Source organism: Ursus maritimus, unplaced genomic scaffold (assembly GCF_017311325.1).
Source record: "Ursus maritimus isolate PB19 unplaced genomic scaffold, ASM1731132v1 scaffold_7, whole genome shotgun sequence".
Classification (NCBI taxonomy): domain Eukaryota; kingdom Metazoa; phylum Chordata; class Mammalia; order Carnivora; family Ursidae; genus Ursus; species Ursus maritimus.
Window position 1 is genome coordinate 31325975 of NW_024426885.1, and position 72089 is coordinate 31398063.

The 72089-nt window shown below is 39.3% G+C and overlaps 2 protein-coding genes, 1 long non-coding RNA gene and 1 other non-coding gene across 7 annotated transcripts in view; 2 read left to right on the forward strand and 2 right to left on the reverse strand.

The window, feature by feature from the left end:
• The first annotated feature begins 13255 nt into the window (after window positions 1–13255).
• LOC103671906 lies at window positions 13256–50830 on the forward strand. 4 transcript variants are annotated; one of them, XR_571049.2, is made up of 7 exons: window positions 13256–14694; window positions 15443–15485; window positions 16206–16263; window positions 23717–23777; window positions 32145–32271; window positions 48740–48789; window positions 50191–50830. It is a non-coding gene; the product is annotated as an uncharacterized LOC103671906 (long non-coding RNA). The 4 variants fall into 4 exon arrangements; XR_571053.2 differs by lacking the exons at window positions 48740–48789; window positions 50191–50830 and adding exons at window positions 29283–29435; window positions 43126–43378; XR_571051.2 differs by lacking the exons at window positions 48740–48789; window positions 50191–50830 and adding an exon at window positions 40558–40692.
• On the forward strand, window positions 13349–13437 carry LOC121101332. Its single transcript, XR_005833334.1, has one exon. It is a non-coding gene; the product is annotated as a small nucleolar RNA SNORD88 (small nucleolar RNA).
• Window positions 38080–58481, reverse strand: CCNJ (cyclin J). Its single transcript, XM_040624417.1, has 6 exons — window positions 58347–58481; window positions 57582–57691; window positions 49496–49706; window positions 41967–42266; window positions 41720–41879; window positions 38080–41141 (listed from the first exon to the last, which is right to left on the reverse strand). Exons 2-6 carry the CDS (start codon window positions 57648–57650, stop codon window positions 40730–40732), a joined length of 1152 nt encoding a protein of 383 aa, XP_040480351.1. The 5' UTR covers window positions 57651–57691; window positions 58347–58481; the 3' UTR covers window positions 38080–40729.
• Window positions 58482–69459: 10978 nt separating this feature from the next.
• The window catches only part of CC2D2B (coiled-coil and C2 domain containing 2B), a 97005-nt gene continuing 94375 nt past the window's right edge, over window positions 69460–72089 (reverse strand). Inside the window, exons 33-34 of the mRNA XM_040624803.1 lie at window positions 71676–71853; window positions 69460–69648 (exon numbers count right to left, since the gene is read on the reverse strand). Coding sequence (XP_040480737.1) covers window positions 69460–69648; window positions 71676–71853 — 367 coding nt within the window. The remainder of the gene's footprint in view (window positions 69649–71675; window positions 71854–72089) is intronic.

Sequence of the window (72089 nt, forward strand, 5' to 3'; positions counted from 1 at the left end):
ACCTAGAAATGTCATCTTTATTGCAGAGAGAAGAAATTTGAATACTGATTATGACTTTTGATTGATTATTTGACCAGATTTTTTAAGCTTGTTTGATTTATATTTTTCTAGAAAATAATATATTTCACATAGCTTTTATAAATTTATTGAATATAGCCATTCAATTTATTCTTCTAGGACTTTTAGCTCCATTATAGCTATGTTTTTTTTTTCATTTGATCCTTTATGTTTGCCCCTCCTCTCTTTCTCTACATTTTCATATGGATCTATTTATTATATTTCAGAAACCTTCTGATGGTATTATTTTTTTCTCTTGTCTTGTTAAATAATTAAATCCCACTTTCATGTTTATTATTTTCTTCTATATTCTCTGGGTTTACTCTGTGTTATTTTTAGCTTTGTGAATTAAGTGTTCACTGTATTTATTTTTCGTATTTCTTGTGTTCTAATATGTAAAGACCATAAATTTCCCTCTAAGCTCCTCTTTAACTAGCTGCATCTCACTTTATTTATAAGTAGTGATTTCATTTCCATTTTGATTTCTTATTTGGACCTTGGGTTGTTTAGAAGTGAGGATTTTGTTTTCCAAATTAATTTTTAAACTATCTTTTTGCATTGATTTCTAATTTCACTTCATGTTGGTCAGAGAACATTGTTTCCATATTATTAGTTTTTAAAGTGTTTGTTGAAGATTCTGTTGTGTCTCAATATATAATTTTTGTAAATACTTTGTGCATGCTTGAAAAGAATATATTTTCTATGTTGGATTCAAAGTATTACATATATTTATTTAAATCTACATACAAATTTAGATCAGCATTTTTATAACCTTTTTTTTCTGGCTGAGCAATCAGTTTCTGAAACAGAGTATGTTAAATCTATCCGTGGTTTGAAATTGCCTATTCTGCCCCTTAATTACATCAGTTTTTCTACATGCATGTGGAGTTAGAAGGCTGGACAAAGCAAAGGGCATGATTTTGATGATGGATTATTACCTTTATCATTAAGAAATTATAACTCTTGTTAATAATTTCACACTAAACTATATTTTGTCTGATACTATCTTTTGCTAGACTAGATCTCTGTTATATTTGTTATTATTTCTTCACATTTAATCTTTTGTTATGGTTTTTTTTTTCAGATGTCCTTATAAACAAAATAAAGCTGACTTTAAAAAATTAAATCTGCCTCTTTTCACTTAATAACTATCCTTAATTATTAGACACTTTATTAAGCTTATTCTTTTTTCTATCATGCCTAGAGCTCATCAATATTTATTTCATTCCCCCAAAATGACAAAAAACATATCATGCTTTTACTTCCCTCGCATCCTTTCCTATATAGAGTACCTACCACACTGGCTGTTTCAGTTGCTATGACTATGAAAAACTTACCCTCAGAACATAATGTTATAAAACAACAAATTTTTATGTTTATGACTTTTGTGGTTCAGAAATTCAGACAGGACACAGAGGGGATGGTTTGCCTCTGCTCTATAATGTCTCATGTCTCAGTTGGAAGACTCAAAGGCTGGGCACTAGAATCATCTGATGGTTAATTTATTTAGAAGTCTGGTGGCGGATGCTGGCTGGGAGGTGCACTGCCTTTGCATATTGGCTTCTCCATACAACCTCTCTATGTAAACTAGTTTGGGCTTCCTCGCTGCATGGTGGCTGGTTTTGCCAAAGCAAACTTCCCAAAAAGAGAGAGCGAGGATAATGCTCTATCCTTATGACCTACTCTCAGAAGTCACAGAGTATTACTTCTGTGCACTCTATTGGTCAGAGCAGTCACAAGCCTGCCCACCTTCAAAGGGAGGGGAAATATATTACACCTCTTGATGAAGAGTGACAAGTTTCTGGAAAAGCACGTGGAACTGAAAGCATTCCTATGTCCATTTTTGGAAAATACAATCTGACATCCATATCATTTAGAGTACATATGCCGAGTACTACTGAGAAGCATTTTACAAATAATATTTGCTTAACAATAAATTTTACCAATTATATGTCCACCTCTTTTCTTGTATTTCACTGCCTTCTCTTTGTAGAAGCGCTCCTTTGGCAGTTTGCTCAGAGAGGATCTCTAGGTGATCAATTTTTGAGTTGTTGAGAGGTCTTAAAATATTCTTTTTTAACCACTGAATTTGGAAGATGCTTTGGTTAACTATAGAATTCTGGGTTCAAAATTCTTTTTCTTAACATTTTCAAGATATTCATTTTTTTTCTTGATTTCAGTATTGCTGATGGAAATCTGACTTCAATGATTCTCATCCCTTTTGTAGGTTGTCTCTGATAACTTTTTCTTTTCCAAGATTTACTGAGGTATAATTGACAAATCAAATTGTATACAGTGTACAACATGATGTTTTTATATATGTATACATTGTCAATTGTTTACTACAATGAAGCTGATTAACAACTCTATCACCCCAAATAATAGGTACCTTTTTTTTTTCCTGCAAGCACAATTAAGATCTACTCTCTCAGGATTGTTTTTTCATTCTTGAGTCTCTAAAATTTCACTACAATTTGTTCAAGCTTCACCATACTATGTTCAAGTCTCTCGTTTATTCTACTAGGAAGGATGCTTTCGATTTAAGGATCTGTGTCTTTTATCTGTTATGTCTTCCCCTCTATTCCCTGTATTCTCTCCTCCCAGAATTCATGGATGTTAATGCTTTTGGACTGATCCTTTATGTGTCTCAATATTTCATTTAAACATTCCATCATCTCAGTAGAGCCTAGTGTTTAAAAGACTCTGGAACCAGCCCCTGGGTTCAAAGCCTGGCTCTCCTAATTATTAGATGTGTGACATTGGGTGAGTTATAATCCTTTCTGTGCCATATGTTTCTCATCAGTACGATGGGAATAATCCTACTGCGTTCCTGACAGGCTTGTTATGAGAATTATATGAGTTTTAGATCTGTAAATAGCTTGGAACAATGCTTTGAAGACAGTAAGCACTATATATAGTAAGCTCTTCTTATCTTATTATCATTCCCTCCTGCTGCCCAATGGACCAGCTCGCTACACCAATCTTCAGCTGTGTCTACTCTACTGTTCAGCCCATGTACCAAGCTTTTATTCTCAGCAATTATATTTTTCATTTCTAAAAATCTTTAAGTATTTTTTGAAAAGTCATTTGTTCTTGCTTTATGTTTCCAATACCCTCTTATCTGAAAATATTAATTTTACTTTATTAGTTATTAGTTGTTTCACTGAGTGTAAGTTTTCCTATTTGGTTTTTCTTTCAGAGTTTATAGTCCTTAAGTAGTTAGTGATAATTTAGTATGAACTCATCCTTGTGGTTATGATTTCCTGCTTGTTTTCACTGTAGCCTTCTTGGTAGGAGAGATGAAAGCAAGTTGCTCAGGGTTATTGTCTGTGTTATACAAAGGGCCGTGGGGTGAAGATGGGCTGCCAGTTTTGGTGTCTGAGCTCCCTGTCTGTTTGCTCCTCACTCTTACCCAGTAACATCAGACATTTCCCTCATCTCAAGACCTGCTCCTGGAGAGTAAACACCCATACTGTAGCACCTGACTTTTCACTGTATTTTATAACTCTATATTGTATCTGTTCCCCATTCTGTACCCAGGGTCAAACACAGTAGTTGGCACATAGTAAATGCTCAGCTCGTGTTTTTTAAATGCACAAAGGAAAAACAGAAATTTAATTAAATTTTAAAAGCTGCCATGGCTTGTTTTGAGACTTTAGGGCAAGTTACTTTAGCACACATTTATTACATGCCTCTGCTAAATATTTTATATACATCATCTAGTTTAATAATATTCACCACAATTCAAGAAGTGAATTGTATTCATTAGGGTATAAGTTCAGCTTCTGTTAGAGACCCAGGATACAGCAGCCTATACTTGATAGGAATTTATTTTCCCCTTATGAAACAACCTAGATTTAAGCAACCTAGGATTGGTATGGTGACTTACAGTGTTAGGGAACTAAACTCCTTCTGTCTCATTGCTCAGTCATTTTGAGTTTGCTACCCTTGGTTTATGGCCTAACATGACTCATCACTCTATCTTAATTCTAATCAGTAAGGATGGGAGAGGGAGGATAGGGCACTACTTTTCCTTTTAAAGGCATGACTTGAGATCTGCACACATCTCTTATGCTCATGTGTCATTGGCCAGAACTAAGTTACATGATCTAACTGCAAGGGAAGCTGAATCTTTATTTTTGGCAGTCTTGTGCCCTACTATATTTGAGAGTTCTGTTACTATAGAAGATAGTAAGAATGAAGATTTGAGACCATTATTGTTTATATTTTAAATGAATGTAAGAATACAAAAAAACCACTTCCAATTAAATCGTGACTATACTTTCTTATCATATAGAATTGTTATTGTGTATTTATTGAAATACAACTTTTTTATTAATTTAGACATGAACCAAATTAGATATTACTTCTGTCCATATATAAAAAGGGATATGTAAGCAAAATAAATCATTTAAGATATTTAAATTTTTCTTCACATTCAGAGTCTATTCTCAATCCCCTTAACTCAGAAGTATAAATATCTGAATTTTTCTACACAGTGTTATCCTCTATACCATAAAGAATGCTTGTGATGTAGCATTTCTTTAAAAAGAGCCTCACTATTTGGGGCGCCTGGGTGGCTCAGTCGGTTAAGTGCCTGACCCTTGATTTCAGATCAGGTCTCGATCTCAAGGTCGTGAATGCAAGCCCCGCATTGGGCTCTGTGCTGGGTGTGGATCCTACTTAAAAAAAAAAAGTGCCTCACTACTATCTCTAGTATTGTCTTAACAGGCAACACCCATTCCGTACGGTTTGATGCCGACTACGACTAAGAGAAGCTAGTAACTTAGTACTCATTCTGGACAGCCACGGATCTAGCTAAAAATTGGGGTCTTATGAATATAGAGAAAGGGAAGAATGGATATTAGGAGACAACTAGCAGTCTCAGCAACAGGGTTATCGCTTCCACACAATATATACAAGGTAAATGAAACCCAGGGAGTGGACTAATTTGCCCAATGACACACAATTACTAAGTCATGGAGCCAGAGTCAAGCCCAGGCATATCCAGCTTTACAAAACTACTCTAAAACAAAAATATGGAATTGACACAGCTTTAAGGAAATTGGCATACTTGTATACTGTGTTGTGGTAGTGTAAATCACTATCACATCTTAGGGAATGTGATTTAGTAAAAAAAATAAAAATTAAAAAAAAATTTAAAAATTACATGTGCTTCTGTTTAAACCCAACACTTCCAGGAATTTAGTTAAAGAAATATCAGTACAAATGTGCAAAGATACATATATAAGGTCTACATTAGTGGGTCACTTCTATAGGCTTTAAATTAGACACTGGTACTGCAAATAAGGATACGGGGTTGGTGGCAGGGAAGTTTAAATTTCAGAGCCAGCAGTGGTTAATACTGGCCTCGGTGCAAGCCACAGTGTCTACAACCAGCAGTCACAGCAGCAAAGGCCCCACTAGACCAGTTCTATGGTGGGATTTTGGGAGTTCATCTGACCAGATAGTCTCCAAGATAGCTTCTCTCGCCATCCCAGAGAGTCTGTGAGTTGCCCTGTATTTTTCAGTGAATTCCTTTTCTCCTTAAACTGTTACACTTGTTTCTACTGCATGTACCTAAGAACTGTAACTGATACAATGGCCTCATTTCTTTTCCTGTAAATTGCCAAGTTGTTATTGCCTTAGGACCTTTGCTCCTGGTATTACCACTGCCATGATCTCACAAGGCTGGTGGTTCCTTTGTATCCCTCAGGATTTAGGTCAAATATCACCCTGTAGAAACAGCTGAGATTCCCCCATCTAAAGAAGTTCTACACCCACACTTTTCATTCTTTATCAAATATCCATGTTTTATTTTCTTCGCAGAACTTACTACTAGGTGAATTATTTAGTTCACATGTATTTGTTTTCTTGTTTATTTTTTCTCCTCCCCATAAAAAGAAACTGCAGAAATTACCTTGCCCAGAAAAGTGCCTGGCACATAGTATGGGTACAATAATATCTGCAAAACGAATGAAATAATTTTATATCTTTGTCTTGTAATACTTACAAAATTGGGAACATCCTTTGAATAAACTGGAGCACACCATGCAATAGAATATTATATACCTATTTTTTTAAAAGATTTTATTTATTTGTTTGACAGAGATAGAGACAGCCAGCGAGAGAAGGAACACAAGCAGGGGGAGTGGGAGAGGAAGAAGCAGGCTTCCAGCGGAGGAGGCTGATGTGGGTCTTGATCCCAGAACGCCGGGATCACGCCCTGAGCCGAAGGCAGAGGCTTAACGACTGAGCCACCCAGTCGCCCCAAATATTATATACCTATTAAAAAGATGCGGTACATTTTCTCTATCTTAACATGGAAAGAATTCCACAACACTGCTAAATAAAACAGTCAGATGTAAATAAAAGTAAATATAAGTTGGTATTTCATATGTGTAAAATACCTAGAAATAATCTGGGAAGATACTAAACCAATTGTTAAGAATAGTTAACTCAGTGTAATGGGAATTCTAAGGTAGAAAGAGAACCCCCTGCCCCCGCTTAGTTAATTATTGCAACAATCGTGCATGCATTGAGTCTTTCTTTTGGTTTCAAACAAACTGTCTGAAAAAATAGATTTATTAGAAAAATATTAAGGTTTGATATCCTTTGTAATGAAAGGAAAAGTTGAACACACAACCACTGACAGGACAGAAATGATACTGGGTCTCAGAAACTCCCAGAAACAGAGAGGTAAAAATTTTCAGATCTCTTTCCACAGTCTCTTTTTTTTTTTTTTTAAAGATTTTATTTATTTATTCGACAGAGATAGAGACAGCCAGCGAGAGAGGGAACACAAGCAGGGGGAGTGGGAGAGGAAGAAGCAGGCTCATAGCAGAAGAGCCTGATGTGGGGCTCGATCCCAGATCGCCAGGATCACGCCCTGAGCCGAAGGCAGACGCTTAACCGCTGTGCCACCCAGGCGCCCCTCTTTCCACAGTCTCTTACCTCAGCTTCTCTAAGTATATCAGCTTCACTCTATCTCACTGCTATACTTCTGCTCCCCGAGTCTCAAGCTGGGGATGGTGGTTAAACATTAGAGAAAGCTGCCCCTTTCAGCTTTATCGAAGACTTCTTAGAACCATCATAGAGCCTGTGCACTTACCTGCAAGTTTGTCCTAGGTGAAAGAGGAAGTAGTAAGGGAGATGGTTTGTAAAAAACCACCTATATGATATTCAAACTGGTGCTCTGAATTCTCTTGCCTCTGCAGAATATATTTAGAATAACGTAAATGATGCAAGATTCCAGTGTTGGACATACATGGTGAGAACTTTCACATTGTCAGTAGGGTAACTGACTCTGTCTTCTGGATCACCCATGTCTTTATCTTCACAAAATCTATAAGCAACAGCATCTTTAAGCACTGCTGAGAAGCCTTCCACAGATAATTTGGGAGTCATATGTAACTCTGAATAGGGACTGCCAATAGCTGCAGTACTATATCATTTCTTATAAACCTTGGTTAAATCCTAACCACATTTATTTAGATCGTTGATATTTTTACAAAATATTTTTGCCCAAATCAGTCAGTCCTATCAAAATTCATAAGGTAATGTTTTAAAACTGTTGATGTATTAGAATAGATTACCTGCTGGTTTGTTTTTATTTCAGTGTCTTAAAAAGACTAAAGGATTATTGCTTTCTCAAAGCAACTCAAATGTCAATTAACTGATGAATGGATAAACAATATGGGCATATCCATACAATGGAATACTATTTGGCCATAAAAAGGAATGAAGTACTAACACATGCCACCTTAAAAACATTATGTGAAGTGAAAGAAGCTAAGCACAAAGGAGCACATATTGTATGATTTCATTAATATGAAAAGTCTAGAATAGGTAAATCTATAGAAACGGAAAGTAATTAGTAATTGCCTAGGTCTTGGGTGGGGGGCAGAAATGGGGAATTCAAGGACAACAGCTAAGTGGTGTGGGTTTCTTTTCATGGCAATGAAAATGTTCTAAGTTGATTTGGGAGCTAGATGAATGATTCTGTGAAGATACTGAAAACCAGTGAATTGTACACTTTAAATAACTGAATTTTATACTATGTGAATTATGTATCAATAAAGCTGTTTTTAAAAATGTATCCATACAAAATATAGAAAGAATGTATAAAACTCAACACCCAAAAAACAAATAATCCCATTAAAGAATGCAGAGGACACGAGCAAACATTTCTCCAAAGAAGATATACAAATGGCCAACAAACACATGAAAAGATGCTCATCATCACTCATCATCAGGGAAATGCAAATCAAAACTACAGTGGGACATCACCTCACACCTGTCAGAAGACCTAAAATCAACAACACAAGAAACAAGGTGTTGGTGAGAACCCTCGTGTAGACCCTTGGTGGGAATGCAAACTGGTGCAGCCACTGTGGAAAACAGTATGGCAGTCCCTCAGAAAGTTAAAAATAGAACTACCCTATGATCCAGCAATCGCACTACTGGGTATTTACCCAAAGAATACAAGAACAGTAATTCAAAAGGATACATGCACCCCTATGTTTACTGCAGCATTATTTACAATAGCCAAGATATGGAAGCAGCCCAAGTGTCCATCAATTAATGAATAGATAAAGAAGATGTGAGAGACACACACACACATACACATATACAACAGAATATTATTCAGCCATAAAAAAGAATGAAATCTTGCCATTTGCAAGGACATGGATGGAGCTGGAGAGTATAATGCTAAGTGAAATAAGTCAGTCAGAGAAAGACAAATACCATATGATTTCACTCATACGTGGAATTTAAGAAACAAAAGAAGAGCATGGGAGGAAAAGAGAGAGCCAAACCAAGGAACAGACAGTTTAACTATGGAGAACAAACTGATGGTTACCAGAAGGGAGGTTGGTGGGGGGATGGATAAAAGGTGAAAGGCACTAAGAGTACACTTATTTTGATGAGCACTGAGTAATACACTGAATTTTTAAATCACTATATTGTAAACCTGAAATTAACATAACACTATCTGTTAACTACCCTGGGATTAAAATTTAAAAATATATAGAGTGTTTAAACAAAAAACATGTATCCATAGACAATAGGTAAAATTGGCAGAACTGTGTTTCAATAAAATTTTATTTATAAAAATAGGTGGCTGGCCCATAGGCCATAGTTTGCTGATCTCTGTTCTAGAGTAGTAAAATCTCATTAATTTTAGCTGGCTACTAACCTACTAGGAAAAAAGGTATTGCCTTTCCCAGCCTCTCTTGTAGAAGCTTGTGTACAACTTTCGGGAATTGTCCTTAAACGGAAAAGATGTGCTACTCTTTACATATCTCCATCCTTCTGTTCACTAGAAGACTAGAGCTCTAGCAGCCATGTTGGACCAGAAAATGACTTTGGAAAATAGAAACCACACACAGTGGGGCAACAAGGTAGTAGGAGCCTGGAATCCTCACCCCATGAATCACCGTTCTAACCCCAAGTTAATTTTACCAGATATCTTGAAAGAAAAAAATAAATTTATATCATAAAAAAACGTAATAAATAACTTATTTTGGTGCTTTCTTTACTCTGTGCTCACAGCTAAACCTAGTTCCTACTACTAAAGCTTTAAGGAATTAAAAACCAATTCTGGGGGTGCCTGGGTGGCACAGCGGTTAAGCATCTGCCTTCGGCTCAGGGCGTGATCCTGGAGTTATGGGATCGAGCCCCACATCAGGCTCCTCTGCTATGAGCCTGCTTCTTCCTCTCCCACTCCCCCTTCTTGTGTTCCCTCTCTCGCTGGCTGTCTCTATCCTGTCGAATAAATAAATAAAATCTTAAAAAAAAAAAAAAACCAATTCTGCTTCCTAAACGGATCCAAGTAGATATTAGGGACATCCAATATCCAATTCTATGAACATTATCATCCAATTCTATGTGTGTGTTTTTTAAACAACATTTCATTCCTACATGTGCTCTTAGCCTAGAGGCTAAGAATTGATTATAGCACTTCATTCTGATTTTACTGGCCTTTTGATGTACTGTCTTGCAACTATTTGGGTTCATATCTGTCAGAAAGATACAAGAAGATACATTCTCTGATTAACCAATCCTTTGTAACTTTTTAAAAAATGTCAAATGTCATAAATACAGGCAGTACCATATAGAATAGTTCCACTGTTTATTCAATCCCTGTTTCATCCAAGTCCTGATTTTTGTGTACACAGGCTATTGTGGGTTTCTCTATGGGTCCAGTAATGTGAACATTAGCTTGGCATTTCCTCTGCTCTACAGGACGGAAAAAACCAAAAAATCAAAAAATACCCCCCAGGCCTCTTGTGGGTTCAGCTTTACCTTGACATAATTAAGATAATGTCTGAAGAGCTCTAAAATTGTCACAAATGATCTCTAAATACAATATAATGTTTACTTTTGTTCATAAAAAGATAAAGGGCTTCAGAGTCACTATAGCTTATCTTCTCCATAAGGGTATGAGGCATGAAACAGACCTAATATTTCAGACCTAATATTTTCATGATCCCCTCCCCCAAACCCCTTTAAAAAGTATCTCTGTGTTCCAGAGTTACCCTGGTATGAACTGAATGTTTGTATCCCCTTAAAATTCATATGTTGAAGCCCTCACCCCTCAAATGTTGCTATATTTGGAGATAAGGTTAAATAAGGTCACAAGGGTGGGGCCCTGATCCTATAAAATTAGTGTCTTTGTAAGAAAAAGCATCAGAGATACCTCTGACCCCCTCTTCTCTCCTCACGCAGGCACTGAGGAAAGGTCATGTGAGGATATAGGAAGAATATGGCCATCTGCAAGCTGGGAAAAGGGTTCTCACCAGAACTTGAATTGGCCAGACCCTTGATCTTGGACTTGTAAGAAAATAAAGTTTTGTAGTTTAAGCTACCCCATCTGTGATATTTTGTTACAGCAGCCTGAGCACACTATACACACTCCGTAAGGATGGTGTGGAAAAGAAGGTCCTGCTTTAGCATCATTTTCCCATTACCTCCTGATAAAATCCACTTTAATACTGACATAATCATAAGCTGGCTTCACATATTCTGAACCTGCTTGATATTTCAACTTGACTCTTGTTCTCATGGGTGACTTGGCAGATTTTGGAGGTTCCCTGCTGGAGTGCCTTCTGACTACAACTCCTGTGACATGCAGAATGACCAACCACCCTAAGTTGCCTGGGACTGAGGGATTCCTGAGACTCAGGACTTTTGGTGCTAAAACAGGGAGAGTTCCAAGCAAACTCGAACAAGCTGGTCATCCTAGATGGGCAACATTCTATTTCCCCAGTTACTGCTCCTTCTACAGCTACAGATTTTCTGATCATCCACACCACACAGACTCTCTTGGTTGGAGCCCCATTTCCCTTCTGGGAAGTCCTGTTGGACAAGAGTCAAAAGAGCTCCAGGCCAGCACTTTCTCTCATGTGGTACACATTTGGTGCACAAGAAACACTCCAACATCATTTGCTCTGACAAACTATGGGAGTCATAGCTGATCTCAATATGGCAACTCTCCTTTACTCCTCTGCCCAAACTTCTCACTGGCCTATTTCATCTACCCTGGGATTTCTCAGATGTGGGTTGGGTGCTATTGTACTTCTGAAAACCCAAGGGACACATATCAAGCTCCCTGAGTAGTGCCATTGAAGCCCCACTCAGTAGCCTTAAAGGGGCGTAAGGAAGCATAACAATAAGCAACATAAAATCCTCCTCATGAAATCACCTCTTTTACAATCTTCTGCTAAGCCTTGAAACTGGTGAAAAGCTCCAATAATTGAAAAGCCAGTTTTGGACTGTGGTTACCAAATATAGGGAGAAAAATTGCCCAAGGGCCCCAGATGCTGCTGCACTCTGAAATCTGCTGCCACGTTTGCACCAAGGATCAAGCTTTCCACGGGCTGCTCTGGCCAGTGACTTGAGTGCAGCACAGATAAGGCAAGCACCATCCTAGGAGGACTCCTCTGATGCCAATTTTGGTTTGAGCATTCCCAGCAGCCCTGCCAAATCTTCCTTAGACTGTACAGCAGTCTAGGACACTTCCACCAACCTCTCTCCACCTCCTCCACTGCGTCTGACTTCCATCAGTCTGATGGCTCTCCCAGCCTTCCCTGGCTCCCTCCCCATTCTCTCTCACAAGTGTTTCTTCTAATAAAATTCTTGCACGTTTAATGTCATCTTAACAACTCCTTTTTAGAGGGCCCAGACTAACATGATGATATTTCCTTTGAAAACAAGCATCTTGTCAGGACCTCACTTGGTGTTCATAGTTGTATTATAATGCAGCAGGCAATACTTCCGGTTCCATATCCACTTATGTTACTAATCATAGGATGAATGAATGATATGGTAAGAGGGAACACCAGGGAAAACTATGGGATTTTTACTTTACAGTTCTTGTTGTTCAATCCACTTTAGGTTTTGTCAAAATATAGGTCTAATTTGTATGAGCATAAAGCTGAAATTTTGGTAAGAACTATCATAGTGGGTGCTCAATGTGTGAGTGGGGACATTGTATATGCAAATCTGTTTGAGTGGGCAACTGGCCTAGTGCCAGGACTTGGATGAAAGGTTTGTTACATGCTACCTTGGAATTTCAAAGCAACCTCAACCCTAATATCAGCATTTTCCTTTATTCCTTTACATTTTCTTCCTCCCCAACCCCTTCTCATTTTTCTCTTCTATCTTTTCACTATATTTCTTATAGTGCCACTGCTTGAGAGGTTGCTAATAAGCAATAGTGCAAGTAGAATACAGAAACAGAATAGAGAAACCTTCATTTTGCTTTTATCTGAACCTGATAAGTTATTTAAAGCCGTACCCCAAAGAAGGCAGAATAAAAGTAGCTTTTTATGCTTGTTCTCCAGAACTTCAAGTGTCCCAAATCCTACTCTCCTCTTTTTTTTTAAAGAAAAACTTCTGATCGTAGTATTTTTTTACACAAAAGTATGTAAAAAACATCAATACCAAAACTGTATTTTGATAATATCCTGACAAAAAACAAAACAAAACAAAAAAACAACCAATGCTTTTCAAGCAAAAGAATACCCCTCTGTAATTTGTATCAAGGACTGTCAATTGTCAAAATGTGACAACATGCCTTTGTCTTCATTATAATAGCAGGCAATTAGGAAAGGTTTACTGTGGTCAATTTGTTCATTTCCCTATATTAAAAAGAACTGTAGCAGATACGGAAAATACAGAGTAGAAAGAAGAAACTAAAATAAACGATCACTCTTCAAACATTATCATTCTTCATTCTGATGTATTTTTTTTTCTACGCATAATTTGTTTTTACAAAAATATTACCTCGCCACCATGGTCTCTAGCACTGGGCTCTGACCTACCCTGACGACGGGATGTCCCTGGGACTCTGACACCCAGGGATCTGAGAGGTCCTGTTCTATGCAGGCGCTGGCGGGTGTGGCTATTTCCCCACCTGAAGGCCTCTGTGAAAAACAAAACAAAACAAAACAAAAAACAAAACAGAAAAAAGAAAAAAAATGACCTGAGTGGCTATTCGCACTTTTTAATTTGAGAGCTAGTCATAGCTAACGCTGAATTAAGATCGAAGCATTGATTCCTCAGTCATATTCTAAAGGAACGGAAACCAGCAGAAACAGCTGATTTCGTGGAATGTCCCAAGATAATAGCTGTCAGGCCTTTATTATGGCTGGAGACTATTCGTCAATGATGACAGGCCTCGAGCCGTCTGAACAGTCTTGACTTTAAAAGTGCCTGACAGGAGTTAAAATGTTTCCCAGCGCCCAACAGTCAGTGCCAGTTTCCTCAGCTAACCGGCGGTCGAGGGCAGCAAGAACCCTCCATGAGCAGAGTCAAGGGGCGGGAGACCAAGTGAAATCGCAAGGCACTGGGTTAGCGAAGGTGACCCTGGCACACGGTCCGGCCCTGTGTCCACCGCAAAGACCACGGTGGCTGCGGCTTGGCCCTACTCCACGGGCAACAATGCTGAGCTGAAAGTGAACGCCCTTGCAGAGTGTCCTGCCAGGATGCAAGCACCAGGGATTTGGGGTTTTTCAAAATGGAAGCATTACCGAGGAAATTTAAAGCCCTGTCTCCACAGACAAACTGAGGCGTTAGGCCAGCTCCGATACGAGCTGTATTATCTTAGACAAATCACTCGCCCTCTCCTAGCCCTAATTTCCCCGTAATGGAAACTATACCATTTCTTCCTCCTGGACCTGTTGTGAAGAAAGGATTTAAATGGCACGGCAATGCTGGTGTTCCGTACAACACCACACGTAAAACCCGTTACAAAAAGGTGGTGGTAAATAAGACCCTAAAACCTTCCCTGCAACCGTCTGCGTCTCTACCGGACCCGCTTCCGGAGCCCCTTCACCTCAGCCCAACGCAAATCCCTCCGCGCTCGCGTCACTTCCGGAAGACTCAGGTCGCGACTCCTCGAAATACCCGGATGTAACTGTCATGGCTGCCATCAGTGAGGGACCGCAGTAGAGATCGAGTCAAGAGCTGCCCGGAAAGCGCTCAGAGTTGGGGTGTCAAGGAGGCCTGTCAAAGGACAAAAGATGAGATTACTGGGCGGCAGGGTGCCCCAAACGTCCTAGGAACTGCGCCTCCGCGCTTCCTGTTAGCTTGCCGCCAAGTTTTTCTAGAGGAGTCGCTCCTTTTGGCAGGGTGGGGCCTCGCTTCTTTCTTGGGCCTTCCTTGTGTGGGGGGGTTTTGGTTTCTGTCACTCGGCTTAGCCCTGGAGTTGCCGCGGGTAATGGGAGCGCTGGCCATGCGGGCGCTTGCCGAGGAGGAAGGGGCGGGGCAGAGCCTAGGACGGAGAGAGGTGGGGCGATGTGGGAAATTTGGGGCAGCAGAGGTTTGGAGCGCCCCACTAAGTGCAGGCAGCCTCGAGCTGCTGCCCCCATTAGAGTCTCGTTTCTGTCTTTTTGGCTGACGTGCACCTTGCCGTGGGGCTCTCACGTTTGGCGATAGGGCTCTTCCCTGCTGACCCAGCTATACTCAGCATTAGACTTTGATCCTCAAATAATATCCAGGATGTGTATAGTGAAGTATGCAACTGGTTTAAAAGTCCCAAACATAAGCAAACTAATATGTTAGCTTTAAGTTTCAGAATTAATAGGGAAACTATACATGTTGATTATTGGGTTGGTTTTCTTTAAAGTTTTAAATTTGGATAACATGTTAACTGCTTGTGAGATTTTTTTTAACAAAAGCATTCTTAAAATAACTGCAATGAGAAAATATGCTAATATTTAAAATACTCAGAAAATTGTTGCACTTTGCTACTGCGCAATTGTCACGATGAAACACGACACCAGAATTGTACATCATAAGACTTTAATTGCCAGAGGCTTCTGCAAATACAGTAATTCTAAATATAGATATATTTATTTCAAGTTAATTCTCTTTGCAGAGTGGCCTGTAGGTATTTGTCTTCAGGTGAAACAGGAACAAATGTGAGTTGATTGGTTAACATTTCCTAATAGTTAGAACGACTTCTTAAGTGCTTAACTGTGTATCTGTTGCATTCAGAATCTCAGTTGAAACCATTTTTATTTGTCTGAAATATGTAATGAACTCATAATGTAAAATATACATATAGACTGTTATTTTTATTAAAAAAAAATACAGAAACTAATATGTAAAGCAAGTTGACCCTATAAAACAGTGTGCTATAATTTGGATTTTCACTTAAACTCCCAAAATTAAAAGAGCTGACCAGAAAGACTTAAAAAAGAAATGTAGACATTTACCCCTTCTCTAAACATGCCATTGTTTGAACAGAAAACAAAATGACATTGGAAAGCACCTGGGATTTACTTTTACAGTTATACTGTATGCAAGGCACTGAGTTGATAATGGATGAGAAAGTGCTTTACAACATGTAAAGTAATATACTGATCATGAACAGTTAGTACTCTCACTTCTGACCAAATCATGTCTCCTTATGGTACATTTTAACCTCCAAAACTTGTGGTTCTTGTATAAGTATTAATATACATGATTGTAATCGTATTTTATAGAAAACAAAAATAAATTAACTTTTTACATTTTGAATATTTTTTCTTGTTTATTTGTTTCAAATTGTATTTATGCACTTGTACACAGTAGAGTCCTTAGTAACTTGATAATCATAGTTGGTGTCAATTCTTATTTTTTGTATGGTTTTTTTGCAGGTAGGTCTACTGGGTTCTTGGCACAGTACCATATGGACCTGGACAAAGCATTGTTAAGGTGGAAATTTTTATTGTATTAATCAGCTCAAATATTTGACCAGTCTATTTATTTTCCAGTATTTTAATCAATAACTAGATGTGGGCTTCATATAGTGAGCAATGTTTGTAGGATAGTAGGTCACTTTAAATTTCCTACCAAATGTAAAGTTTGATCTCAAATAGTTAAGTTTTACAGAGCACTAACTATATGCCAAACTCTGGGTTAAGTCCTATATATACATTATCTTAGTTAATACAGTATCATGAGTTAGGTCTGTTAAACTCCTTTTTTTATAGATGGAGAAGCTGAGACAAAGAGGGATTAAGTTCCTTGTCCATGGTTCCAAAACTAGAGCCATATTCTAGAGCCTTTCTTGCTATATATTTGAAGACTTTTGTAGAAGAATAAAAACAGAAGTTAGAACCTGGGCTCTGGTACTACCTACCCTGCTTTGTACATCAGGGCAAGTCATTTAACCTCTCTGAATTTCATTTTCCTCTCCTACAAGAAATGAACAGTTTCAGCTATTACATTTTATTGAATCTTGAATCATCAAGAATCCTTAAGAGTGCTTTCACCATTGTCTTGCATATTTTCTTCCAAGCCTCTGACGCTGTTCCATGAGTTTTGATGCACATGCGCAGTCAGCGACAGCTCTCTCTTGAGTGCAGCCTGGTCTGACCACATTGTAAGATGTAGCTGATTTCACAGTGTCAAAATGTAAAATAATGTCCATCTTGGAATTGATAACATATAGTAGGTGATCTCTGAGCTCCTTTCAACCCCAATTCTATGACATTTGTGACTATCTAGCTTTTTGCTGGTTTATGTCTTTTTTAATGTGAATGATTCAAGATAAAACAAGCTTCTTGGTAGTGTAAAAGTTGGAACCATTCCTGTCTTTTTTATTTCTAAATCTTCAGTACCCAGAACAATGCCTGGCACGTAGTAAATGCTTAGTAAATATCTGCTGAATGAATTCAGCAAATCTTCATTTTGCATTACAAATACAACTTCTTCAAAAAATTGTGTTTGACTTGAATTTGACATAAAACAGAATAGTATCAACAGTACAAAAATATTTTGCTAACATTTTTTGCATTCAGGAGTGTATTGTTACAAAACAGTCATCTTTGTTTCCAAACATCTTTTCTGTGTTATTATTTGTCATTGAGTGTGTGGTACATTTTGTTCCTTGAAGAGGTATAGTAAAAATTGAAATGCTGGCATAGACTTTTTAACAAGGCATCAAACTTTTTTTTTTAACTAGCAAAAGTATAGGAACACTGATTAATATATAGAGATTTTCATTTTAACAAAAGTTGGGAAAATGTTATTTAATATCTTTATTAAATTTTTATGTGTATTCTGGAGGTGATTAAAAATACCATCCTTCCAAATATACAAATAATATTAAATATGTCTGAGTTGTCAATGATGAAAATAAACTATAATTGAAAGATATTTTGAAACTCCATGAATGGACAGAAAACTGTTCAAGTTTTGGGGTGGCTAAGCGTAAGATAATGTAACTAAAGATATTATCCCAACTATATTTATAGTATGTCTGATGAGGTCTGTACTTTAAGGGGACACAGTAATTATCATAGAATTCTAGACTGTTTTCTGGTGATAATCAGCTAAGCGTTCTGCCGTGGCCAGAAAAGCTAACATGTGAAGTATCATCAAAAAAGGATTTGGGAAAATCAACAAAAAATATCTTATCCTGAAGCAACAGAATGGTCTATCTAAACATGAAGGTGTAGGCAGTTATTTTATATTCATGATAGATCTAGAATGTTCAAAATCCTTTTAATCCTTAAATATGACTATAGATATTATTTTCCTCACATAATTCTGAAGAAGCTATATGCCTATATACCAACTTTTAAAGACTAAAATACATAGCCACTAAAATTTCTGCCACTAAAATGAAGCTCTGTATCACATTACAGCATATTATTACTGGATGAACATTAATCACTAACTTCTCTGAATTTCCACTCTCAGTTTGCTTTTCTCAGGTCACCTTTTCATAGAAAACACAATTTTTATTCTTTATAAGTCACAGCTTGTGCAATAATGAGGAGGGAGTAGTGTTCACTTCTCTTAGTACTTACTCCCTTGCACAGGCTGTGTAAATGTGTCCTTTCCCAAAGCCCCAAACTCAAAGGAGAATAAGGCCAAGGGCCCACAAGACGTTATGAGTTCAGATGAAATAATTCATTTTATGAGGTTTTTACAGAAGTTTATGTGTATTGATTAAAGGCTTATTCCTGTACAGTTTTGGAGAAGTGAAGGAGTGATATTTATCATTAAATTTGGAACAAATATGTTCATTGAGTTCAATAGCTAAAGAGTTGTTTAAAGTACCTAATGGTAGTGCTTTGTACCACCTCAAAAAACTTTTTCTTTAAAACTTCTACTATTTTCACATCTTTTTTTCTCCATCTTTTTGTTTCCCTATAAATAAATCACAGTAAACCCCCTCCCCCTTCCTGGTCTGGCAGCCTCCCCCACCCCCCGCCAGTTGTAACTTCATATGACTTCATCTGGGATAAAATCCTAGGATACATTCATTTTGTTTTGTATACTTTTTCCACATGTTTAAGAATTTATATCAAGTATGTATGATTTGGAAAATCTGACATTTGGGTAAAACAAATATAAATCAAAATAATAAAATCAGAAAGGAATGGAACACTTGAAAGTAAACCAGAAACAAAGTTTTAAAACCTTCTCTGGTTATTTACCTACAGCAAAAGTGAATTTATAAGTATCACATTGAAACTCTAGGGCAAGTAGAACCCTCAAGTTTTTAGAAAAGGAATACAAATGGAATGTTGCTAATTCATTATTGTTGGTAGTTTGGTATGTTGAAAGTAAAGGATTTTACAAGTTCACTTAGCAACCTTATTCAAATCCTGTTTTTTTCCCTTTGAGATCTCAACCATGACTTCTTTTAATAGACGTTGTTTAGAAATGTTATGCTGCAAGTTGGTGAAGAAATATTGTATCTCCTTTCTAATATTTAAAATCTTTTTTTTTTTTTGGAGGGGGGGTAGGGGGATGGGGTAACTGGGTGATAGACATCAAGGAGGTTATGTGTTGTAATGAGCACTGGGTATTAAATAAGACCGTTGAATCACAGACCTGTACCCCTGAAACAAACAATACGTTATATGTCAAAAAAAGTCATTTTTTATTTTTTTTTTATTTATTTATTTTTTTTTAAAGATTTTATTTATTTATTTGACAGAGATAGAGACAGCCAGCGAGAGAGGGAACACAAGCAGGGGGAGTGGGAGAGGAAGAAGCAGGCTCATAGCGGAGGAGCCTGATGTGGGGCTCGATCCCACAATGCCGGGATCACGCCCTGAGCCGAAGGCAGACGCTTAACCGCTGTGCCACCCAGGCGCCCCAAAAAAAGTCATTTTTTAAAAAAGTAATCTCTACACTCTTCACAGGGCTTGTACTCACGACCCCAAGATCAAGAGGCAGATGCTCCACTGACTGACCCAGCCAGGTGCCCCAGAAAATCATTCTTTATAGTCAGAACTTAAAGGCCTGATGACCCATTTTCATGGGTAGAAAATTCTTTTTATGCTCTGCCTTCTAATTTGGTGACTGTGCGAAGTCTCTTATTTAACAAATAACATTTATGAATGCATGCCTACACAGGGTTGAGAGACAGACATGAAAAGATCACTACACCTTGCCACAACCCTGGAAGTACCTATATAAGAGTGACATTTGAACACATAAGCGCGTGGAAGGATGGCCTGTACTGTGATGAAAGTATGTACATGGTAGAGGAAGACACAGGTGATCTTCCTGAGGTCTGGAGAGCATGTTAAAAGGGGGAGAGGAGCTGCATAGAACTGTGATACCTAGGATAGCCATGCTCCTTTGAGGAAGCACTCTAAATAATTTGGTGGCTGTGTTTCTTAACAGGGACAGTATTAACATAGGGTAGGACAGTTTATCACTGTACTGGACTCGTAAGCGATAGGAAATATTTAGCATCCTTGGCTGTATGGTCTTTTCTCACCAGCCAGCCTCAGTTTGCATCATGAGGAGCAGTTGGCTTCCTCGCTTTTCAGTTCTGGCCTTTATGCATGCTCACACAGTCAGACTGCATCGCTTTCGGATGCTTTCCATCCATGTGTGTCATTCTCATTCGTTGCGTGCGTTCTCCAATGACTTTGCTACCTGACTTACAGTTTCTCTCCCTTCCCTGAGTCCCACCTTTAAGCCAAGGTTACATAAAATTCCATGTGGGTAACCCAGCCGATATCCTGGTCTCTTGATTGCTTGAACTTCTCAAATCAGTGACCTTCACCTTTTCCATAAAGCCACCCACTACCTGGACCTTGTCATCACTTACGTCAACTTCACCCTTAAAAGCTTAAAATAAACTCTTCTACTTTCTGCCCGTTTTCCCAGCTTCCTAACTGAATGACTTCCAATGCATCTATACTGCAAGAACTCCAGGCCTTTGTGCTACTCTGTCTCCCCCATCAGTTTCTTCCCCTTTTCGCTTCACATCACTTCAACCACTGCATTCTTGCACTCTTGTCCTTCTGTTAAACCTATTCAAGAAAACCCAACCGTAGGTCAGAAATGATGATAGTAGCTAACATATATGTGTGCCTATTGTATTCCAAACACTTCTCTAAGTTGACCTGGATTGTCTCCTTTAATCTTCATAATAGCCCTTTAAGATAGGCATTATCATTATTTTCATTTTGAGATGAGGAAACTAAAACACAGTTTCTGTCTACTAAGTAGTATCTCTAGAATATGAACCCAAGCAGTTTGCCCCCAGAAACTGTGCTTTTCATGACCACTTTAGACTACCTTCCGAACCAGCTGTCTTCTGTGCTTCCATTCTTGGACTGCTGAGCTGTTCTAGAGCAGAGTAGGTTTGGCTAGATGGAGAGTGTTGAAAGTACTAACCTTAGCCCTTGGTTCAGTAACTACCCCTCATGATAAGTTTCAAGCCAAGCGGGGAGCATAGAGGGAAGTAGCAGTGATTAGGTATTTAATGCCCTCAGCTACTTCTGAGTGTCTGTAGCCAGAGGGAGGAGAACACTAAAGAGATGCATCAGTTTGGGAGTTGGACATGACATGTCACCTCTGCTTGATGACCAGGTAACTACTGAACTTGAGAGACTGGGCTTGGCTTTATCTGCAATGGAGTAGACAGGAGAGAGTCCTCCATCAGTTTTTTTTTTTGGGGGGGGGATAGTCACTCTCATCAGTTTTTCCTCTGGATTTCTTTCTCTAGATGTCCCTCTTTTTGTCATGGATTTGTTGACCCTGACATTATCACTTTAAGTGACAGGATAAAGCTCTTGAGAGCTGATTGCTCCAGTTAATGGGCTTACCTGTGTGGCCCTCTAACTAGTTATTTTAGGGCTTTGGTTTTGACGGTGATTTTTGGTTCCCTGTACAAAAAAACCTTGCCTCTTGCCATCCTTAGGTACTTGAAAGGCAAACGTTTATTTTCTATGTATTTAAAATAATACCAATGACTTCTTACCTTTAATATTAAATACACCATAATTTATGTATGTATTACATACAGAAATTTTATCTTCACCACAATTCTGAATCTGAATCTAAGTTACTCAATTTCAGGAGAGAAGGCAGCCTCTAGTGAAGTAGGGATTTTTCTTAGAAACCCCTTTCTGCTTAAAAGACTTCTGGAGAAAAACCACACATCGGAGAACATTAGTAGCGTAACAAATTTATGTCCATGACTTTGCCTGGCAATTCTTCCCTGTTTCCCATTCTCCACAGGAGCTATTTTAAACTTCTGCTCACCTAAGACCTTCCCTGTTGTGTCTACCAACCCGTGTACTCCTTCACTCAGCAGATTATTTTACTTCTCATTTTCTCAGAGAAAATAGAAACCATAAGGTGGAATCTTTCTCAAATTAGTATCACCAAACCTTCAAACTTACTTGATTGGTACCCATTCTTTTTCCTTCCTTCCTTTTGCAATGGAAGAGGTAGCCCTCTTCTGATGCAAGCTGGATCCCTTCCCAGTCCTGCTTCCTAGTACCTTTGTCCCTTTACCTATCTGGGGCTCCTTCGCATTGGCATTTAGGTAGTTTCAAGTCTTTTCTAACCTTTCTATAGGAACTCCTCATTTTCCATTCTGTTTCTTACGTCTTTACAGATATGGTTTATGAAAGAGTTGTCTCTATCCACTGTTCCTTACTTCGTATTTGTATTTATTCTCCAACCAACTGCAATATTTTACCCCAACTGAAATTATCAGTTTTAAAGTTCTCTAACTACCACTCTGTTTCTAAATCCACTATGCACTTTTCAGATCTTATCTGACCTGACCTTTCTTCAGCAATGTTAAACAGCTTAACAGTAACCCACAACCCTCCAACCAACTATGACCTTTCTTCAACAAATGAGAGTTGAACAACTCTCTTTTCTTGAAATCTCTTCCTTGGCTTCTGTGACACCATTGTTTTCCTGGTATCAAATAACTTACTTCTCCAGCCATTCCTTCTCAGTGTCTTTAAGGGCATCTATTCATTCATTCTCATTGTCTTACATATATATAGATCACTCCCTGAGCCGAAGGCAGATGCTTAACCACTGTGCCACCCAGGCGCCCCTACTCATATATTTATTAAGCATCTGTTACATGCCAGGCACTGTACCAGGTGCTGGTGACAGAATCTGACATAAACTCTGGAGTCTTTCTCCAGAAAAATACACTCCCAAACATATACCAGAATTAGCATATATTTTCAAGGGTTTCATGATCACTAAATACCTGTTTATGATTGTATAGTAAGAGACCTTGCTTTGGAACTTCCAATTTCCTTAGTAGAAGCTTTTACAAAAACATTAAAAAACAAAACAACCTGATTAAATTTTTAAAATTTAATCAGAAAATGAAAATGAAGGCAGTTTTTCCCAGAAGAAAGATTTTGTAACTATTGGATATCTCCTCTAAGATGTTAAGATTAAACCAGTTCCTCCAACCTATCATTTGTGGACAAACTACTGTTTCCCTACCCTCCAACCCCCCACTCCTATATGCCTTGATTGGTGTTACAAGAATAAAATTCAGGAAAGAGTCTTAACTCATCCTTGAAAAGGAGAAAATGAAGTGATAGAGCTGGCATTACTTTGAAATTAGATTGAATAGGATTCTAGTTTCTACTAGGTTCAAATGATGCATAGGGTGTCAGCTTCAGAGAATGGGGCAAGCAGGAGGCTGAGTAATTCCTCACTTGATGAAGCTATTTCTAGTGACAAGAAAAGGAAATGGTGCTGGTGTTGATATCTTGTGGTCACAAGTAATAGGACATTTGCATTCTGGGCTCTTATCTTTTTATGCCATCCATAGTCTCCCACCAGCCTCCAAAATGTGTGGGTGCTGAGAAGATCCAGCTCTGTCTTCTCATTACATGTTTTTAAAGGAAGAATCTTTTAGTTACAGATTCCATATTGGAGATCTTTGATCACAGGAAACCACCAGGAAAAACAAACAAATGGTAAGATTCACGTTTCTTTTGGGACTATTGTGTATGAGGCAAAATGTTTGCCAACATTTTTTTTTCATACAACACATATATTGAGCATCCACTGCTGTGCTCCACTCCGGCCATGTAACGATGAGTAAAAACAGATAAAACCCCTGCTCATAAAGCTAATAGTTTAGTGTAACAGATCACCAGTAACCAGATAACCACACAGAAATATACAAATGCAAATTTAACGGGTAGTGGGAAGAAGTACAAGGTTATGTGAGGGTCTATGTAACAAGAGAACTTGACTATGTTAGCGAAGTCTTAAAGTGATGCTCAGGCGAAGACGAATGTTATCTAGGTGAAGAGGGAAGGAAAGTGTCCCCAGAGAAGGGGCTAGAATGTGCAAGAATCTCTGACAGGAGAGAACATTCAGGAAAGAGGTAGAAGAAAGGTTGGGTGGCTTCAGGGGAGAGAGTGAGAAGAGATGAGGCTTGAGGTTGCACTTGAGTTTTGAGAGGATTTCCTTGGCTGAGGTTGAAGAAAGGATGAGAGCAGGGCAGAATGCAGGTGAGAAGACCAGTCACCCAGGTGTGAGATGATGGGTGGTGGGGGTGGAAGTGTAAGGGAAGAAGTTGATTTGTATTTGGTGATTCATCTTGAGTACGAATACTGGATTAGATTGGATATATATTTTGCTAATAGTTTAGCAGAAACTAAATTTTGATTATTCCTTTTGGCAGTGAAATAAGAATTATTGTTTAAAAAAATATATATATATGCTTTTAAAAAGTTAGGGAAGACCACACTGGGATACAGGTTAGGCCCTCCTTGAAGCTTATTATGTACACTGAATATGAACAACTAAAGCCTCAAATTGGAGAAAATTGAGTCATGGACCTTTGAGATGCAGCCTCCAGATTGAAAAGTATCTCTATAATTTTAAGAATAAAACTATTTATGTATGTATGTGTGTATGTGTGTATGTATTTGAGAGAGAGGGAGAGAGAGTGTGAGGGGAAGTGGGGAGGAGGGAGTGGGAGAATGAGGAAGTAGGTCCCCCGCTGAGCACATTAATACCTCGGGCTCCATCTCCAAGACCCTGGGATCCAGACTGGAGCCAAAATCAAGAGTTGAACACTCAACTGACTGAGCCACCTACGCGCCCCAAGAGTAAAACTAATTTTTATAACCAAGTTTGAGATTATTTAGTTTGTTTGGATGGCCTAATAGAACATTCGTTTGTTAATATTTTAAGTGGTTCTTTTATCCCACCCCCACCCCGTCTGTAACTGTTCTTATCTGTAATTTAATGTATTTAACTTAAATGCAAATTTAGACTTGATTCCTAAAAGAAAATACCTGTGGTAAAACTGCAAGGAGAGAGTGTCTATCTTCCCTAGCCATTGTCTGTGATAGTGAAGGTTTGTTGCATTTCTCACTTGAGGGCAGCCAGCGAGTGGGATGTGCGGTTGCTGTGTACTAATTGCTATAGGACAGCCCTAGATTACAGCACTGGGGCGGGTGGTATAATTAGTGGAATTTTTTTTGGGGGGGGGGTCCAGCTGCAGGGCAGTCTTCAGGTTTGGTTGCCTCTGCTCATCGGCTCAGTGATGTCATCAAGGACATAGGCTCTTTCCAGCTCTTTCTGCCATCTTTTGTGTTGTATTGTGTGGGAAAGTGTATAATTATGATGTCAACATCAAGCTGGAGCAAGATGCTTCCATAATTCACAACATTCCACAAATTTACCTGGCTTCTTACAAGCTTTGCACTTTCTCCTCTGAAATGGTCTGTGACACCACTTTTGGGGTTCCTGCTCTGACCCTGCCCATTGCATACTGCCAGGGGTCTCCACAGCCTCTTTTTTTGATTATGAACGAATTTATTTGTTGTTGGCTACTGTTAAGGACTTGCCCCAGGACCTGAAACCCTCCCCAGTAGAATTCTAGACTGAACAGATTCAGTTTATAGCTTTATAAATTCCATTCTCTTCTGCAGTTGTGTGTCTCCCAAGAGGCTTTACATTAAGGCCCTTTTCTTCTTTCCTGCCACCCACTGATCAGCGATAAGGGTCCCACCCTTTATCCTGGACTTGCATAATTGGCTCAAAGATCAGATATAAATTTCCCCATTGTTCCCATTTTCCCAAGTACCATTTCTTTGAAGGTGTTTTCCTTACCTGTCTCATTGTCTTAGGACTAGAGTCTTTATATATTTTTTTTAAGATTTTTTTATTTACTAGCGCACGAAAGAGAGAGTGCGCACACACGCGAGAGAGAAAAAGAGCAAGAGCAGGGGCAGAGGGAGAAGGTGAAGCAGACTCTCTGCTGAGCTGGGAGCCTGATTTTGGGGCTCCATTCCAGGACCCTGGGATCATGATCTGAGCCAAAAGCAGACACTTAACCGACTGAGCCACCCAGGTGCCCCTAGAGTCCTTATATTCTATTGTGATTTCTCTCAGGGATTTATCTTAGTTGTTATTTGAAACTAGAATTTAAAAAAGTAAAATTTTTTGAAATTCTAACTCCCCTGAGAGGCAAAATGAAGTGGCCTTCCCTCTCTCTGCTCTGGTAAGGCTTACAAAAACAGATTGCTTTGTTTCCTGAATCCCTCCTTGGCTCCCTCAACAATCCTCATCTCCTGGCTATTGCTTCAGGCTTCCTGTGGAAGGAGACTCAGAGAAGCTTTTCTGTTATTCCTTAAGAACTGTCCGCTCCATCTGCCATCCCCAGATAAAACCATTCTGCCTCCATCTCCACATAACTTCCTTGGCCAGGGCACAACCTCCCCATCATCCATGTTTTACCTCAAAGGAGAATGCAGATGCTGATTTTATCGAACTTTGTGCCTATGCCTCAGATGGCTGGAATGTTACTCTTTCGACTCTGAGCAACTATGTTTCTTATGAGGAAGGATGACCACTTTGATTTAGCGGGAGACTAAAGCCGGCTTAATTGCGAGCAACTACATCCTGAACGTCCAACTGATTAGGTCCAGTTACCTTGGTGGATCAGGTTTCCTGCAGGGACTTAGATCAAACCAACTGACTTCATTTTTGGTGCTGGTAAATGTGTTTCTTTTGCCAGTTGAAGAATCCAAGTGGGCAACTTGCTGATTGGTACCTTCAGAGGAACTGAATAAGACGGTATGCGTGATTTTTATTCAGTTTAAAGAAATCCAGAGGTCCAAGTATTAAAGGCCTCACTTCCAGGAGCTTTGCAACCCTTGATGTAGGACACAAGTTGGGCCTTCCCTGGCTCAAAGATGCCCCATGGCAAGGAGCCTACAAAGAGGGCTTTGTTCGAGACCACTTCCTTGTAGGATCAGAAAGATCTGTCTGGCAAGTAAGCTTTTCATCTCTGTTCTTCTCTTCCATGTGGATTTCTTATGGCTGCATGGATTCTCAACACCAGTGCTTCTCCCTGTTAATGGGTCCTGAAGATGTGGGCACCCTTTTTAAAAATCAAACATTAATATTCATACAACAAAATGCACAAATTACACCTGTATAACCACCACCACAATCAAGATACAGAATATTAGCATTACCCTAAAAGGTGTCCATGTGCCCTTTCCCACTAAATCCTCCACCACCCAAGTCCCTGGCCCAAGCAGCTGTGGGGAGTAACACCCATGAGATGAGGATCTATCAGTGTGGAATAAACCTGTCTTTCCTAGAGTTTCAAACAAATGCAGTTACGGATTTCCCCACTGTCTGAAAGCATTCCTATGAAACCTTTCACAAGCCAAAATGGTGTAAAGCAAAGTAGCATTTACCATTAACTTATATGGAAGATTGTTTGTTCCCAGACCCGAAAAGGGATGCATCTTGCTAACAGAGGCACAAAATAAATCAGGATAAAGAACGTGCTCACAGACACAGTTCAAAGCTATGGCAGCTTGATGCTGAGATGCTGAGTGTGGTTCCCAGGGAGGAAGCTTGGCGGGGCCGCTCTTGCAACTTGGGGTACGGGCTGCCTCCGTAACGGCTTGCTGCAAACAACCCCTGAATGCTATTTTTGCTTTACACCTTTTCCATCAAAGTGAATATCCTCTCTGGATTTCTTTTAGTTAGTGACAACAGGTACTCACGTGGGTCTTTCCTAAAAGCATAGTGTAATACAAACTTTCAAAAAGTGGGGAACATGGATAGAATGTGTTCTCTTTTGGGTCTGGCTTATTGCATTCGGTGTTACGTTGTAGAGGTTCATCCGTGTTGTGTATGTATCTGTAGTTTGTCTCTGTTGCTGAGCATGATTGCACTGTGTGGATATGCCACAGTTTGTCTGTTCACCTACTGATGGGCATTTGGCTGGTTTCCGGTTTGGGGCTAGCTTTTGTTTGGGCATATGTTTTCATTTGTTGTGGGTAAACACCTAAGAGCGGAACGGCTGGTCTGTGGTAAGTGGATCCTTAAATCTATAGTAAACTGCCAAACTGTTTTCCCAGAGTGATTGTGTCGTTTTATATTTCCACCATCAATATCTGAGTTCCTGTTACTCCACATTCTCACCAATATGTAGTCACTTTAATTATAGCCATTGTAGTGGGTGTGTAGTAGTATCTCATGGTGGCTTTAATTTGCATTTCTTTGATGACTACTGGTGCTGAGGATTTTTTATGTGCGTATTGGCCATACTTACATCTTCTTTGGTCTAGTGCACAAATATTTGAGCAACTGATTTTACTAGGCAGTGTGACACCTCATCTCCTGGCCCACTTGCATTTCTAGAATGGGTACCAGAGTTGCACTGTTCCTACCCAGCTACACAGCCTCTTGGTGCTGTACCTCCTCCCTTTCTCTAGGTCAGGGATCAATAAACTTATTTTGTAAGGGCCCGATAATATTTTAGGCTTTGTAGGTCATGGCAACTTTGTCACAACTCTTCAGCTTCGACAGTCTTTAGATTGTTTTTCAACCATTTAAAAAGGTAAAAATTATTCTTAGCTTGCACACCTAAGCTCGCCAAACGCTGCTCTGGATGGTTCCCGTGATCTCACCCTGTCCTTAGCGTGCAGTAGACTCACACAGTTAGAGGAGTTTGGGTCCAGCTCCCCCACTTGCTGGTCTGTGTCCTTGGGTATCTCTGTTCCCCTCACTTTTAAAGGAGACTTTCTGGAAGTCCCTAACAATGCTTCCACTTATATTTTGTTGGCCAAAACTTAGTCACATGGCCATGCCTAACTGAAAGGGGGGCTGGGAAAGTCATCTTGGCTACATGACCATGTGCCCAGTTAAAATTTTGGGTTCTATTACAGAGGCTGAATGGGTTTTGGGGTAAGCAACGCAGTCTGTGCCATACAGCCCTATCCAGATATTCTCTGAGCCCTAGAACAGGCTCCTGAATTAAACAATACACGACCCTCAGTCACAGCTCCCTGCGTGCGAGTTGCCTTGTGGAGCAATAATGTCTGTTATGTTGAAAAAACAAAAAACAGATTTTCAAGTCCAACGATGTTCAGTACAATCAGTGGAAACTGTTAGTATGGACAAAAATGTCATCCCTCAAATCTTTCATTTCATTTCAGATCTCTTTTGTGATTCTATTTTCTATACTCTTCCAAAATTCTGGATCAGATTCTGAGGTTTCCTCTATTTCTGGGATGACAGTGCTTTGGTGAACAAAATGTCAGCTTAGACTTTTTCTACCCTGCTATTCAGCGAACATTCAAAATAAGTAGGTATGATTATTTTAAATATTTTGTTTTGTTTTTTGTTTTTTTTCCCCCTCCCCTAAATGCCTGTCTCCACAGCACCTGAGGTTTTAAAAAATTGATAGTGGTAACGTTTGAGTGGAGGGAGCCTTAGTTGAGGATTTCATGATAGACCTAATCTTGTTCAAGATCTTTGACTCCCCGTCTATTATTTAGATAATACTTAGATACACGGGAAACTCCTCCAAAGTTATAGGAACAGTCATGCAGGAATGGCTTCCACAGAGCACAGTCCTCTTCAAATGCCCACAGAAGGGACGTTCCAAGAGTTTAGACGTACCATATTAAAAATATTAGGGTGGAAATGGGGGCCTTAGATTATATGGATTTAAATGGTTAAGGCCTTCTGTTTGGATTAAAATAACATGCTTTTATACTGTTATGGAACAAACAGAACATATTTTGTCTACAATTTATATACTATGATTTTATCATGTTTCCAACAGTTGGCAAAACTGCCTTGCTTTTGTGGAAACAGTGAGAGCACATGTTTGTCTGTTGGGATCCCCTCCTCCTAAAGCTGTTTTATGCTGAAAATGTTTTTCCAAATGGGAAAAACATCACCATCTTCTTGAGAGCTTTATTTGAGGGTGTTATTGTTATGTTAGCCAGAGACCTCTGGGTTTTAATGTAAGTGGTTGGGGTCACCTAGAGTTGTCTATAGTTATAGAATGAATTGATTTATTGTGAAGTCGATGTATTACAATTTTTGAATCAATAAACGACCATTCTTGAAAGCCAGCTGGTATTTTGTTTGCTGCTAACCCATACAACATCTTTGGGCACTGAGAATGGGATCCTATTAAAAAGAGACCTGCATGAATACTTACTATGGCTTTCATCTAGAATCTCTTTGAAGCATGGTGAAGTCTACTTGATCTGAGAAGATTTTTATTATCGGTAAAAAAAATAAAATGTATTTTTCCTAATTGTGAAAGTAATCCATATTTACTGTAGAAAAAGAACACAAAGTTACAACGGAAAAAATTAAAATCATCCACAGTCCCACTACCCAACAATAACTATGTTAAACCCTTTGACAGAGGGGTGGCTCAGTCGTTAAGCATCTGCCTTTGGCTCAGGGCGTGATCCCGGCATTCTGGGATCGAGCCCCACATCAGGCTCCTCCACTGGGAGCCTGCTTCTCCCTCTCCCACTCCCCTGCTTGTGTTCCCTCTCTCACTGGCCGTCTCTCTCTCTCTCCCTGTCAAATAAATAAATAAAATCTTAAAAAATAAAAAAAATAAATCCTTTGACAAACATCCTTTGAGATGACCAAATTAAGTTAGTTGTCTTTGAACCAGTTAGACATACCCAGTGGCCTACCCTAAAGTGATTTGTGAGTAAGGGAGGGCTTTGAGCCTCTCTATAATCCAAAGACCCCTTTCACTTGGCACCTCACTGGGAGGAATATCTATAAAACATGAGTCTTCCTAAATAAACTAATTGCTAATACTGCAGCACATACCCAAACAGTCCTTTATGTATTTCTCAAGACCTTTTGGAGAACCTAGTTTCTAGGATGACACATTATTTTGTGATGCTTTGATAATAGGACCAGTAGAGGTTGTATTTCCTTAAGGGCATGAACATCGTTTCCCTTGGCTGTGTGAAAAAAGGAAGAAAGGTGTGCAGTTGGAGGATATAATCCCATCATCTCAGATTATAAGCCACTTCCCTAGCATCTGAGAACCATGAGGCTCCTCTGAGAAAAGCAAAGACAAAATATTTGCTGAGTCACTTTCTTGCTTTCTATGTATTGGGACGGGGTAGTAGTGGTAGCTGGCTAGGAAGACTTCTGGGGCAATCATCTTTGTATTCCCTCTACTGCCAGGCACAAAGCCTGAAGCCTCATAGTGCAGTAGCAATTAGTAAAAGTTGCAGTTGTGTTAAGAATAATCAAGGTCAAAGAGCACTTGAGGATACATATTGACAACAGCTCACATCACATATGCCACTTAACCATGTAAGAGATCCAGACCTTCTGGATCTCTGGCCCAGTAAATTAATATCTAAGAATGGAGGTAGGTACAGGAAGGATCTGCAGACTGACATGAGGACATGGCTGTAATCTGTGGACACATGCCACCCAGCCCTGCACTTTTGTACTGAGGTGACTTTCTACAGCAAAAGGATGTCTCTTCTGCTGTCTTGGGAACTTTCTGGAGAAGACATGTATGTACAGTAAAAGTGCTTTGTTCCTGCAGCAATACACCCTCCTGACTCTCTGCATCAAAACTGCCTGGAGTGCCTTCTAAAAATGCAGGTTCCTGATTCCCAGTCCAGATTTACTGAATCAGAATCCTTTGGACTAGAGGTTTAAACGATTCTTATGCACCCTGTTGTTTGAGAACATGGGGTTAAGCAGTGTTTTCAAGCTTAATGTGACGTAGTAGAGTTAGAAATGTTTACTAAAACAATACTTATTCCTACGAGGGCATTCATATCTTCTATTCCATTCTATTCTATTCAGTTTGCTGACTCTGATCCATTAAGTTGATTTCATGACCCACTAATGCTGAATTAGAAAACTGAATTCAATGACTTTTAATGTTTCAACATTAAACATTCTGCAACTGGGAAGAATTGAACAGCATACAGAAAACAGCATACAGAAAAATAAATGTAAATATAAAAAAAAAATAAAATGTCATCCTCTTTTTTTCCTCCTTTCAGATTGTAGCCAACATGAAGATTGTCAAAATTCATGGAAGCCCAACAGATGACATACCTGGGCTTTACTCTCTTGCGACTGAACAATTAAAATCTTTGGGCTTCAGTTTTCATCATCTATAACACAAAGGTAATATTCCCCTTTACATTTCTTAAAACTTTTCAGATGAGAGGAGTGCCTAGGTGGCTCAGTCAATTCAGATGAGAGGAGTGCCTAGGTGGCTCAGTCAAATCAGACTCTTGATTTCAGCTCAGGTCATGATCTCATTGTCCTGGGATCAAGCCCCGGATCAGGTTGTGCACTCAGCGAGGAGTCTGCTTGTCCCTCCCACTTGTGTGCTCGCTCTCTCAAATAAATAAATAAATAAATAAATTCTCTTTAACAAGATTAAAACTATGAGGAAGCTCTGTGGACTCTACATTCATACACTGACCTAATTAATGCAATGCAGTTAATGTAATTATGTCCTTTTATGTTAATTGTTACTTGAAAATGTTTGGACATCAGGCCACCTCTCTCATAATACCTGTTGCTTTCTGATCATAACTTACACTCTCCTTGATCCCTGGTGGATGGGCTTTAGAGGAAATGGCACTGCAAAAATCATGTGAATCTTAATGCAATATTTGGTTCTTGCTCTTACATTCTTAGTTGCTTTCATATAAGAGAAAATGTCCTGAAAAAACACACCTGGGAGAGCAATCTAGATCTTTGGTCTCGAGATATCTTCTTTTTCTTTAAATTTATTTATTTTAGAGAGAGAAAGCACTCAGTTTATTGAATAATCCATACTTTCCTGCACTGACCTGAGATGCTACCATTATCTCATATTAAATTCCATATATGGTTAGGTTTATTTTTGGAATTTCTGTTGTTCCACTGAACTGTCAACTCATTTGCCAGTAGCACAGTGACTTATTTACTGCAGGTTTGTTATATATTTTAATATGTCAGAGAGCTTATCTCCCCTCCTCATCCTTTTTCAGAATTTTCCTGGTTATTCTTGTTTAGTTCATTTTCAAAAATTGGCTTGTGAGGTTAATTTACAGATTAATGTAAGAACTGTCATCTTTATGATGTTGATGTGTCCTAAGAATATGGCATGACTGGGGCGCCTGGGTGGCTCAGTCAGTTAAGCATCTGTCTTAGGCTCAGGTCATGATCTCAGGGTCCTGAGATGGAGCCCCTTGTCCTTCTCTCTCTGCCCCTCCTCCCCACTTGTGCTCTTTCTCTCTCAAGTAATAAAATCTTAAAAAAATATGGCATGACTTTTTCAAGTATTCTTTTGTGTCACTGACAAGTATTTAAAGTTTTCTTCGGGGGAGGGCAGTGGGGAATTGGGATAGGCCGGTGATGGGTATTAAGGAGGGCATGTATTGCATGGAGCACTGGGTGTTATACGCAAATAATGAATCATGGAACACTACATCAAAAAATAAGGATATACTGTATGGTGACTAACATAACATAATAAAAAATTATTATTAAAATAATGTAAAAAAGTAAGTAATGCAATTATACCATTTTTTCCCATATGATATCTAAATAAATAATTTTTCTGGCAAAAATAAATAAGTAAATAAAAGTTTTCTTCATACTGATCTTGCACATTATATTTATTGCTAGACATTTTATCTTCTTTTGGTGGCCATTATACTTGAATATATTTTTCACTAAATCTAACTGGTCCTGTCTGTATATATGAAAGCTATTTTAATTATGCACCCAGTCAATTTACTGAATTCACTTATTGTCTGTAGTAGTTTTCCAGTTGGTTATCTTGGGAGTTTCCAGGTGTACAATCATATCTGCAAAAGTGGCAGTTTTACCTCCTTTTCAATTTTTAAACTGTTTTATCTAGCTGCACTGCAGGCGTAGATCAGGTTTTTTTTCTTTTATAATTCTTTAATTTCTGCTTTTATCTTATTTCTTTCCTTCTGTTTTTGCTTGGTTTACTTGTTCTTGTTGGCATTTTAACTTTGTTTTTGATCCTATTATCTATATTTTTTTCATTGCATTTTCATGGAAGTATGTTTTCTATAATGACTGTATGATGTTAATTCTACATTTTGGAATTACTTGCTGTTTTCTTTATGGAAAGTCAAATTTTGTGAAAGTTCACATTAGAGTTTAATATTATCAAAGAAAACTTAGATATAATAACTATTAGTACACCATTTACTTGTGCAAAGGAAACCAGTAATAAGTTAATTTCATTTAATGAAGGCAAAAATGGGACCATTTTTGCAGTTTGGAAACCATGGATTTTCTTTTCTTTGGGTGAGCTGCCGATTAGCTGCAGCTAGCAAAAAGGCCAGTCAAGGCATTGTGACCATAGGCACCCAGATGGGTCAACAAAGAAAGCAATTCCAGTTGTTAAAAACTTTTGAGAAGACTGAGAGTTTTGCTACTGGCACAGGTGGCACTCTGTCAAGTGTCCTCTGTGACCTTGTCCACTAGGTCTGTACCATCTCCCTTCTCAGAACCTCTCCACATAGGTCAGTTAGATCAACCATATAATGTTATTAATATCTTTTAGATCTTTATTTATTTTTTAAATTACCAATCTGCCAGGGACCAAAAGAGATGAATTACAGTTTCCTACCCCCTATGTTTTTCTTTTATTTCTCCTTATATCCTCTGTTGCTTTCACAAAGTATCGTTGCAAGATTATATGATTCACAGATATTAACTGTTCATCTGTACTGTGAATTATAACCTTTAGCATTAGGCAGTGCCCCTTTTCTCTGGTTGGTCTAATACATTTGGGCCTGAATTCAGCCTTGTCTGTTATTAAGATGTTGCTTTTTGAGATTTTTTTTTTTTTTTTTGGTATCTTTTTACTCATCCTGTGTCTTCAACCCTTCAGAATCATTTTATTTTTGTTGTAGGTCTGTTAGATAGCATACTTTTGAGTTTTGCTTTGTGATTCAGTCTGAAATTCTTTTTCTCTTAAGAACTGAGTTTAGGGGACACTGGGTGGCTCAGTTGATTAAGCATCTGCCTTTGGCTCAGCTCATGATCCCAGGTCCTGGGATCGAGTCCCGCATCAGGCTCCTTGCTCAGGGGGGAGTCTGCTTCTCTCTCTGCCTGCTGCTCCTGTTTCCCTCTCTCTTTCTGACAAATAAATAAATGGAATCTTAAAAGAAAAAAATGTTGAAGTACCTTTAAAAAAAAGAATTGAGTTTAGCCCTTTTACATTTGATTTGTATATTTGGTCTTAATTCTGTCCTATTGTTATAATTTTTGTATTTATACCTTCTAAAAATATTTTACACAGACTGCTTGCTCTGTTTTCTGTATTTGATAATTAGGAGGGTTTGTATTTTTGTTCCTGTAGTTACCTTTGTAATATCCTGATTGTATAACAATCTCAATTCTGTATTTATTCAGCCAGACTTTCAATATTTGTAATTTCCTTCCATAAGTAATGACAAATGATCAGCTGGATTTCATTAAGATAAAAAACTTAGGCTCTGTGAAAGATAATGTCAAGAGAATGAGACAAGCCACAGACTGGCAAAGACACATCTAAGAAAGGATTGTTAGCCAAAATGTAAAAAGAGGGGCATCTGGCTGGCTCAGTCCATACAGCATGCAACTCTTGATCTCAGGGTCGTAAATTTCAGCCCCACCTTGGGCATAGAGATTACTTAAAAGAAAAAAAAAGTGAAATACCCAAAATGTACAAAGAACTCTTAAAATTGACAATAAGAAAATAACCTGAAGGGCGCCTGGATGGCTCAGTCGGTTGGGCATCTGACTCTTGATTTCGGCTCAGGTCATGATCGCAGGGTTGTGAGACTGAGCCCCACGTCGGACTCTGTGCTCAGCACTCAGTCTGCTGGAGATTCTCTCCCTCCCTCACCTCTCCCTCTGCTCCTCCCCCCACTCGCACGCACGCACTCTCTGAAATGAGTGAATAAAATTAAAAAAAAAAAAAAAAAACCTGGTTAAAAATTGGGCTACAGACCTTCAGATACCTCCCCAGATATACAGATGGCAAATAAACATATGAACAGTTGCCCCACATCATTTATCATCAGGGAAATGCAAATCAAAACAATGAGATACTATACACTACATACCCCTACACACACTACACACCTATAGAACGACCAAAATCCCAAACACTAACACCACCAAATGCTGATAAGGATGTGGAGCAACAGGAACTCTCTTTCACTGCTGGTGGGAATGCAAATGTACTACCACTCTGGAAGATAGTTTGGAGGTTTCTTACAAAATTAAACATGCTCTTAACCATACAACCTAGCAACCTCACTTCTTTGGTACTTACCCCAAAGAGCTAAAAACTGACATCCACAGTAAAACCTGCATACATGTTGATAGCAGTTTTATTCGTAACTGTTGAAACTTGGAAGTAGCCAAGATGTCCTTCAGTAGGTGAATGAATAAGTAAACTGATCCACCCAGACAATGGATTATTCAGCACTAAAAAGAGTTAACAAGCTATGAAAAGACATGACGGAAATTTATACGTATCATGAAGTGAAAGAAGCCAATCTGAAAAGGCTATGGACTATATGGTCCCAACTATATGACATTCTGGAAAAGGAGAAACTATGGAGACAATAAAAAGATCAGTGGTTGCCAGGGTTTGGGGGTGGGGGAAAGGGACGGCATGGGGAGGGATGAATAAGCAGATTACAGAGAATTTTTAGTAGTGAAAATACACAGTATGATAGTGTAATGATGGATACATGCCATTATACTTTTGTCTAAACCCATAGAATGTCCACCACCAAGAGTGAACCATAATGTAAACTATGGACTTTGAGTGATTATGAATTGTCAGGTAGATTCATCAGTTGTAACAAACGTACCACTCTGGGATAGGACATTGATAATGGGGGAGAATGTGCATGTGTGGGGTAGTGGGCACGTGGGAAATTTCTGTACCTTCTTCTCAATTTTGCTCTAAAAACTCCAAAATTGCTCTTAAAAAAGTCTTTAAAATAATAATAAAAAGAATGGCAGTTGGGTAGGGGTAGGGTAGCAGTCTACCCCTACTTCCCATTGGAAAGCTGGAGTTTGGTCTTGATGCTTTCCACCTACTGTATTTTTTACTTTTTTTTTTTTTTTAAATCTGAGGAATTAAAAAATGGATGTTGAGTGATTCTGAGTTCCAGACTATACCACTGTAACTGCTCCAATGTGATAGTTGTATCAAGCTAAATGTAAGCCGCTTGAGGTTAGGGAGGTTAAGTCTTTCACCATGTGCTTGACGATCCTTGATGGATATCGACTTGTTACATGGGGTTCAGAACTGCCTCCACGTAAAACTACCTGCCCTGGTTTGAATGTTTTCTTAAATTCAGCCTTAAAGAACCTTGTATATTAACTGACTCTTGAGGTCTGTTGCTACACCCTGGCACTGTGCCACAGCAAGGGACAATACAGAGGACTAATTCAAAAAATGCTTTTTAGGGGTGGAAGTTCTTAATCCACACATACAAACCTGTTAAAATTTTACTCTTCAAAACAATTTCTATCTGCTGAGTTTTAAGTGGCAAATGATACATAAACTTAGGTGAACAGACCATTCTCACTCACTGTTGCCCTGTTCCTCTCACACCCCTGACCATCTTGTGTCCCTACTTTTCTGAGATCAGACTTCAAATTTTCTCAAGTATGTGTTGTTTGATAAATCAGAAACTGTAATTGCTAATATACTGATTTTAAGCTCAAAAGGCCAATAGCTGTGTCCATCATACTTTCGTGGGCTTTGATGAGTATGTATGAATACATAATCAATGGACAAGAGTTTCCTACGACTTCAGTTATACTCTACACCTGGATGGCTTTTAGTAAATATAATTAGGATTCCAACTCTGACTAATGTGATGACATGGTTCACTGAAGCTACAAATATGTATCAAATATATTTAAAACAAAACACTAAAGCCATTTTACTGAAAACTAGTTTTATTTTAAAATTAAGTGCATAGCACTCATCTAATTCCATTGGTGTAGAATTTAGCACCATATTCGCTATTTGCAATTAATGTCACAACACAGATACATTTTGGCTTGCAGTCTGTACTTGAGTAGTGTTTATTTAGTGGACTTTGGTAAAGCCCTTTATACATATCATTAATCTCTTCACAGTACACATTTAATGATGGTCCAGTAATCTCAAAAAAAAAAAAAAAAAGACCTACTTTAAAGACTAACCAATAAATTAAAACAAAACAAAACCCACACAACTCCCCCCACCCCCATCCCCCAAGGCTAGCAGTTGTGAGTTGTATTTATATTGAAACCTAATGTTTTAAAAATAGTTCTGATTCTCCAACCACCCCATCCCACCCTACCCTGGGTATGCAGCAATAGTAACCAATTAATTATTTTATTCTACCCCCCCAAAAAAAATTAATCCAGTGTTCTTTAGCTTTTTAAATACAAACTGGGAAAGTGTTATAAGCTTTTTAAAAAGGCATATTCTTCTATAACAAGAATGACAATTAAACCAATCAATAAAAGCATTTGACAAGACATTAAATTACCATAGGCACCGGTTGTTGTTTCAAGTTGGGATCTCTATCCCAATATCTTACATTCATAGCATTATTGAGGTAGTTAAAATACTGAAAATTGGACTCCAGGTGCTGGGTTCTGAATGTGAATGTGAAAGATATATTCTCTTTTGAACCCACTTTCCCCCAAATAATTCAAGCTCTCTTGAGGTAAGAACTACCAAAATCCAATTAGCAGCCTTCTGTAAAGAGGAAAAATGATGATACTTTCAGAAAACAATTTTCAGGCTTGAAAACTGCCATGAGTGAGTGTTCTTACCTGAGTGGTTTTTTTATCTACCAGACTAATAAATCCACATCATGCCCTATGTACTCTAATTATAAAAGTTACCATTCTTTTAAGGAGAGGACATTCTAGGAATTCACGCTGGCAGAAGCCACCCACCCACATCTATCCACTGGAGCCATCTGGATCAGTCCACTACTGCGTTGAGTCCCTTCCCTTCCTAACAAAAGCCATCGGCTTGATTACTGAGACTCCTGCTGCATACCCACAACATCTTTATAATAAGTTTGTCTTCAATGCATATTGTGGCAGTCACATACCTGCCATGCAGTTTCCCTTCTATTCAAGTGCTATCTTTAAAAAAACACAAACAAAAAGACACACCTTACTATTTTTAAATCGGAAAGCTTCCCTCCACCAAATCTCTCTTCTCCCACAGGTAAGAGCACAATGTATAGTTTCAGTTACTATAATGCTTGCTTTCTTTTTACTTTTTATTCCCTCTCAACTCTTTCCCCCCAAATTGCCCTTGCTGTAATGGCGACTTATTGCTGTTTTCACTCATTACCGACACAGTGAAACGTCCCAGGGCAGTTCTGGGGCCAATGTAATGCAAATGGCTACTGCAATCTAGTTTTCGGTTCCTTTGCCTGATGCACAGACTGGCTGGACTGCAAGGCTGCTTTTTCAGCTTGTCCTCCACGTAACAAAGTGCTGCTCTAGCACAACCTGAGCGCTACCCTGGCCACATTCCACTTCAAAATAAACCTACAGCACCTTACTCTAGTACTGACGTTTTACAGTTATGCCTTCCCTTGAAAAAACTTCTAGTGACATCAAATCTGAGTATAAATCACTGATTGCACTGAGAAATGCAAAACCTATATATGGATTATGAGTGATAGGAACCACTTCATTCGTTCTAAACTACAATTATGTTCTCAGTTGAAAACACATCCTAGCAAGAGTATTTTCACCTATGTTATAAAGGTAGTTCATACTATAACATTCCCAAAGCATGTTGCATTACAGTTAAGTGTTTCCAAGTAGTATAAATTCCCTGAGTTAAATGTGTTTTAATCCTAAAGATTTGAGGTTGATCACTTAGGGCAAAAAAAGCAACAAAAATTTTCGACCATGATTTTAAGAGATCTACTCCACCCTTAATTTTAGTACAAAAATCCAGATACCTATATATTGTGATAGGAAGTTATATAGACTCATCTAAAAAAAAATTTTTTTTTACTGCACAGATTGGTATAGCATAGCAATTCATGAGTTTAAACTTAGTCAAAAATTCATTTGTAGATCAAAAATGTAACTCAAAACTGCAGAATAAAAAAGACCTCTTCAAAAATTAATACTGTAACTTTCCTTCATAAAAAGACCATTTGGCAAGTCCACAGATAAACATTAGTCTCTGACATGTAAGCCAACATGAGGCCCAGAGCCCACCACAGGTCAAATCTCAAAATGGCGATTTACAGTCTGTCCAAATTTTCTGTTGTATTGAATATTTTTGAAATATTTGGACCATCAGCCAGGGCTTGAAAATTTTTGTCATAAAGGGATGTTTTTTTAACAGGATTTGATATACATACTGTTAAAGTGTTTGCAGTGTGTGTTCAGTCCTCCCAGGTATTCGTGGTGCACTGAAAGGGATATTCCGTCTTCCTGATGCTGGTATCCGAAGAGTTCTGATGTGATCTGGATCCCTTTCCTTTTGAAGAGATTACAAAAAGCTTGCCCCAGAGCTTCAAGTCACAGAACAGTCTGGGTGAGGAATTACCTTCACATAAAATCACCTTTCAAAGCACGGAGTAATGCAAGGGTAATGTTCATTTATCTGGTAACTCCGGTTATAAGAAACATTCAGACAGGGCTTAACTTCTACTGGTATTGCCAGTGACATCCCAACACCAGTCTGCACGTGCCCAAGGCCCTGCACACTGGTCTGGAAGCCAGCAGGACAGGTCTGTAGTGTGTAAGACGAGGTGTGTGTGGTAGATCCAATCTGCTGGCAGCTCGGCTGTTCGGCTACAGGATGGCGGTACTGCAGCGGGGTGTGGTGCGTCTGGTGGAGATAGTGGGGCTGCTGAAAGTGAACTGGCCGAGAGGGCTGCGAGGCCGACTGCAGCACACTCAGCTGCGCCGGCTGGGACCCTGCCTGGCCTCTCTGTTTGTTTGCCTCTTTCACATCGTTATCATGCGCGCTGTACGGAGAGAGAGTAAACTGTTAATAATGGTACTTCAACTCTTCAACGGCTCACTCTGCAGATGGCCCCACGGCCTACGTAGCAGTCGCTTTAACCATAATTTCAACAATGGTGAGATTTCACTCTTATCCTTCTAAAAAGCTCCTTCCTTTGGCACAAACTTTGGCAACTCACTGCTGGTAGCTCTGAGGACTATTTCCTGCTTGGGAAATATATCCACAACAAGGACTTAAACACTGCTACCACTTTGGTGACACCCTGGTGGCCCCACAATTCAAAGATGTAGAAAGAAGGACCAGGGCAAAACTTGCCTGGAATGATCTGGGTTATGGGCTCACTCATGTAAGAGCATACCATGTACCCAGAATCATGACAGGTGACAGCCTCTCCCTGGAAAACAGCCAAGGCACAGCCTTCCACCAAGCACTGCTCATAAAATGGCTTGCTCAGGGCAGCCAGCTACTGTCAGAGCCAATGTCCTAAAAGCTCTGCACTTGTGAGAAGCTGTTTTTGGGGCCCCTTATCCATGAAGAAAAATACTGAGAAATCACAAACACAAGATTAAGGAAGCTTACATTAATAGCCGTTCAATGCACTGCACTAAAAAATCCCAGGAGTAAGCAGTAAGACGATGCAGTCTTGTAGGCCACGTTGGAGAAAGACGAAGTATAATCCTTGAAGAAGCCACACATGCAGCAGCTACTAAAGAAGGTGCATAATTTAGAAAGGCATAATCTGTGGAGACATCAAAAATGAACTTAAGCAACAGAATACACAAGTCACAAGCTCACATGTCACCTACTGGCATCCACAATGACTCACCTTGCAAAGATACTTCCAGGAAATAATCTGCATACTTGGCCATGTAGAGTTTCGTTTTTTCTAAGCAAATCATTGGCCAGCCATCATGAAGATCTGTTTCGTGTACTGCTTCAGAGAGATAATACTCAATGAAATGGGCAGCTGTTGGAAGGCAGAGGTTCCACTGAAAGGTTTCTAATAATAACAGTTCCATATGTAGCAAATTTTGCTTTGTTAATACTAGATTCATATTAGTCATACAACCCAGGCTGTTGAGCTGTTCCAGCTTAGGCACACTATCTTCTTTTTCTTCAAATTTACCTTATAAAGAAAAGGCGGGGGGGGGTGGAGAGGGAGAGAGAAAATGTTACACAAGTGATCATTATAGGTCTAGTTACTTAAATGGGATTTGCTGTCTCACTGCAAAGATTTAGATCCAAAGACATTCTTTCTCCTACCTGGGGTAGATACAATTGTGCCAGAACTCTGGCTCTCCTATTCTGCATGTTTCCTCTCCTCGTGCCTGCACCCCCTGCCCCTCGCCCTCCTCTAAAGAGAAATGGAGCATGTGCACATGTTGATCCACGTCACACTACAAAATGAAAATGATCCTATGTGCCGATGAAAAATTAACTCTCTCATGTCTCACCAGCCAAATATTTCCAGGAAATTTCTTTTGTGGGGGCAGGCAGTGGTCAGTGGAAGAAAATTAGTTTATTTTAGAAGAAAGTGTAAAGAATTTAATGTCATGGAGTTATCTGAAATCAAAAGTAGCTAAGCTTCAAGTGTTTCATCTTGGTATATTTTCAGCATAATCTCAATTCTGGAGAGACAGTGGGAGAAAAAAACTGGGTGAATATCAAATAACCATTCTCATTCCACAGAGAAACCTCCTCTTCAGAATTCAAAACAGAAACCTAGCTAAGTCTGTTACCAAAAAAGGGAGGGGAGGATACTTTTTACCTGCTTTTATATCCCTTCCTGAAAGCAGTATAGAAGTAGACAATCAGATGGCTGAACTTCATTATTCTAAGGCATCAACTTCCTTTCAGGAAATACTCATCCATATGTACAGCTGAGGAACAGAATTCCCTCTCCAGGCCCAGAATAATGTTTCGATAGGTTTTGTACCTATAGGTTTTGTACTTCAATTTTACCATACGTAAATCATTCATTTTAGGTATCTCTAGAACTTACGGCTGGAGAAAATTCAAACTATCAAGTACCAGTATGGTTTTCTAGATGCAGCAACAGAACCAAAGAATTGTCTTCAAGTCTCTATGGGTTTGTTCCACAGCGGTCCATAGAAGAAGGAAAAGCCTGGGGCGCCTGGGTGGCACAGCGGTTAAGCATCTGCCTTCGGCTCAGGGTGTGATCCCGGCGTTATGGGATCGAGCCCCACGTCAGGCTCCTCCACTGTGAGCCTGCTTCTTCCTCTCCCACTCCCCCTGCTTGTGTTCCCTCTCTCGCTGGCTGTCTCTATCTCTGTCAAATAAATAAATAAAATCTTTAAAAAAAAAAAAGAAGAAGGAAAAGCCTTCTACCTTCTAGTATTATGTTCTATTTTATGTTAAAGTTTAAAACAGTCATATTATATTGCAATTATTTCTAACTGTATGCAATACAATCTATCATATAGATTTCTCACAACAGCTTTTAAACTTGCTCAAAATTACAGTTGTTAGACTACGTTACATATTACTGTATAAAATTTTTTGTTTTACTATTTCGATAACTTTTTCAACATATTTGGTTTCCTTGCAAATCTTGTACTTTTATTTTATCCATTAAAAACATATTTTGGAGATGAGCCAGAAAAACTGCCAAGCAGTAGAAACCAGATAAGCTCCCCTGTGAAGTTTCTCTTCCAGAAGGGCTGGCTTTATATCACACATCGGAGGTACTACAACAAATGGTAGTGGCCCTCGGGCCAGACGTTCAACATACGGGAGCCACTGGGGTTGTTCAAAGTCAGCCTGCCTCAGGGCTGGGGGAAAAGCACTGCAGACTACCTTGGTCTTTGCTTGGAGGGTGGGAGAACTGGAGTAGAAGGTTGTGTCTCCTATGCCAGGAGAGTCAAATCTCATGACCGGAAGAAAAGTTGGAGCCCAAAGAGAATTTTTCTCCCGCCTCAGAAACTCTGAGCTGCTTTAGATCTAAATTGCTCTTAACTAAATACTGCTGCAGGTAGGAGTTGATTTAAAAAAAAAAAAAAAAAAAAAAAAGGTACACAATTCAGACTTTAAAAGAATCTAGACAGCCCTTCCCAATTAAAATCGCATAGAGAAGAATTTCCCAAGTTTTTCCAATATGATATACTTAGTACAGCCCAAAGCACTAAAGTGGTCTTTAGGACACAGTCATCCAGCATTATCACTGCATAAAGATACAGGAAAGGAACGACTGTTCTCAGTGTCAGAGTGGAGAATGTCCTAGGAATTTGGTTCAATCCGTCTGAATGAATCATTAAGGTTCTTTAAGTACCCTGCCATTTGTGCAGCAGCAGTTAACACTAGCAGTATACTTCAAAGGAATATTGTAAAAACTAATGTGCTTATTTGTATCATGCTTGAAGTTCCTTTGAAGAAATTAATACACCATAATTCACTGTTTAATTCAAGGATCAAGAATGTTCCATATTATCTTCCCTAAACTTTCAACATTGAAAACAAAATTGTATATGACCAATTTCAAAGCTCAAAAAACCAAGATAGTGAGGTTGGCCAATTCATTTAAGGTCAAATAAGCTGAACCAAATAAAAAATGGAAGACAAAAAGGAAGACTTATGTTTGAATTCCCAAATCGGTACTTCCTGATCAAAGTACTGCACCGGGTTATATGGGAATGACAAATATCAAAATAGACGTCGATATTATTAAAAAACATCGACAGGGGGCGCCTGGGTGGCACAGCGGTTAAGCGCCTGCCTTCGGCTCAGGGCGTGATCCTGGCGTTGTGGGATCGAGCCCCACATCAGGCTCTTCCGCTATGAGCCTGCTTCTTCCTCTCCCACTCCCCCTGCTTGTGTTCCCTCTCTCGCTGGCTGTCTCTATCTCTGTCAAATAAATAAAATCTTTAAAAAAAAAAAAAAAAAAAAAAAAAAAAAAAAAAACATCGACAGGGTTTCTGTATTTATAAAGTACTTGGCTATTACAAGTGTGAAAGCCTTTGCAACTTGACATGCAGAGTTAAAAATAACCCTGAACTACATAAATAACCATACTTGGGATTTTATTCAGGCTTATGTTTTTTGGAACTTTTTCATTATATATAGTGATATAAATACTCCGAATCATGGACATTAAAGGATTTCAAAATGTGTGACAATGTCAGTGAGTTCCTGCATTCATATTCATAGTTTTTGTTGTGCTGAAAACTATGTGCATGAGTATTTTAAATCCACTTATCTGCAATACCACATACAGATCACAAAGATCAGTTTCTTCAATTGAAAGGAAATACCAGAAGCCATGTGATTATATTGATAAAGGCCTCAAACAGGAAATAAGGGCACAGGAAATTCACATCTGCTTCCCAGAAAATAAAGAATTAGACGCCACAGAAAAAAAAAATCAGACTTTCTTCCCTTTATAGGAAATGCTCAGATCAGCCATGGAAATCAGCACATTTTCAAAGCTAGCAGTGAACGGCAGGTACGTGGCAGAAGGGCAAGGATCCAATGTCACGCAGTAAGCTCTGCCAATCCACATTCAATTCTGTTAGTACTGCGCAGGAAAAAAGTCATCCTTAATATATACTAAGAATTTTCAAAAATTTGTAAGACTACCAATAATAGAAAACCAGGTAAGGAACAGGAAAAGACAACTCATGGGGCGGGGGGAAAGGGTTCTATTCTCATTAAAAATTGAGACATAAATCAACTATTGAGATAAAATTTTCACCTTTCAGTTAATAAAGTAAAAAGCTTTGTCAACCCATTACTGCTAAGCAAGGAGAAACAAACACTTATCACAGATTTTTACTACTAACAGCTTATAATCTTATTTTTGGCTTCATTTTGATTCTGAGATAATTTCTTAGTTACACAAGACCTTGAGCAAATTATCAAAAGCCTCATCTCCAAGACTGCTTTCATGTTCTCCACAAGTTCAGTGCTGATCACAGAAGCCAAGGCAAGCCAGGGTATACAGGACAAAGAGTTGGAATTTCAGAATTTCCCAGGACAATCAGAGACTCTTCTAGAAAGAGCCAGAATCTTTAGGGCCAGGGAGCCCGATTAAAGATTAAAGAACAGTTTATGGAAGAATTAATCATTATGATGCTGACTTTTAGGTTTCAATTTCCTATGTGCTTTTAAACATCTTACCCACTTGATCCTTACAACAACTTTGTCAGTTAAATGTCTTTATTTTCATTTTATGGACAAGTAACTTCAGACTTAAGGGTTGTTGAAATTCATATTGCTGACAAGAAATACAAACATAGGAAATTCATCACTGTAATCCCTACTCTAAAACATGGCATACCCCTCCAATCATGGAAAGTCTGTAGGCCCTTTCTTCCAACTTCCGACTGTGCAGACACAGGCAGATAGGTATGCATATTACCTGGAATTTACAAGCTGTGCTCCATCTTTGGCCAAACTACTGACAGCCTCCCATCCTACTTAACAAGTGGAATCCAACTGTCACCCAGTCCTGTCAGCCGTAAGCTGTTCTTCACTTTTACACAACAGGCTGCCCATCCTAAAGCAGGTAGCAGCTGGAGAAGGACATACAGAGTTCAATCATTCTGGGAGGAGAGAGCATTACTTAAATAAAGTTTATGAAGCCTAAGTGGAGAGCTGCCAAAGGTTAAGAAGAGTTTAAGAATGTAAAAAACACTAGAATGTACTCCACAAATTAAAAACAGACATCAGATACTGAAAACAGGCTACCAGTTTATAAGCATCTTAAGTAATTTCGTTGTAGTAAAGTTACAGAGCAGAGGCAGGAGAGATTGTAGCCAACTACTAAGAGCCAGCCTCTTTGATTCCTGACCCAAGCACAGAGCTGACAGCTTGAACTCTTGCCCACTGCCTACCTGGAGGGGCCGAGACCCTGGGGGACACCTACCTCATACATTCTTCAGTGGGAAAGGAACAATGGGAAAACAATTCTCTCTCAGGGAAGGAGAGGTTAAGGGGTGTCAGTAGAACAAAGGGAGGAGGTATCTGACTCTTTCAGTTAACAGCTGATCAACAATTCATATTTGAACCACAGCAAATACAAATCCTAAAGCCTAGTTCCTGGAAAATGTACAAAATCATCTTCAATAAAATAAATTGATCATAATCTTAAACTAAGAATAATAGATAATTAAAAAAAACAAGAACAGTTGAAAACTCCATTCCAATCAACCTAAGATGGTGTGCAAATAAAGTATCCTTCCCCCAAATTGTACGAATTGCAGAAACTTGGCACTAATGCCAAGCACTGTGTGGTGGTCAGAAATCTTATTACATTATTCGCCTAGAATCCCCAGTGAACTCTGGCAATAACACGTAGTTTATGAATATCCAGTTTAGTATCCCCTTATTTGAGACGTTACCAGTAAGTAAACTTTAGTCACAAACGCAAGTCGGTCTATGAACTGACTCTACATCATAATTTCACAGTCCATCAGCAAGAATCTCCCACTTGGTCTGCACCACACTTTTAAGAATCTCGGGCATAGAGCAGATGGGGCTTGGTAGTGGTAAAAGCACAGTGATGGCCACAACAGGCAAAAATCATTTTTCATTAATGATCCAAAGTTTTTAAAATAACCTAACTTGTGTATGTGATTTCCAGTATCTCTCCTCTATAAACTTATCCCATTATAAACTAACATTTTGTAGGATAACAAGAAACCATTCCATTTGTGGATTCTCACACATCTGATATGTCAAATATGGATTTTTCTAGTCCTATGCAAACTATGAAACCACAAAGGGCTTCACAGCCAGTGATGAAACACATACAGAACTGTACGTGAGATTGCTTATGAGAATGACACTCTAATCAATTAAAGGTTAAAGGCTGATTATAAATACAAGTATTACCCCTCCAGCTTTCTGGGGAGAGGAACAGGTGATGTGTCTGAATCTTTGAGGACAATAGATTAAAGGAGAAATATAGATTTTCAGGAAACAGATGGTATTTTGGTAAGACTTTGGCTCAAGGTGCATGGGAATAGGGTGGGAAGATAAGACTGGAAAGGTGGCTGGGTCCAGACAAAAGGTTATAAATGTTACATTAAGGAGTTTCTATCTTAACCCACAGGGAGTGGGAAGTCATTACCCACTGTGTTTATTTATATTCAGCCTGGTCCACAAAGGATTTGAAATAACTTAAAAAAGACCTCCAAGGAGAAAAAATCAGTAGTTGAGGTCATCAGATCAAAGGAATAATAAGGGTAGAAAAAGAAAATCTGAGAAGAAATCAGTACTAGAAATGATTACACAGGCCTGCATTTGGTTTTAGGTTTACTTGTAGTCAAAGAACAAAGTTATTCTAGAAAGAACTCTGGTGGCAGGGTATAGAGGGGAATGTTCCTTAGACAGCAGCCACACAAGATCCCAAACCCTCAAGTGGGGGTTAGAGATGAAGGCAGTAGGTATTTCTACATCCTACCTTAAAGTGGGGTTTACATTCCTATTGTAATGTCATAAATAATATAAAAAGAAATGAATTCAATTTCAATATCAAAAACGATCTTTCTCACATTACTAAAAGAAGAAAAACCCGATTTAAATTCCTTTACTCACCCTCCTTCTCTTTGGTCAAGGTACTAACAATGAAATTATTTACAGGAAGAAGCTAAAAGAGGCACCAAAAGACCCACCAGTACATTCTGCATCAGGTAACAAATGTGGTTTATCACAGTCTACCTTGCAGCCCACCACGGTACTGTGCCTACTGCAGAAGCAAAGTCCTTCCCATTTGTAGCAGTTGCCTGTGAACCTTTAGTTCACTAAATCAACTCATTATGTAGTCAGCAGAAGGTATTCTAACAATACAAGAGTATAGTACCTTTTTAGACAGAGTTTCTCAACATAGTTCTGCTGACATTCTGGGGGCTGTCCTGTACACTGTAGATATTTAGTAGCATCCCAGCCCTCTACTCTCTAGACCTAGCAGCACCCTCCCAGGTTGTGACGACGACCAAAACCACCATCACCCAAAGCCAACTACTTCTTGTGAGGCACGGTTTTTCCCGGTTGAGAACTTTCAAGGCAATGGTTCTCAACTGGAAAGGAACATCAGAATCACCTTTGAAATTCGAGCCCCATGATACAGATTCTGAGTCAGTAGATCTGGAGTGGCCTAGACTTTTGTACCAGAATCTTCAGGATGTAGGGCTTAAGAATATATGTTTTCAAAAGACTTCAGAGCCACTTTTTAATGACTAGTTAAAAATTATTATGCCAAGAAGCACTTTCAACATAAACTTTCTGATACTACTAAACTGGAATGAATGGAATTTGGTGATATTTCACTGAGCTCTACATAAATTTTTATTATAAACAATGGAAATTTCCAGTCATGTAGATGAGACTCATACTTACTTGCTAAAAGCAGACAGGAAAGTGCAACTAAATGCAGCTGCTGGATAGAGATGTCATATCGATCCATAAATAAGTCCAGCAAATAGACAGCAAGATGTCGGGCAGAAGGGCAGAGGGTGAAGCGATTGCTCACAATGGCAATCAGGTCAGCAAAATACCTTCTGAGACTTAGTTGAGGGGACTGGCCTTTGTAGGAAGGCAACTTCAGCTCCTATATCAAGAGGAACAACATTTAGTCTAACATAGCCTGTAGGAGTAGTACCCGCACAACGCAAAGACAACTTCCCCCCAATATATTAGTGTTAACAAGTGCCTATAACACTTTTCTTGAAGGAACACAAATATGAAAAAGTTGAGTGGAAGGATAATGAATAGTATTAATTAATAGCACTTGTTTTAAAATTTAAAACCAAACTTTTCGGGGCACCTGGGTGGCTCTGTTGTTAAGTGTCTGCCTTCGGCTCAGGGCATGATCCCAGAGTCCTGGGATGGAGCCCTGCATTGGGCTCCCTGCTCCACTGGGAGCCTGTTTCTCCCTCTCCCACTCCTCCTGCTTGTGTTCCCTCTCTCGGTGGCTGTCTCTCGTCAAATAAATAAATAAAATCTTTAAAAATAAATAAATAAAATAAAACCAAACTTTTCTCCTTCATTTTTAACCACCTCTGATGTGATAAATTGTTTCTCTTGCATTACAGAATGGATATATTCCAGCAAGATTTTTGTATCCTGTTTTCTCTACCAGGTGTTTTCCAAAGAACATCCTTACCAAAATCCCAACCACACAACACATACACAGCCCCTCCAGAAAGCTCAATGCTTTGGATTAGAAGGTAACAGTGAAGTGAATATGCTCCTGGTATGTCAATACTATATTACACTTGCAGAGGTGTAGAAGGTAGAGACTACTATTCATCCACTAGTATCTTCTAAGCATGTTTCCCTTTTAGCAGTTTTATGATGCTCTCCTTTGGCATTACCTTTCATACACCTAAAAATTTTCCCCTCATTGCTGTTCGATCTCAGAATTATATGAACCCATTTTTTTGAAATTGGAAGTTTTCTATACTACTAAAGTATTTCCACAGCATAGAGAAAGACAGGTTCTAAAATACTTCATGAGGTCAGCACAGTACTAAAAATAAACCCAACAGGTATCACAATAGCAGGAAGCTACACAGATATGACCCCAAAAGCACAGGCAAAAAGAGATAAATAGGACTTCATCAAAATTAAAGACTTCTGTGTATCAAAGTTCACTCTTTTCAATAGAGGGAAAAGGCAACCCACAGAATGGGAGAAAATATTTGCAAATCACATATCTGGCAACAGGTTAATATCCAGATTATATAAAGAATTTTTATACACGCAATCCAACAACAACAAAAAAACCAAATTGCTTAAAAATGGTCAAAAGACTTGAATAAACATTTCTCCAGAGAAGATATATAAATGGTCAATAAACAGATATAAAGATGATCAACATTACTAATCATTAGGGAAATGCAAATCAAAACCATTATGAGGTAACATTTCACACCCATTGGGATTGCTATTATCAAAAAAACACAGGTGTGCCTGGATAGCTCAGTCAGTTAAGCATCAGACTCTTGATTTTGGCTCAGGTTATGATCTGGGAGTTGTGAGGTGGAGCTCTGAAGTGGGCTCCATGTTGGGTGTACAGCCTGCTTGAGATTCTCTCTTTCCCTCTCCTTCTAGCCCTCTTTTTCTCTCTCAACAAAACAAAAAACCAAGAAAACAGAAAACAAAATTAACAAGTGTTGACAAGAATGTGAAAAACTGGAAGTCTGGTATAATGGTGGGAAATAAAATTGTACAGCCACTCAACAATGGTATTTCAATTCTTCAAAAAAATTAAATACAGAATAACTATATGATCCAGCAATTCCACTTCCAGGTATACACCAAGAAGAACTGAAGGCAGGGACTCAAATATTTGTACATATATTGATAACAACATTATTCACAAAAGCCAAAAGGTGGAAACAAACAATCCATCAACATATGAATGGATAAACAAAATGATTTTAGTTTAAGATGAAAAAGTTCTGAAGATAGAGAGTGGTGAAAGTAGCAGAATGTAAATGTACCTAAGTCACTGAACTGTACACTTAAAAATGGTTAAAGTTTTATGTTGTGGACATTTTACAATAAACCAATACAAAAAATAGAAGTCATATATCTAACTTAATAAGGTATAAAACTTTAGATAAAATATTAGCCAATGTAATTTCATAGTATATCCAAAGAATACATCATCATCCCAGCGGCACCTGGGTGGCTCAGTCGGTTAAGCGTCCAACTCTTGGTTCCGCTCAGGTTGTGGTCTCAGGGTGGTGAGATCGAGCCCCCGGTTGGGCTCCATGCTCAGCATGGAGTCTGCTTGAAACTCCCTCTCCCTCTGCCCTTCTTCCCTCAACCCCGCTCTCTCTCTAAAAATAAGTAAATAAGTCTTAAAAATAAAATTGTAGTACATCCCAGGAATGCAAAGATGGTTTGATATCAGGAAATCTATTAAATCACACGATTACTCACAATCATCTTGATAGATGCCAAATAGCATCTGGACAAAGGTGACTCTGGGAGAAATAATATCAGATGTGTATTTCTTTGAAGAAGGAAGGAAGGTAAAAAAAAAAAAAGTCAAATTTAAGAGCCAGCATCTCACTTGGAGATTAAACAATAAAAGGATTAGCATTCTAGTGCCTGCTATTGCAATATTACTTAACATTATTCTGTGAACACTAACTAATCCAATAGAAAAAGGAAAGAAAAGGTTTAATGACTGGAAAAGGAGAATCAAAGTCACTTATAGGAATAAAATTCTTTTTTGGATGATAGAATTTATATCCAAGAAAACCAACAGAAAAAATAAACAGTAAGTATTCAGTAAGATGGCTGTTTAAAAAATTAATATTAAAAAATCAATAGCCTGGAGGGCACCTTTGGCTCAAGTCATGATCCCAGGGTCTGGGGATCGAGCCCTGCATCACGGTCCCTGCTCAGCAGCGGCAGGGGAGGGGGGGCCTGCTTCTCCCTCTCTCTGCCGCTCTCCCTGCTTGTGCTCTCTCTGTCAAATAAATGAAATCTTAAAAAAAAAACTCAATAGCCTGTTTCTATATTAACTGGTTAGAAAATAGAAGATTCCATACAAAGTAACTCTAAAAATTAAAACACCTAGAAAAAGTATTTATATTTCAGCACTCTATGAAGGTAACATTAAAATTCTGATGGAGTATGGAAGACTTGCATACATGCAAAGATTCCTTTTTCTTGGATAAAGAAATCAATTTGGTAACAATGGCATTTCAAATCAGGAGAACAGATGAATTTAATAAATGTTTCTAACACATAGGACGGAGTTAATTTCTCTATTTAGAGGAATCTGACACATCGATAAGAAAAAAGGCAACATTTATGAACAGTTTATAGGAAAATAAAATACTGCCAAAAACATATAAAATGATGGCTCTTCTCATTCAAAACTAAAGAATTACATAGTTTTTCACTTCCCAGATTGTATTTTATTAACTTTTACTTTTGCTATCAAGAGTGGAAATAGGAACTACCATGTATTTAATAGGTCAGATTGACAAATGATGTAACCTTTGGAGGGCAATTAGGTAATATAAATTTTTTAAAATGCAGATTGCAAATACTTTTCAACCTATCAATTTACCTTACATATAAGGAGGTCCTTTGCAATATTGTTTTTAATAGCAAAATAGTGGGAAAAGCTTACTGTCCAACAATCTAGATGAATCTCCAGAGATTTATTGCTGAGTGTATAGAGCCAATCCCAGGTCACATACTCTGTAATTCCATATACATAACATTCTTAAAAGGACAAAATTACAGACATGAAGGGACAAATTAGTGGTTACCAAGGGTAAGGGGGAGAATAAGAGTGGAAGAGAAGAGGACGTGGCTACAAATCATAACATAAGAGATTCTTATGGTGATAAAAAAAATATTCTTATCTTGACTATATCAATGTCAATATCCTGGTTGTGATAATTGTACTAAAGTTTCGTAAGATGTACCACTGAAGGAAACTGGGTAAAGGATACAGGGGATCTCTCTGTATCATTTCTTACAACTGTATGTAAATCCACAATTATCTCAAAATAAAAACTGCAATTAAAAAAAAAAGCTTGGCATTCATCCACAGGGAACTGATAAACCACAGGACATCAATTCAATGTGGACATTAAAATAAAGGGCAGTTGATCTAAATGTGTTGATACAGAAAAAAACATAAATAGAATGTGCTGAATGATGTTGGGGTCGAAGAATGGTACAGAAGAGCAAATATATATTCTGACCTCTTAATATTAACAACAAAAAAATATTTGCATATATACTGATTTACTGGATATCTTTTCAGGAAAAAAACAACAATGGTGGTGACTTTAGGGGATCAGGAACAGTGAGGTTGGGGAAAGCTCATTTTAAACCTTATACTACCTGAATTTTTTTTAACCATATGCACGTATCACTTAAAATTTCAAAAAAATATTAACAAGAGTTACTTGGGAGATAGACTAATAGGCCATTTTAATTTTTGTACATGTGAGAAAAGCATAAACAAGTGCTATTTAGGAAAAAAACCCATTGGCTTGTTTGGTTTTTTGAAGAGAAAAAAATATATTAATTTCCCCAAATAAAAGGAACATGTTGATTTCTCATGCAGCCCCCAGGATCTTCTCCTTTACCGTTTCTGCAGATCTTTAGAATGGTGTAAATGAGTTATAATTTTAAACTCCACCTTTCTTTGCTGTCATAATATGCCATTTATTGTGCATCTTTTATGTAGCAGGTACTGTGTTAACCCCAGGGATAAAAGCTGGCAAACAGTCTCAAACCGCTCTTGAGCAGGTAAACCAAAATACAGAGATGATTAGGATATAATATAGCAATCATAAGGTATTACAGGAACACTGAGATGGAAGATCTAACCCAGCTCAGGGGATGGAGTGCTGGGAAGAAAAAGCCAGGGTAGGCTTTCTTTAGAAGAGGCCTGAACAAGGTCTTAAAGCTCATTGGGAAACAGCTGGAAAACACTATATTTGGTGGACTTTATTTTTCACTATATTAACTGTATGAAATGTGAACAAAACAAAGGCAAGAACACCAAAGACCAACAGGAGATTTTTAACAATGTGTCTAATACATTCTCTTTATGGCATTTTTAAATGGTAAAGTACAAGTGCTTACCAGATGGCTATCAGATTTAGTTCTCCTTGTCAAGGTACTGCCCGCAGTTAGGCAAGCATGAGAAAATGACCTACGCTTCTCTCAGCTTACAAGGTTTTGTAATATTTACTCCTGATCCTCCAGAATTTTACACTCTCGTTCCTCTCTGCTTCTCGGAATCCCATAGGACCAAAGCACCATGACCTGGACTTGTCATCTCCATCTCCAGTCTCAAGTACTAGTCAGCTCTCCACCCCAAATCCCATCCCTTTCCCAGAACAGATTACCGTCCAGTTAGGATGGAAATAAAGGCATAGAAGGAATACTCACAAATGTAAATACAATACTCTGTGGGATATTTTCTGAATGTTTCTCACAAGCTAGCATTGTTCCCATCTGTCACAAAGGCTCCTGCAAATACTTCCCAAGCATCCTAAGGCACTACTATATACAGAAAAACATGAGAAAACAGAGGAGAAGGACAGAGGGGTGTAAGAAGACAGCTGCTTTGTGGGGGTTTTTTGGGGACAGTGTAATTATATTTTACAAAAACAATACAGCTGGTTTTTGGGGTTGAAGAGAATTTCCATTTGTTGTCATTTTTACCCTTCTCTAGTAGATATAATGCTGGTCAAAGCAATTATTCCTCCATAGTGTCTGAATGGCAACTGCCCAAAAGAAGACCTAAATTGAGATAATCTGAGTTATAGGCGATTAGACTCTGTAAAGGCAGATTATGTCTTTCTCATTCACTATTACCATTTTAACACCTGGCATAGCAGCTGGTATACTGCAGGTACTCAAATATGTTGAATAAATAAATAAGCATAAGACTATCCAACTAAATCACCTAACTAACAGCTTGGAATTAACATTTTTTTTTAATGAAAAAAGTTTATTTTAACTTTCCTTGACTTCAGTGTACTATAACCAGGGTTCTTTCCAGTTTCACGATGTTCAAGTTTTACTGATTAACATAAACTATTCAAAAAGTGTGGCCATTGTGTCAAATGTGGCTTACACAGTGCTTAAAGAGAAAATAAAGACAACCCAGGGTAGCATGCCACAGGTGGTCCAAGGTAATTTTTAATGGCATTCCCTCAGACTCTGTGCTATCTCATCCTCCGATAATTTGTAAGCAACTTTAGTACAGGGTTGTATCTTATTTCTTCAATCCTCTCCAGAGCCTAATAGAAAAAAAGTATTCAACAAATCTGTGGGGAAGAAAATCCACTTCCAACCTCAACTGACAAAATTAATTCAAGTAATCATTCAGGATTAAAATTACATATAAAATAATCGAAAACCATGGAAATCCGTTAAGAAAAATCTTTTGAAGGGTGCCAGTCGGTTAAGCATCTGCCTTCAGCTCAGGTCATGATCCGGGGGTCCTGGGATGGAGCCCCACGTTGGGCTCCCTGCTCAGTAGGGAGTCTGCTTCTCCTTCTCCCTCTGCCCCTCCCGCTGCTGCTTCTCTCTCCCACTTTCTCTCTCTCAAATAAATATTTTTTAAAAATCTTTTGAGTTTTAGGTCACTAAAAAAATAAAAGTATCATTAACATCAAATAATTAATTTCACCACATATCAGAGGGATAAAATGAGCTGACACTTAGAAAAGGAGAACATTTAAAACTAAAAGACCACATCTTAAAAAAAAAAAAAATCAAAAGTATATGGACAATTTTCAAAGTGGAAAACCTGAAACTCTCTTCCTACACATTCAAGAGAACCACTCCACAGTTGAGACTTTTTTGTAGTAGGAAAAAACTCTTAGAGAGCTGAGGTGTATTTAGTCCATCTAAGAAGCTCAATGTCAGAATTAGTAAGCAGCATTTAGAAATCTCAAACCTTAGACAAGGGTACAGTTGTAACAATTAAAAGTCAGAATTAGGTGTTTCTAATCTAGTTAACCTGGTTTAAAAAAAAATCCAGACACAAGTTCATTATCATCCCAGGATCTCTCAACTCCAACAGTCAGCATCCCTTGAATCAGCTGTTTTGCTTCTCTCTCATTTTCTATATATAACAAATGGCTCTCTCCATCCATGGTGAAAATGAGTCAAGTCAGGGATAGTTTTGGATCTGGTCTCTCTTCTGGTTATCAAAGAGGCAGAGATAAGCCCTTAAGGTGAGATGTGACAGAGTAAAATTGTACTTAAGAGCAACAATACGCAGACTTTGCATTGTGCCAGAAAATTGTATTCTCCCTACCAAGCTCTATTAAATATACTAAGTCTACTTTCTGCCTTACTTTAGCTGGAAGGAGCAGTTAACTCCTACCTTAAGGCTTTCTGAACAGCCCGCAAATCTGAGGGTCTCAGGGAAAATAACAGTTATGGCTTTAGTGCTTCTATATACCAAACACTGTTCTAAAGCATATGTACAGTATCAGCTCATTTAATCTCACAATCCCCGCCCCCACAAGGCACGTTCCATTATTATTCATTCCACTGATGAGGAAATTGGGAAACAGGAAAATTAAGTAACTCGTCCAAAGTCTTACAGCAGGTTAGTGGACAGGCTGGGAAATTGATGTACAGATGTGACATAACAGCCTAATGCAACAGCAAACACAGAACAAGGAGGGCTACTCTGCCCAATAAAAAGCCAGCATACGTATCTGTTTAAACACAGTATCAAAGTCATGTTTCGCCTTCCCTCTCCCAAATACAGCTCCCCACCCCCTTCCTCATTTAAGTTGCAGGTTCTTCTGATACATCCAAGCGAAGAAACTAAGAAGTTAATTAACCTCGACCAAATAAGCAAACACACCCTTTCTGGTCTGGAAACTAGTGACCGCACTTCCCAGGGAGCCGCATTTTTACTAACTGGCACAAAACACTGCAAGGAAAAGACAAGCATCGGGATTACCTTGTATCGAAGCGCTTGATGAATGTCTGCGGCCAGCTGTCCCCGCCACCACTGTCCCTCCAGCTCCATGGGACCGGGCGGCGCGCCTGGTCAGACGCGGCAACTTCAGTCTGTAAGACACACCCCAGACGCGGTCACGGCCAGCACCCTCCACACGACCCTCCGCGCCCCCTCCCCGAGGGGTGTGACCTCAGGCCACCCTGGGTGGCTGTTCCTCTTCACCAGACTCGACCTAAAGCTAGCACCGATCCAAACCAATTCCCTGACGCCGCGCATAAGGCCCGAACTACCCAGGCAGGAGGAGCGGACTCACGCTGAGAACTGCCGGACTGGGTGCCGGGCAAAGGGGACCAACTTGGGCCCGAGTTCCCAAGGCGCGACCCCGGGTGCGCGCACGGGAAGCCAGAGGCGGAGGCCCGGCTGAGGGTTCCCCGCGCCGGGTTCGAATTCTCCCGTCGGCCCCGGGGAGCCGAGAGACTGACACCAGTCGCAGACCCCCTGAGGAGAAAACCTCCCGCGGACAAGCCGACGGGCGAATGCCAGCCTGGCTCCGGGTCCCGGCTGCAGACGCCCGGGCGCTCGTTTCTCCCGGGGACCTCCCCGCGGTCCCGCCGGGGCCGGCGCGCACCCAGGCCGCCTCCTCCTCGTCCGGAGCAGCGCACGGGATCGCGCGGCCCCAGAAAGGCGAACAAAAGGCCGGGCCGGGCAGGTCCGGTGTCCCGCGCCCAGCACAGGCCTGCCGGTCCCCACCGCGGCCTCCCTTACCCGGAACCGCGGCCCTCACAGCCCCAGCCCCGCCGGCGTGCCTGGGACGCCGGCCCCGCTCATGATGCGGACAGTCGGCCGCAAAGCGCCGGCCTCAGCTCGGGCCCAGCACCGGGGCGCTCGCACCGCCCATTGTTAAAGGACCGGCAGGCGGCTCCGCGTACAAAGCCAGCGCGGGGGCACATGCGGCCCCGCCGCTGCCAATCTCGTCTCGCGATACAGCCGGGTCACCTCGAGCCGTCCAATCGGCGGCCGGGCCGGGCCCAGGTGCAACGCCCGGCGGCGGCTCGGCGGCACCGACCGGGACCCAGTAGTATCCGCCCGCGCCGCCTCGGCGCGACCGGGTGTTCGGCGTTGCCCGACAGCTCCGCCACCACCTACCGAGAAGCCGGCCCGAGGGGCGGGCAGAGGTCGGAGGAGGGCGCCAGAGAAATTATAACGTTGATCATCTTTCCGGGGGCCCAATCTGGTCATGCCACTCACCTGCTGAGAACCTTCGATGGCTCCCGATGCCCACGGAGGAAAGTTCTGAAGCCTCAGCTTGGCGTTTAAAACCCCTTACACATGGAAAACCGGGGATGTACTGTACGGTGACTAACATAATATAATAAAAAATCATTATAAAAAATAAATAAATAAAACCCCTTACAATGTGGAGTCGGTCTGCTTTATCTCACAACAGCCCCGTGTACATCCTAGGGGCTGCTCAGTGGGATTATTAATCCCTCCACAAGTGTTTTAGCCGTTTCCGAAGCTCTTAAACGCGCTTTCTCTGTGAAATTATGCTGTCTCTAAATTCCACCTCAAAGCCTATTCCCGCTTCTAAAAACGTGATTTATCATTCCTCCTCATTTCCTCTGCTTTAGAGATTCCCAAGAGTTTTGAATAGAGTTGAGGTTACCTTTAGTAACCTAGTTTGTGAAATCCAAAGTGGATGTAATTAGCCATCTGTGGTCTTAAATCAGGAAACTACAAAACTTGTGGAAACACTCCAACATCAAGTAAGGTGTTGTGGTACTTGGAATATGATTCGCAGAAATCTATTGTATTTTAACCTTTTTGGTGGGATGTCTCAGCAGAAGTGCATGGTCAACCCAGGACAGTGATGCTCACTTTTCTGAAAATGTAGATTAACCTCTTTTAATATTAAAAAATGAATCATGGCAACTTCCCCCTTTTACTTAGAATCTTTGTCCCCAAAGAGGCATGATAAAGAGCTACTATAAAGTGATGAATAGCACAATGACATCTTGATATATTTGAAGAACAGCTGCAGATATGTATGTGAACTTTGTGAGACAATGCTTATGCCCAGGAGAACAGGGCTACAGGAACTAATGGCAAGACAAGGAAAACTCAGAAGCAGAGGCTGGCAGAACTGAGCCTAGCCCAGCATTGTCCAGGGAGAGGCTGCTGAGGCCTATCTCAGTTGCAGGGTTTCCCTAGAGAGGAGATGAACACATCAGGCTAAAAGCTCCATGCCATTTATAATAGTGTTTAAATAGTACCTACCTCCTTAGGTTCTAATTCACGTGCACTAAGCAACTTTATGACAATAATTTGGCATCCCAATAACTTAAATGTGCAGGGTCTAGTTAAGAACCCTTTCAGAAAAATAGGTCACAGACTGTAATCATCAGTGTAACAAGTAGGCTGACTCTCATGGTTTACTTTGAAGATATTATTCAGTGGGAGATACTTGTTCACAAAGAATTCTCAGATTTTCTGGATTTGCCTCCTATGATGAAAGGACCTTAATGCTCATTTTATAGATTTGTGTGTGTGTATATATACATATATATACACATACCTATATATATTTGCCCTAGAGTGTCTTAGATTATAAATCCCTAAAGTGTAAAACTCAGGTTTATTATGATTTCCTCATTAATTCCTTTGGGACAAGCTAGACACAATTAGGTATTTACTTAATTCCTAAATGAAGTCTGGTTTCATAGAGTTAATATTCTAATAGGGAGAGAGAAATACAATAAGTGAGCAACAACAAAAAGTCACATGGTGACAAGTGCTGTGAAGAAAAATAAACAGAAATAGAGAATAGAAAGTGACAGTGAGCAGACATTGTTTATGATAAGGTGAGGTGTGCAGAGGCCTGAGAGAAGTGAGGGAGCATGCAGATATCTGGTGGCTGAGTGTTCCGGGCAGAGGGAACGGCAAATTCAACGGCCCTAAGTAGAAGGCATGTTTGGAATGAACATGGAGGTCAGTGTCTGCCTGGAGTGAAGAGATAGGAAACACTTGGAAGTCTTGGAAGCAGCAGCCAGCCTGCAAAGGTATGAAAGGATGGAAGTAAAAAAAAGAACTTCTACACAATGAGCAGAGTAGGCAACTTGCAAAGGGTCCATTGTGCCTGCTGCATAAGGCACAAAATGGATTAGGGAAAAGATGAGGGTAGGACCAGATTCTCTGGAAAGCTTTTAAAACTCACAAACTTTAGATGGTGAGAAGCAACTGATGTTAAATTAATTTTTTTTAAATGAATGCATGCAAAAGGTAATACATTCAAAGAGAAAACTGTATACAGTGACTAGCAAATCTCCCTCTCTCCTCTAATTTTAGTTCTTCCTACAGGCAACATTAATACCATTTTCCTTTGTACCCTTCCAGGGATATCCAGGTACTTAAAACCATGCATATACATAATGTATGCCCCATTTTGTGCACAAGCGATCGCACTTTACACTCTCTGTTGTGTGTCTCGTTTTTTCATACAATATATTCTGGTGAACATTCAATAATAGAACATCCAGGATTTCTTTCAATGGCTACATTGTAATCCACTGAATGCAAAGGACTGGAAGCCAGAATCCCTGGGCTCTGGTTCTCAGTTCTTTTTTTTTTTTTTTTTTAAAGATTTTATTTATTTATTTGACAGAGATAGAGACAGCCAGTGAGAGAGGGAACACAAGCAGGGGGAGTGGGAGAGGAAGAAGCAGGCTCATAGCAGAGGAGCCTGATGTGGGGCTCGATCCCATAACGCCGGGATCACGCCCTGAGCCGAAGGCAGACACTTAACCGCTGTGCCACCCAGGCGCCCCTGGTTCTCAGTTCTTGATTTATCGCTTCCAATTAGAGTGCTGGTATTTTATCTCCTCTGAGACTCAGGTTCCTATCTATAAAGTGAACTAGATAATGGCTGAGATTGCTTCTGACTCTAACATTTTAGGTTCTTTGCTCTTGCCATACATGTGACAAAGTCTTCTGTAGGGAAAGAGACCCAACACTAGCCATAAAGCTCTAATCATTATCCAGTTTTAAAGGTTTTAAATTTAAAGTGTATCTTGGATATTCATGTCTGTACACCCACTAAGAAGTCAAATATTTCTAAAAGGTAACCATTCCTTGTTCCACTCCCTCCTCACTCCCAATTCCCATTCCAAAAGGTAACTAACCACTTGATCTCTTTTAGCTATTTTTCATAGTGTTTGCTACCATCTTTCAAACTGTCATGTTTATATTATGATTTCAGTTTGTCATTTTTAGATATATTTACATATGGTCCTGGAAAATAAAGATTAAGATGCCATATGTTACCTTTCACACACATATTTCCCCCTTCCTCATCTCCCCAATATATAATTTTAAGATATTTTTGGTTACATCCACTTTCAGTTGCTTTCATTGTTATGACTACACAAACATTGTTCACTGTTGAGCCACGTGGTGTCCTATAATTATACTTTCCGTTTCGTTTTCCTGGACTTTTTTTCCTTAGCTTTCTTCAAGCCTGTATCTTAAGTTTTCTACATCCTCCAATAGCTCTGTAAAATGTGTCCATTCAGCTTTCAAAAGTCAGACCTTCAGATAACTTATTAGTTTTATCTTTCTGCTCTTGATTTATCCACCTGGATCCATCTACCCTGATACTCCAGTTCCAATATTGATGGCTTCTCTCTAGAGCTCCCTTTAGCTGCCTATCCTGGGATAGATTCCTGTTCCCAGGATCCCATGTCATTCTTTTCCTTGGTTTACATACTCCAGTAGCTTTCTGAGAAAGGGTACTTGGGAGGCAAATCTTTGAGACGCAATCTATCTGAAAATGTCCTTAATCTCCCCTCATTCTTGGTTGTTTGCCTAGATATGAAATTCTAACCTGGAAACCACTTCCCCTCATGATTTTGAATTCATACTTTAATTAATGCCTTCTAGCCCTCTCTCTCTCTCTTTTTTTTAAGATTTTATTTATTTATTTGACAGAGAGAGACAGCCAGAGAGAGAGGGCACACAAGCAGGGGGACTGGGAGAGGAAGAAGCAGACTTCCGGCAGAGGAGCCTGATGTGGGGCTCAATCCCAGAACACCGGGATCACGCCCTGAGCCAAAGGCAGACGCTTAACAACTGAGCCACACAGGCGCCCCTAACCCTCTCTTTTTCTGCCAAAGGAATAGGGAGATGGTGTTAGACTGGCTGATAATGTTTTGGAGGCTACATGGAAAAGCAGCCTAGAAGACTGTCCTCACTGTAAACAGACTTTCACATGATTTCTCTGTTCTTAGTAGAACCCCTTTCTCCTTCCTACAGTTCAACCTCTTTAGAATATAAGCTTTCGGATTTTTAGTGTTGGTAAGTAGAGTTGTCTGGCTACAAAGAGTGAGGAGGGAGATCTTACAGTTTAGTCATTTCTTTTAAAGACTTTTAACCAATCATCCTATTTTTAATTCACCTCGTATCTCTACCTCTGCCTCCATCTTTAAAGCGTCATAGGTCCTGGGGTGTCTGAGTGGCTCAGTCGGTTAAGCGTCTGGCTTTGGCTCTGGTCATGATCTCAGGGTCCATGCATGGACTCCTGTGTTGGGCTCCCCGCTCAGTGGGGAGTCTGCTTCTCCCTCTACCGCACCCCCGCCCCCCCGGCTTGCGTTCTCTCTTTCTCTCAAATAAATAAAATCTTTAAAAGAAAGATATCACAAGGCCTGAGTTTTTTGAGGTTCTTGTTGACTTTGAAAAGTCCCAACATCCCTGAATCTATAGGCACTTTATTTTCAGCTTCCTCTGGTCTGGTAAATTGGTTATCATGGGTCTATCTACTTTCTAGTTTTTAAGGTTTTATTCGTTCTTGTGGTCCACTTGAGAGGGAGTAGAATAAGTGTTCAATCTGCTATATTTAATTTGAAGTTGAATTAATTATTTCCAGTAAAAGTCTTATATTTCGTTCTTGACTTTTGATATTTCAGAAGTATGTTTCATAACTACAGGTCTGTTGGTTCTACTTCCAAAATATATCTTGAATTGATCTACTACTGTATTAGGTTTGCCAAGACTGCCATAACAAACTACCAGAAATTGAGTGGCTCAAAACTACAGAGATTCATTCTATCACTGTTCTGGAAGCTAGAAGTCTGAAATAAGGTTGTCAGTAGGCTCCTCTGAAAGCTCTAGGAAAGGATCCTTCCTTGCCTCTTCCTAGCTTGTGGTGGCTCCTGGCAATCCTTGGTTCTCCCTGGCTTGTAACTACATCATTCCAATCTCTGCCTTCCTCTTCATGGGACCTCCTCCTCTGTATCTGTGTCCTCTCCTCTTCTCGAAAGGATAGTAATCATTGGATTTAGTGCCCACCCTAATCCAGGATGACCTCGTCTTAATTATATCTTTATATATATATATATACATATATATATAAAATGTATATGTATATATATATATGTATATGTATATATATATATATACATATACACACACACACACGCACAGAGGAGGAAGGGTAAAGAAATCTATATGGTGGTGATAGTTCTACAATCTCCTTAAAGTGGTATATTTTAAGTAGACTGTGAAAAGTTAAGTATGTATTGTACAATCCCTAGAGAATCCTTTAAAAATATATAAAAAGATGTAGCAAAAAATACATACATTAAAATGAAATAATAAGAAATGCTCAGATAACCTAATAAAGTAGCAAAGAAAAAATAGTGGAACAAAAACAGAGGAAAAATGGAATACAAATGATAAAATGGTAGACCTAAGTCCAAACATAAATAATAACATTAAGTGTAGGGGCGCCTGGGTGGCACAGCGGTTGAGCGTCTGCCTTCGGCTCAGGGCGTGATCCCGGCGTTATGGGATCGAGCCCCACATCAGGCTCTTCCGCTATGAGCCTGCTTCTTCCTCTCCCACTCCCCCTGCTTGTGTTCCCTCTCTCACTGGCTGTCTCTATCTCTGTCGAATAAATAAATAAAATCTTTAAAAAAAAAAAAAAATAACATTAAGTGTAAATGGTCTAAATATGCCAGTTAAAAAAGAGATTGTCAGAAGGTTTAAAAAAGATAACCCAACTATATGCTATTTATAAAAAACTCACTTCCAATAAAGTTATATAGGTACATTAGAAATAAAAAGATGAAAAAAAATATATATATATATACCAAGTAAACAGGAATCCAAAGAGAGCTGAGCTATATAAACATCAGACAAAATAGACTTCAGAGCAAAGAAAATTAGTAAGGATAAAGAGGGACATTACACAATGATAAAAGGGTTAAATAACCAGGAAGACATAAATCCTAAATGTATGTGCATTTAACAACGGAGCTTCAAAATACATGAAGCAAAACCTGACAGAACTCAAAGAAACAACAGTCAAACCCATAATTACAATTGGCAACTTAAATACACCTCTCTCAGTAACTGACAGAACTAGTTGATAGAAAAACAGCAAGGGTATAGAAAAACTAAACAACACTTTGACCAACTGGATGAAAAGATATTCTTATCAACAAGAGAATGGTTGAATATACCCTAATATATTCACAACAAAGGCCACCACATACTACACAATTCCAGGGATCCTTGCACATAAATTATGAGTTGTGTGGTGCATGAACTGCTTAAGAGTATGTAGTTGTTCTGCCCAGACTTCAGAATACTATGGATCCTTTAAGAAATAGGAATTCGTTCATTTGGAGGTATTTCTACTATTTTCGAAGGAGAAAAGCAACATACAGAAAAGCATACATAATATGGTCTCATTTTTGTAAAACAAACAGGAACATACACACACAAATGTACATACGTATATTTGAGAATGATGGTAAGTGGAAGGATGCATACTTGGTTGGTAAGCAGGTGAGTGAGGTGAATAATGTGGATGGAGAAGGGGAGAGAACACTGCGATAAGGACCCAAGTGAAAGAAAGAAAGAGAAAAAGGAAAAGAAAAAATACGCTGCACTTAAAAAATATGATCACATTTACGCACTTACATAAAATAATATCTGTAGAAGTAATTTTAAAAGTAGTCTTAAATATGAAAAAGAAAAATATTTTACTCACTTAACACCTTTCGATGATATGTTATTGTCCTTGAAATAAAATCTGAATTCCTTACCATGACTGACATGATCTGATTTTTGTCTACCTCTCCAACTTTATTTGCCTCTAGTGTCCCCTCCTTGTGTAAATCTCTTTCCGGACTCAAGGCCTGTGCAACTGCAGTTTTCCCTGCCTGATACGCTTTTGCTATAGGTTTGCACTACTGGTTTCCTCTCATCTGTGGAAGCCGCAGATGCCTATCCAATAAGCCACCCTCGCCTTCTTCCTTACCAATAGAACACTGATTTTATTGGGACAGCAAAATCTCCTTTACAATACTTGACCTCCCAGCTTGCCCTGTATCTAGGAGTGATACAGTTCTGGTTGATGGGAGATAAGTGGAAGTTACTAGGCATGGCCTCCTGGGAAGCTTTTTAAAAGATCTACACCAGCTGCGTCCTTTACCTCCCCCTTCTGCAGTTTCTTGCCATGGAAACCGTTGTGAGGCTAAAGCAAAGGTTCTCAAGGTGTGGTCCTCAGATCAGCAGTCCCAGCAGCACCTGGGAGCTTGTTATAAATGCAAATCACTGGGCCCCACAGATCCACTGAATCAGAAACTCTGAGGGTAGGGCCCAGCAACTGGTGTCAACTGCTGTTCAGGTGAGTCTTCAGCATGTTGAAGTTTGAGGGCCACGGACCTAGTGGACACAAGCCTCCTTAGAAGATGACTGAGACCAGGGCACCTATGACATCACAGATATTGCATCAGACCGGGACTGCCTCCTCCGGTCTTGGCAGTTACGCGAAAAAGTAATCCCTATTTGGTTAAGCTACTACGATTAGGTTTCTGTTCCATGAACTGAATGCAACTGTAGTTGATAAATCATCTTCTAAATCTTGGCTCTAACATTGTCTCTCTAGAGAGGACTTCCTTAACTACTCTGCTTATACCCCCTACCCCCACCAAAGTCCCTCTCTATCATGCCATCCTGTTTATTGTTTTTATAGCACTCGGTATACACTGAAATGATCTCACTTACTTATTGTTTATTTGCTTATGGTCCATTTCCCCTGAGGAATGTAAGCTTCACAGGGGCAGGACCTTCGTCTTTTCACTGCTGTACTCTGGCACATACTGAAGTGTCTGGTACATAATGGATGCCTCATTATTATTTGTGGAATGATTTAAAGAACTTTAAAATTAGATGTTACATTTAAAATCATGTATTTTTAAGTTAAAAATAGAACTACCCTGCAAGTCAGCAATCACACTACTGGGTTTTTACCCAAAGAATACAAAAATACTAATTGAAAGGGATACATGAACCCCTATGTTTATAGCAGTACTATATACAATAGCCAAGATATGGAAGCAGCTTGATGAATAGATAAAGAAGATGTGGTAGATATATGTACAATGGAATATTTATTATACAGCCATAAAAAAAGAATGAAATCTTGCCATTTGCAACAACATGGATGGAGCTAGAGAGTATAATGCCAAGTAAAATATGTCAGAGAAAAACAAATACCATATGATTTCATTCATGTGTAGAATTTAAGGAAAAAAACAAATGAACAAACAGGAGGGAGGAATGGAGAGAGAGAAAGCCAAGAAACAGACTCTTAACTATAGAGAACAAACTGATGGTTAGCAGAGGGGAGGTAAATGAGGGGATGGGTTAAATAGGTGATGGGGATTAAGGAGGGCACTTGTCATGATGAGCACAGGGTGATGGATGGAATTGCTGAATCACTATACTGTACACCTGAAACTTACCAGTGTAACCCTGTATGTTAACTGGAATTAAAAACTTAAAAATAGGGTGCCTGGGTGGCTCAGTCGTTAAGCGTCTGCCTTCGGCTCAGGACGTGATCCCAGAGTCCTGGGATCGAGCCCCACATCAGGCTCCTCCGCTGGGAGCCTGCTTCTTCCTCTCCCACTCCCCCTGCTTGTATTCCCTCTCTCGTGGGCTGTCTCTCTCTGTCAAATAAATAAATAAAATCTTTAAAAAAATAAAATAAAAATAAAAACTTAAAAATAAAATCATGTATTTTTAAAGTAGACAAATGAAAATAAGTGGTTCATTACAGTTTCAGAATTTTAAGGAAAAAATTTTAGTTGAGAAATCCATACACCTGTAAAAAAGAAATGTATATGATACAGAAGGGTCCTCTATGCATGCCTATGAACACTTTCTACCTCACTCATAAGTGGCCTATCAATTCGAAAACCATAAACAACTAGCAAAATACTTATGTAAATATTGAAGGTGTCACAGAAATTAACTGCATGAGTTCAGTATTTTTTTGGTAATTTCTTGTCTTTGCATTAACAACATTTTTTTTGTAATTTCTTGTCTTTCCATTGACAACATTTTGTGCTACCCAATCAATGTGGGAGACTTGTTAGTAACAAAACTTCATGTAGCATTTAAACACAAACATTCAAATAAGAAAAAAATTCTAATTAATTTTCATATGCGTGCCAGAGAACACACACAATTAGGTTTTAACCTTGAAGAGAAAGCATTCTCTTCACCCACATCCCTACTATTTTACTCTTCTAGTAATCTCAAGTTTGGTCCAACACAAACATCACTGCAAATAAATGAGGCCTTCTCTGGCGTCAGCCCATGCTGGTGCACTGCAGGAGCGAATTCAGGTTGAGGATTCCCCAGCAACAAACGTGGGGTCTCTGCTTGTGAAAGGGAACCCAGAAGCTCCAGCACTCCTGCACTGGGAGACAGAAGTTTACTTTCTCCTGTTTTTACCTCCTATAAAAGTATTCTCATCAACCTCTGGAAATCCTTTGGTTTTTCTAAAATAAGTTGTTCTGTAACAGTTAAGTAAAGTGTATATATATATTTTTTAACGAAGCACAGAACAATTAAATAGAAGAAAGCACAGTGCTTCTGACTCAGATCCCTGTCCACTCTTTCTCGAGGCTCCTAGGATCCAGATGGGCCTCCTTGGAGCCACAACTGGGAAAGGAAAGTAGCAGAAAAGTGCCAGAGGCAGAATGGCAGGCTGTTTACTAAAGGGAAAAGGAGCCTTGAGATTTGGTAAGACCATGTTCTCCCTTTCTCACAGAATCAGGAAAGCATATCAGACAGAGTTTCTTGAGAGACCCTTCCAAATATTTGGAGCTGAAAGAACTTCAGGTCAGTAACATCCCAAGTGAAAACTCTGAGGAAGCCCCCAGAAGCTGCCCTCAGCCCTCAGCCCAAAGTGGCAGATTTTCCTTTTACTTCACTAGTGCAATAATCTTTTATCTTATGAGAGGCAATGACCTCATGTCTGTACTTGAATTCCTTCCACCTGGAATGGCAACAGAACCAGCATCAAAAGTGCCAAGCTCGTTGTAAGGCAGGGTTCTCACTCTTAACGGGTCATCAGAATGATCTGGGGGTCCTTGTTTACAATAAAGTGGGTTCTGGAGCTCCACTCCCAGAGGCTCTGATTCAGTAGGTCTTAGGTGGGATGTAGGAATCTGCATTTTCAACAAGCCTCCCCAGGTGATTTGATGGAGCTGGTGTGAGGCCTACAACTTGAGTAATACTGGCTTCAAAGGGAGGGGCCAGAATCACTTCTTTCCCATAATAAGCCCTACTGTAGACAGTGACCCAAGGCCACCAGACTGCCCAAAGTGTTCTCCTTGAAGAGGTCTCCATCCTCAAAGGGTCAGGGAGTGAGTCTCCATGGTGCCCAACTCTATAAAGAACCAAAACTTGGGTTCACACTTGGCTGGACTTGAGGATAAGTAGTAAAGTCCTATGTACCAGAAAAGTCTTCATTGCTCTGGGCGAGGGGCCCATAACACATTTTTTTTTCCTTTTCTCCTCTTCCTTTTCACTGATGTCGAGCTAAGGAAGCCAAATAGACCCACACAGATAATATGTTGTTTGGGTACGGGTGAATGTATACAGCTAGAGCAAATTCTGTCTGGGGAAATTCAGAAGAATGAATTCCAGTTCGATACACAGCATCAATAATTGACTGTACATCAGTGTATGGCATCTGGATAGGAAACCCTGTGACCTAGACAAAAGACAGAAGAACATGTAAACCTGTGCTACAATTATGTAGAATGGTAGTCATAAAATAATAGTTATTTTATAGGTGCTTATGATGGTCTAGGAATAGTACTAAATGCTTCACGTACGTATTTAATCCTCAAACAACCTTATGAAGTAAGTTCTACTATAGTTTCCACTTTCCGCAGAGAGAGGAGCAGAGCCAGAGCTGAGAGCAGAGCCTGCACACTCAACACTCCACATACTTGCACTGTTTCTAGACTAGCAAACCGACAATGAAAAGATTACTTGGTCCTACAAATGAGGTATTTAAGTGAGCATTATGGGAGAATTTATTTAACATTGATTCAGTTCATATTCTTTTTTTTTTTTAAGATTTTATTTATTTATTTGAGAGAGAGAGAGAGAGTACAAGTGGGGTGAAGGTCAGAGGGAGAAGCAGATTCCCCACTGAGCAGGGAGCCTGATGTAGGGCTCGATCCCAGGAGTCCAGGATCACGACCTGAGCCGAAGGCAGACGCTTAACCGACTAAGCCACCCAGGCACTCTTAGTTCATGTTTCTTAAGTGAGAACCATGTGACAGGATTAAAGGATTATGGTACATGGTCCTACATAACATTATCTATTTAATAATACACAGGCAACAATCATACACCTCTTTAAAACCTTAGATTACTTACTTCAGGAGGCTTTTCTTGCTCCTCAAATCTGTTCACGTGTCCTTCCCGGGTGGTTGCAATAGGATGCTATCCTCTCCTAACTTACTTAATAAAATATATTGCAATCATATGTTTTCTGGTCTGTCTCCTTAGCCTATAGTCTCTGTGAATGCACAAGATTGTATCTGTCTTGTTTATGGTCATAACCCCAGTGCCTAACACAATGCCTGGCACATAGAATACAAATAATATTTAACATTTGCTAAACACTTGCTGAGTGCTGGGTGCTGTGGTTAATCCTCACCATAACCACAAACCAGATAACTATTTTTATCCCTGTTTATCTTGCCCAATGGGGTGGAAAGTATAGAGAAGTTAGGTAATTTGGTCAAAGCTGGAGAGTGGTTGAACCAGGTTTTGAATCCAAGCCAACAGGATTCAGCTCAAGTTTATGATTGTGTGTTATTAAATAGATAATTTTACAAAGAAATTCAAAGTTTTAAACCTTGGCTTATATGCTTTGCTTATCTGTTTACCCCTAATTCTATTTTTTTAAATGCAAAACAAAACAACTTCCTCCCTATTCATGAATAAATAGCACCTGCAGATACACACCCCCTCCCCCGCCGGCCAGGCTAAGTACTAAACTCCCAACAAATTCCTTCCTTTCTTCTCTCAATGGGTTTCACTAGGAGATATCTCCTAGTCTATGGGATGGTAGGGGGAAAGAATCTCACTCTTGGGATGCTGGGGCTTTCAAAAACCCACTGGACCAGTTCATAGGGAAGAGTCAATGAGAGGATGCCCAGAGCTGGAGGTAGATAGGGGAAAAGAAGGAGGACCCTAGCAATATACCAAATGCCTACCATGTTTGGTTATGAACTTGTTGAGTTTGAGATGCCTTTTAACCACCCAGGATGATGCCACATGTGTTGGTAAATTATAAGAGAGGAGGTCAGGAGAGAAGTCCAGGTTGGGTACATAAATTTGGAGTATTTTGCATATAAAAGATATTAAAGCTTGCCTGGAGCCTTGCCCAGAACCAAGGACAGGGAATGTATTCTATCACTACCACTGGAAGTAGTAATTGCAGGTGATTTCCTTTTGGTCATCTCTTTCCAGAGGTTGTGGTTTATATAACATATAACATATGACTAATTCCAAGAAAATGTCATGCAGTGTGGTCATGGTAATAGTTGTTCAGTATATTTGAAATTTCTTAGTCTATAAATACATGTATTTTAATACCATATCATCTATCATCTAGGATCAAGATAAAAAACATTTCAGGGATATTTAAGGTTACTATTACCTAGTAATGAACAACATAGATAAAACAAATGTTATTAATGCACTAAATCATATACATACCCAATAAAATTGTAGTAGCCTTTCAAATTCACTCTCTTCTTCAGGGGAAACAAAGCTTCCAGAGCCAAGTTCTAGTTTAGGAAGGATTTCTCGCAAAATATAAGTACATTGTCGATTCCAACGTGTCGGCTGTTTAGGTCGCCACTCCATCATTTTACATTTCAGAGTCCTTTCAATCCTAACATAAGAATGCAAAGATTAGTTCATGATAAATTACAATTCGTTTAATAAATGTGATAAGAGTTTTGGCACTTTACTCAAGTATGAGAATGATATTTTTTTTATTTTGAATGAACCAGTCCTCTATGGCTAAGTATTTCTGCCATCATTCACATTACTTAAGTTGGGGAGAAACAGGCTCTTGCTTGGCTTGGGAAAGCAAGAAGCTTCTGGGGTAGCTAACAACGAGATCTC

Coding starts and splice junctions, on each gene's coding strand:
- CCNJ (XM_040624417.1), bottom strand. CDS start 57,650: ATGGAGCTGGAGGGACAGTGGTGGCGGGGACAGCTGGCCGCAGACATT. Junction 49,707..57,581: donor ATCAAGCGCTTCGATACAAG/GTAATCCCGATG, acceptor CTCTTGATATAG/GAGCTGAAGTTGCCTTCCTA. Junction 41,880..41,966: donor CCTGGAAGTATCTTTGCAAG/GTGAGTCATTGT, acceptor ATGTCTCCACAG/ATTATGCCTTTCTAAATTAT.